The 67,716-nt window shown below is 38.7% G+C and overlaps 3 protein-coding genes across 3 annotated transcripts; 2 read left to right on the plus strand and 1 right to left on the minus strand.

Annotated features, from left to right (window-relative positions):
• Window positions 1–22,554: 22,554 nt before the first annotated feature.
• Window positions 22,555–24,542, minus strand: LOC137836933 (uncharacterized mitochondrial protein AtMg00820-like). Its single transcript, XM_068645738.1, has 3 exons — window positions 24,294–24,542; window positions 23,873–24,019; window positions 22,555–22,620 (listed from the first exon to the last, which is right to left on the minus strand). The coding sequence occupies exons 1-3, from the start codon at window positions 24,540–24,542 to the stop codon at window positions 22,555–22,557; spliced, it is 462 nt and encodes a 153-aa protein (XP_068501839.1).
• A 5,251-nt stretch (window positions 24,543–29,793) lies between these two features.
• Window positions 29,794–31,126, plus strand: LOC137822287 (MYB-like transcription factor EOBI). Its single transcript, XM_068627175.1, has 3 exons — window positions 29,794–30,009; window positions 30,205–30,334; window positions 30,417–31,126. Exons 1-3 carry the CDS (start codon window positions 29,853–29,855, stop codon window positions 30,916–30,918), a joined length of 789 nt encoding a protein of 262 aa, XP_068483276.1. The 5' UTR covers window positions 29,794–29,852; the 3' UTR covers window positions 30,919–31,126.
• A 4,393-nt stretch (window positions 31,127–35,519) lies between these two features.
• LOC137836942 (uncharacterized) lies at window positions 35,520–36,620 on the plus strand. The gene has a single exon (XM_068645750.1). The coding sequence runs from the start codon at window positions 35,520–35,522 to the stop codon at window positions 36,618–36,620; it is 1,101 nt and encodes a 366-aa protein (XP_068501851.1).
• The last annotated feature ends 31,096 nt before the right edge of the window (window positions 36,621–67,716 follow it).

Genomic DNA, 67,716 nt, shown 5'->3' on the forward strand with positions numbered 1-67,716 from the left:
CTCTATACTCGGCTTCAGAGGAGCTGCGGGGATAGTTGGCTGCTTCTTTGATTTCCATGATATTAGGGACTCTCCTAAGTAGATGGAGTATCCAGTGACAGATTTGTGTGTGGTAGGACATGTTGCCCAGTCAGAGTCACTAAAACCACAGAGGTGAAGTGAACTAGTGTGAGAAAAATATAGTCCTTCACCAGGGGTGCCCTTGAGGTAACGCAAAAGACGTGAGACAGCTTGCTGATGATGAGTTGTGGGTGCAGATATGAATTGGCTTAAATTGTGGACAGCGAAGGCGATGTCTGGTCACGTGTTGGTTAAGTAAATTAGACGTCCAAGGAGTCTTCTGTATTGGGAAGTGGCATCAGCATCGAGAGGTGAGCCTTGGTCGGGAGAGAGACAGGAGGTGTGAGTCATAGGAGTGGCCACAGGTGCAGAGTCAAGCATGCCAATTTCTTGAAGGAGATCAAGAGTATACTTGCGTTGACTTAAATGAAGACTAGTACTGTTGCGAGCAATTTCCAGTCCCAAAAAGTAAGTGAGATTACCTAAATTTTTTATCTTGAAGTGATGGTGAAGGGATGCAGTAATTGTATTGATTTCCTCCGTGTCATTACCAGTTAAGACCAAGTCATCAACATAAACAAGAATAACAGTGAGTTTATCATTATTATATTTAAGAAAAAGAGAGTTATCAGCAACAGAAATAGAGTAATTATTTGATAAAAGAAAAGTAGAAAGTTTGGCGTACCATTGGCGACCAGCTTGACGAAGGCCATACAAAGACCGTTGAAGCTTGCAAACATGCTGGGGAGAAGGAAGAGAGAGGCCAGGTGGGGGTGTCATGTATACCTCTTCATGGAGATCACCATGAAGAAATGCATTATTGACATCAAGTTGTTTTAAAATCCAATTTTTGGTAGTGGCAATAGCAAGGAGATGGCGGAGGGTAGTGAGTTTAGCAACAGGTGCAAAAGTGTCTAAGAAATCAAGTCCTTCAAGTTGGGTGAACCCTTTGGCAACAACTCTAGCTTTGTGGCGCTCAACAGTGCCATCAGAATGGTATTTGATTTTATATACCCATTTACAACCAATAGTTTTCTTTCCTGGAGGGAGAGGGGTAAGTTGCCAAGTATTGTTAGCAGCAAGAGCTTGAAGCTCATCTTGCATGGAAGATTGCCAAGAAGCATGTTTGGAGGCTTCGTTATATATCCGAGGTTCAGGATGAGAATTGATAGAGGAAATAACATTTCTAAAATTGGAAGATAAGGAATTGTAAGACAAGTAATTATGAATAGGGTATCTACTACTTACCGTGTTGGTTGCAGTGTGGAAATCTGCATGATAGGCAGGTTGTCGGTGAGGACGAGCTGATCTTCTTGGAAATTGGGGTGAGATGCTTCCTGGAGATGCAGGCGGTGATAATTCTGATGGAGGTGCAATGTTGGATGCAGGAGCAGAGACACTATTTGTTGGAAGATCATAGGATAATGAGGCTGGTGGAGGGACAATATTGGGTGCAGGAGTAGAGGCACATGGCTCGACAGAAGGTGCAGTATGAGAAAAAAAAATCAAAAGCAGAATTATATGCATTAGAAATAGGGAGAGATAAAGTGTTAGGGTCCTTAGACAAGCCACTGTCCAATTTATATGGAAAGTGGTTTTCATGAAAGATTACATGTGTTGATATCTCTATGCTATGAAACTTTAAATTTAAGATAATATAACCTTTTGTATTTTGCGGGAAGCCAAGAAAAATACCTTTGATAGATCTATCATCTAATTTTTTTTTCTTATGTGCAGTAATGGTACTAGCATAACAGAGACAACCAAACACTTTTAGAAAGGAAATGTCATATGGTTTTCCAAACAACTTTTCATGAGGAGTGATGTTATTAAGTAATGGAGTAGGAATAACATTTATTAAGAAAACAACATGATTTATAGCAAATTCCCAAAAAATAGGAGGAAGATTTTCTTGAAAAAGTAAAGCCCGGGTTACATTTAGTGTGTGTTGATGTTTACGTTCTACAATGCCATTTTGTTGTGGTGTTTCAACACAAGATTTTTTATGTATAATTCCCTTTGAAGCATAAAAATTTGACATAGCAAACTCAACACCATTGTCAGTACGAATCGTTTTGATATTAGTTTTGAAATGATTTTGAACGAAAACAGTGAAGTTAATGATGTGCTGACACACTTCAGATTTGTTATGCAGCAGAATAACCCAAGTATAACGCGAGTAATCATCAACAATAGTCAAGAAATAACGAAAACCTTGCATAGAAATTATGGAACAAGGTCCCCAAATATCAAAGTGTACAAGATCAAAAATAGCAGAGGTAAGAGTATTACTTAAAGTGAAAGGAAGTTTTCTCTGTTTTGCACGAATACAAGTGTCACATACATGATGAGTATCAACAGTAATAAAAGAGTATTGTTTGCTTAAGATATGTAATCTTTCATGTGAAGGGTGTCCTAGTCTATAATGCCATAGTGTTTTGTCTGTGATATTACAATTAATAAAATGAGCAAAACAATGCGGTTTAGAATGACTAGAAGCAGGCAAGGTAGTGACAAGGTACAAGCCAGCGGTGGCTTTAACTGTACCAATCCTCTCTTGGGTGAGATTGTCTTGTATAATGCAGTGGGTTGAAGTGAAAGTTAAAGTGCATTTAAGTTGGTGTGTGAGTTTAGAAACAGATATTAAGTTTAATTGAAAATGAGGCACATATAACACATCAGACAAATAAAACTTATCAGAAAAACGTACTAAACCAGAATATGTGGCATAAACAGTTTGGCCATTTGGAAGACTAATTAAGACAGGTTTAATTTTAGTATAAGTAGTAAAAACGTTCAAATTGTGACAAACATGATCAGTGGCACCAGAATCAATAATCCAAGATTCTTTTATAGAAGATAGTGAAGAGAGAAACTTACCTGTTGAAGAATGCTCAGTATTGGAGATTTCATCTGTAGAGATAGTGTTGACTTGATTAATTTGAGTGTGAGGGGCAGGATCCTCAAGGTTTTGCTGACGCAAAATGTTGGTAAGGAATTGGCACTGTTGTGATGTAAGTTGAATCCCCTTTACATCCTGTTCTTTAGGAAAAAGCTCAGAAAAAGTGTCAGTAGTAATCATATTATTGACTTGGGATGTCCAATTGGTGAATTTGTAGCCAGGAGGGAACCCATGCTTTTTATAACAGGTGTCGACAGTGTGGCAAAGACGATTACAAAAAGTGCAGACTTTTCTAGTAAAAGAAAACTTTGAGGTTTTAACATTACCAGAAGGAAAACCCACTTTGTGAAAACAAACAGCCTCAGTATGACCATATTTACCACAAAAATTGCATGTAATAGTGTGACTACTACTAAGGCTATGAAGACTAGGGTTTTCATTAAACATTGCCTAAAAGATTTTTAAAACCAATCAAGATTTGGAAAGAGAACAGAAAAAAAAAACCAAGAACAACATAGAGGGAAATAAAAATCAGAGATAAGCGCAGCAGAACTCTTCATTCGAAGAGCTCTGATACCATATCACAGTAAATAAAGATGAATATTCCTTGTCTGATGTGATGCTTTAATGTAGCGTACGTAATCGTAATGAAGAAAGAGAGGTTTTGATGAACCCTAATTGTAGAGAAAAATAAATATAAAAGAAACTTTTATTCACTTGTATATTAGAGAGTAAAATACATTGTGTATATATAAGAAAAAGATTAAGACCTAGCTAAAACAGAAAAGGAAAGTTGGGCCAAACAAACAAAGCCCAATAATTTAAAATAGAAAATTAAATATATTAACAATTTTATCCCAAATTAACAATTTTGTTTATGGCATTGCCATTAACAATTGCAACAGTTTATTATGGTGAAAAATGGGAGTATGGAGACAATTAGATTATGGAAATTGGGAAAACAGTTAGGTGTTATGTGTGGTGATGAAGATAATTTTTTGGTCAGTTTAGAAGACTTAGAAACCTAATATCAACTACCCATTTATTGTTGCAACACCACACCCACCTTTCAGTCACCATGTCGCATGTCGTCATGACACTGTAAGCGTTGTCACGTTGCTGCAACGATGTAAGAAGCTTTGCATGTGGTGATTTCCAGCATCACGAAACTCGACAATCCCACGCAAGTTGCAATTTGCAACGCCGATCCAACGTGATCCGCTAGAATCATATTATTCTGGTGATCGCAGATCGGCACCATGACTATATATCGTAAAATCATACGATCTTATAATACAACACGCGATATTATTTTTTAAGATTTTATATGCAGATTTAACTATATAAATATCATTTTAATCTCCCCTCATCCCCCGTTTATCTAATCCATGTATTTTTGGAGAGTACTTTTGTATCATATTCATGAAATTTTCAACCTGAGATAATTCTCAAACAAATCACTCCATTCTCCACTCTAATTTTCATTGTCAAACATTGTTCTCCAATTTCCCCATTTTAGAGATTGTTGTATTATTGAGATTTGAGTTATTATAAAGTGTTGGGAATTTTTTGGAAGAACTATTCCATCATTCTAACCAATAGTTTAGAATTTGATTATTTATGCTTTTCCCATGTGCCAAACAATGTTTTTTTCAAACCAATATTTTTCAAAATCAGTTCCACAGACTTTTCTCAAATCTTTCCACCATTCTGATTCATGATTGATAGAGTGCTTTGGATTATTTCTCTCCACTTTCCATATTTAGATTCCAAAATATTTCTCCATAAACCTTTGTTTTTTTTTTTACCTCCATTTGACTTTGCAAGTAAGGTCTCATTATAGATTTACAAGTCTTTTATATTTAATCCATTTCACTTTGCTTTTCTAAAAGATTCTTGTCTAAAATTTAATTTGTTTAATCCAACAAATACCTCCATTCTCTCCATTTTTTGTACATCGTCCATTATTCTCATTTTCTATGTTTAAGTCTTTTATTTTTCCTTTTATCTTTTGTTTGGTCATATGAATGTCCCAAAAACATCTTTGTTCCACTTTTTGAGATCCCTTTTCCACAAATATGATATTGGTTTCAAAAATGTTTTATAGTTTGATTAAAGCAGTTGTTTGTTGTCAAGCATTTAACTCTTTAAATGGTTTCAAACCTCAATCTACTTGGTTTGTTTTTAAAATTAGTTTATAGTGGTATGAAACATTCAATATTATTTGCTTGATGCTAGTGATAAGCTTCTTCTTCTTGGATTATTTGTTGTTTGAACTTTGGATGTAGAATGTAGGAATAATGACACGAAAGCAATGAATATTAAGAATAATATTTGATGTATGAAGTGGAAAGGTGATTAGAAGCTAGATATGCGACACCAACTCACTAGTACGAAGTCAATGATTAACTACCTAGGAGACTACCTAAAGAGAGCTCAAGAACAAGATGTATGACCAAAATTGGACAACATAACAATCTCATTCAAGCTGAATTTTAACTTTAATAACTTTAATAATAATAATAAATAAATATTTTTCAAATTATTAATAATCTTTATTAAGAATATTATTAATTACCTACGGATGTTACTAAGAAAATTGTGTTACGAAAAATTTCATCGCTATATTACCGACAAGCATACTATTGATGGATTTTTCGATAATTTCTATTTAGTGGCAAAATTTTGACATTATCAATAAATTTTTACCACTAGTAAAATCAGTTCACTACACCCTCCTTAATCATCAACAACACTAATCTTTGACTTCGCTAAAAAAAACTAAAGTTGCATAAATAGTGAATATGACAACGGAATAAAAGAATGTTGAGGTTACCTCCGGTCCCTTGTAAACTTTGTCCATGATAAACTTTGTCAATGATTGAAGGGATTTATATTATGTATCTTTTGCGTACTAATATTTTATTTGGGAGTTTGGTATTGATGTATTTTTTTATTTATTTTGTTTTTATATATAAGTTAAAAATGGAATATAAGGCACTTTGTAGCACGATCTAAGGATGCATCACAACATTTATACATGTAACTTGCATCATGTGTATCTTATGTTGTGAATGATTTATGATATATATATGTATAACTATATAACTGTTTAACATTTTTTTAATAAATTATATATTTTTTAAATTTATTCTTAAATTGAAAAATTCCTCTCACGCAAAGAATACAAATATATATTAATATAAAATTATAATATTTCAATTATATAAATTAAAAATTAATGTAATATGTTATTTTCAAAATAAATTAAAATGTAAATTATCAAATCAACAAATTATTTGTATTTAATTTTAATTTTAATTAGATTTGACATGTGTAATCATACATTTATAATTTAAAGAGTATATTGATAAAACTCACTTTCTTCATACAAACTTAGTAATAACCAATCTAATACGGTTTCTTCATATATTTGACTCTGACTCCGTGGTTTTCATTCTCTTATATCGTGAACATTTAAAGAAAAAAATTCTTCAACATACACACAACACACAGTAAAAACATATACTTAACATCAACATTATAATATTATAATATTTAAAATTAAATTAAATAGAATTAAAATATTATTTTATTGTTTTGCAAGTAGTTTTTTATTGTTTGTGGTGTTAACATTGCACCACTCAACATTTAATCTGATCTCTATCAAATTATTTGATATCAGAATAAGTAAGTATAATGAGAGTGTCAAATTCGTCATCATGAACTCATATATATTTAATATCAGGTGAGGAAGAAAGTGATTGCATATATTTTTAGGAAAAGTTTTTCACACTAAACACTATCGTAATGAAAAACTATGGCGTGAATTTTGAAAATCCAATGCTCAATTCCTAGAGCTTCATCCTTACCCTGATAGAAAATGTTGAATAAAATAATAAATAATTAGTTGGAGAAAACTACTTCCATGGACTGTTCAAATGATTTTGGCATGGACCTAAGCATGAGATGGTGGATGAGGGTGAAGATGATGGGTATGTAAGCCTACCCAAGCCTGTGGCTATCTTGTTTTGAATAATCCAAAGGTTCACGAATTGACCATTGACCATGGATATCCTATATCTCATTCACTAAAAAAGTTGGCTTAAAGTCATCAAAAGTGTTTTTCTTAATTGTTTCATCCCAAATAATCAATACAACAGGAAAGAAAACATTGCTTTTGCTATAAATTATTATTGTATTTTGGAAGTGATGTGATTAACATTGTTGTCCAAATAAAACAAAGCATTGGCTAAATTTGGTCGGTAGTGCCAAACAGCCGACACAAAGTGACGATCAGATCAACAACGACAATTAGTTTGGTTTGCACTACAATGCTATCTCTTACTTCTCCTAAAGTTTTTGACATAGATGTGTTTGCGCGTCTCTATAATGATCACCTTTCATTTATACAACATTTTCACTACTCTATGTGTTTAATATTCATTTCATAATCTTAAGAAAATACCTAATATAATATTATTAGAAAATTATTAAATAAAATTAATTTTAAAGATAAAATTTAATTAATTATTATATTGACTAAATTAGATATTGTTGTAGAAATTATAAAAATCATTTATATTAATTAGTTTTTATATTGATAACTAGTTTTTAAATTGATATCTAATATAATTATCAATTATTTAGATGTTAAGGTAGGTAGTTGAACATACTAATTTAAAAGTTATTTATTAATAATAAAAATTAATAAAGATATTAATATTTTTTTCTTTAAAATAATATTTAATTTAACTAATATAACAACTACTTATTTTTTATTTTTAAAATTATTTTTTATTTAGTAAGTGACTATTATACAAATTATTGTTATATTGTGTTGGAATATCTTCCCGTTAGTGTAAATGGGTCAGTAATCACTAATAATTATATATTTTCGAGTATCTTGTAATTCTTAGTATTAAATAAAAATAAAAATAAAATAACAATGTCATCATGTTACAATTTTCTTAAAAACAATCTTATTATATTTTTATAATTAACTAATATGCATATTACATTAGTTTGTAGAATTTGTGTAATACAATAAAAAAAATAATTAAATAGAAACAAATTTTAAAGATAAAAAATAATTAGTTGTTATATTTAGTAAATTATATATTATTTTAGAGACTAAAATTTTATTGGTTTCAAAATTAGTTTCTATTATATAGTTTTAGAAATCTGGAATCACAGGAATCATATAGTTTTCAAAAGAGGAGTGACTGATGCGTCTGAAGTATTTGCTTTGGTACAAGTAAAAGTTTGGTCTTGGGTCTCTACAAATTTTCGGTTAGCTTCGTTATCCTTTTTCGATTGGTGTTTGGAACCTATGGTGTGTATGAGGTTAGTGTTTTGAAGTTTTGTTAGGTGTAGTAAGGGCAAGGTGTTTTTTTTAGTTAGTTTTGGAGGTTTTTGGCTGAAATTGGTGTCTGAGTACTGTGCATAAGGGTTGAACCACCCCTGAAGAGGTTCTAATTTATTTATTTTTTATTTTCGATAAAAAAATATATTAATAAATAATTTTTAATTATTATTTAATTAGATACCAAAATTTTATCTATCAATTTTAAAATTTAATTAGTTGATAACTAAAATTTTGATAGTTAATTAGATATGAATTTATAAACTATTTATTAATAATAGAAACTATTTTAAATACATCAATAATTTTTTTAAGTATCTAAAATGATATATAATTTAATTAATATAGTATTTTAGTATTTAATATTTTTCTTATACTGATTATTTATAAATTGAACCAGTGTAATATATATTCACTTTTTATATCTATTGCGTGTACACTAATAAAATAACTTATGTAAAATATCTACAACTTCAAAATAATATACGTAAAAGGTAGAAAATAAATTTAAACAAAAAAAATCAATTAATTTTAATTAGTTGAAATCCCCAGTTAAGTCAAAGCAAACAGTCCATGTCCCCTATTTTTGAGTTTGTCAACATATATGCGCAGAAGACAGAAGGAAATGCTATGCATGTTGTGAGTTCCTGTGTGTTTGGAAACAAATTGCAATCTTTAAAGCTTGAAGCTGAATTTGGTTACTTAATGAGTGATTGGTCACTGAGTACGTTGGTGCCATCTTCTCAAACAGTAAACAAAGAAAGTATGGAAAAGGAAGGGAAGATAATACTCAGATTTATGAAGTTATAGTTAGGTCACAAAGGAACTACAATCATTCTGAAAAGTACTCTAAGCCCCACCTTTTTTGGGAAGGGGGATGTGAAACAGTGGAATGACCTAAATTGTCTTATTTCTTTATTGCAAACTTTGGTTCTTTTGATCTTTAACTTACAGTCACTAATTGTTACATAACTTTTCACCTGCTTTCATTGTTGATGCAGTGGTCAAAGAGTTGAACAGTTAGTCAGATTTAGCAACCCATAATGGCTCTTTCAGTGTCATTACAACTGTGAGGTCACACTAAAACTTACCTACTTTAACACAATTTCCCTACTTTCAATTGGATAATCAACCTCTGTGAAATCGTGTCTATCATTCAACGCGCTATTGCAGCTGGTTAAACTAACAAAAAGTAATTGCATATATACTAACAAACAAAACATTCTACCGTTTTATTTTAAATTAAATTATATCTCACTAATGCAAATCAATTTGTTAGAGTAAGTATTAAATAGAAGTATCAAATGAAAATATATATAATTGGAATGAAGTGGAAACTTTGAAATCATGATATATGATTATATAATGTATATAGAAATGACATGAGGAGTTACTTGATTTATTACTGGTCTACCAAAAGCGAAGTGGATGGACTGGTTCATTAAAGTTATACGAACTGAAATTAGTATTTCGTGCTCTTATAGGATGGGTTAATGGTTTGGTCTACCGCTTTTTAATTTTTTTTTTGTATTTTTTTTGCTTTAAATATATTTATTTTGGTTATAATAATTGATATCACTTTTTGGACAATAAAAATATAATGAACAATCAAATTTTAATATTCTAATCAAAGGTTTAATGTCTAATAAAATAAAGTAAATATCAACAATACTTCAATGAATCAAATGATGTATAAAAAAATTAATATAAATAAAATTCTATATAAAACATTAACCACCACAAATTTTAATTCTAAAAGCATAAGATTTCTCTTTAAAAGTATCAAAAATAAAAAAATGACATATTGATGGGTTAGGCGGGTTAAACGGTCTGAACAATACAAACTGACGAATTCAAAAAGTTGATTTGTCCTGCTTAAATGATGACAAGTTGTCGGTCAGTCCGTCGAACCCAATCCACTTTGTCATCTAAATGAAAATAACAAATCTTAATTACTCAACTATGTGCACATAGTCAAATTTTAGTATATAAAATCTATGTAACTATATTTTAGTGGTTATATAATTTTTAAATGCTTTAATTTTGATCATCCATATGAATATTTATACTAAAACCTAGCTTATTTGGCTTTGTAACAACTTCATTTTACTAATATATAGGATTATGGAAGTTAATTTGCCTAAGCCACAGAGAAATTGGTTTATGGTTTGCAAACCAACATATTATAATTGTTAAAATCTTGATAAAGTCATGTAGTCAATAAAATAGAAAATTAGTAGGGATGTCGTTCCCAAGGTCAACCTCGCATGGCACAAGTTGCAACTATTTAGACCAACAAATGTGTTTGATAGAACATGAACTTAGTTTCCATGACTAAGACTAACTGATACTTGGTTTTTTAAGATTTTTTAATTAAATTTTGGTAAAGGAACATAAGTGTTTAGGGTTCAAATTCCTATATTGTTCTTTTAAGTAACTAAAATCAATCGAACACCAGCACATCATGAATATCAAAGCTTCTAGTTGTCTAACTCAGACTAAGTTCATGAAGTCATGTCCCTGAAATCATCATAAGCAAGACAATCACCCTTATAACTTTCATAATTATTTTTCAAAATCACAAACGCAGTATAGGCTTAATTCACTGATGATCAGTTAGGGAAGGCATTAATCAAGATAAAATTGTTGAAATCCATCAGAACATTTATGAACAATTCCTACTAAAGTTCATCTATCCTAACCTTAAGGGACCTTAGCTAGGTCAAATACTTTCTAAAAAGGTCTGAGTCTCTCAATCCAACCAAGGAATTCATCTCTGTCGATGCAGGTGTATACCCTTGATATACTTTTTCATGTAGCTAAACCATGCAAATACCCATAGCTTGTGACACCAAATTTGATTCCACTACTCAACACTCCATGGGCTCACATGCTCAGATTATTTGTTTTGCAGTACAAGAGTTGATTATGTCCTCTCCTTCTGTTCATCGTTATTTTACTGATAAAAAAAAGGCTGCCCTTCAAATTATGCATTGAATTAAGGGGTCTCATTCAGAGATTATTTATTCTTCCTTACTAATTTTTTGATCTAGTCCTTCAATTATTTTGATTGTGCATTAATAAAACAAGCATTATGTCACTGCTTATTGCATGTTCACTGTATCTTTTTTCATTTCATGGAAATCCAAGATGCAAATGACAAATTTCCCGATCCTTTCTGCAATTGAATACTGTATCTTGTACCGTGGCTACTATACCACTTGTGATGTTGCATGGGGTAGACTTATTTTTGACCAATTTTATTGCGATTTCACTCCAACTTTTCTCTTTTATGACAGTCAATTAATCTGCCCAGTGTATAGCTTTTGATCTTGCTTTCCATATAGAACATATTGAGATAATTGTCGAATACTTTTTTAACTGCTCTTTTGCCCAGCTATATTATATATATATATATATATATATAATAAATTTTCTAGATTTGTGACATTTCATAAATTTTCTGTTCAACCTAGAAGTGGTCTACATATACTCTTCAGCTGGAGGGAGGGCATTATATTTCGCCTGTTTGTGAAAATTATTAGTTCGTTAATGAGTTAATGTACAAAAGTTAAAATATAGCTAAAATTAATTCATTCTGTTGTAATTACTACAAGTCATCTAGAGGGTATTGGAAAATAAGATTGTCATTAAGGTTAATTTTCACAGACATGAGATTGTGGTCGGAAACGTTCTCTGTTACTTTTGCGGGAAAAAAGAGGAGGAGTTAAGTCATCTGTTTTTTTTTATTGTAGAATAGTTTGGTCGGTGTGGAATCTTTGCTATGCATGATTAGACATTCTATCGGTTGCTCCCCTTAATTCTTACTTTCATTTTTTGCAGTTTAGGTTGTATAATGCTCCTGAGTCGGTCAACTTAGGGTTGGGAAATATTTGGATTGCGGTGGTTAGTGAGATTTGGAATCATAGGAATAAGATTATATTTAAAGGTGGAGTGTTGGATTCCTCTGAGATCTTTACTTTAGCTTAATAGATTGTTTGAGGTTGTTGTTTTTGGCAGGGTTAGTTGAGTGATTGTTTAGAAGGTGTTGTATTGTACGGTTATCTTAGTTTTTTATATATGGGTTGGATCACCCCTGAAGTGGTTCATATGTATATATTGTTTCTTGTTGATTAAAAAAATAAATAAGAAGTGGACTTCAAATCTAATTCAATCATATAAAACAAATTTATAAGATGAAGTTTGCACCTATTTATATACTATGAAATATCTTTATCTCTAGTCGATGTGAGATTTTTAGTCGACGTGAAATCTCTAACACACACTTTCACGTGCGAGGTTGTCAACTTGTACGTGAGACTATATATTTATGGGTGGTCCGATGATTGGTGACCTGATAAGCCCAACAAACTCTCAATATGATAGACTCTAAATAACTCTGATACCATATTAAGAAGTGGACTTTGAACGTAACTCAACCTTATAAAACTATTTTATAAGGTGAGGTTTGTATCATTTATATACTATGAAATGTCATTATTTACTTCTTAAGAATAATATTAGAATAAAATAATACCCAAAAATTTTATACGACTAATTTGATATGTGCAATCTTTTACTAATAATTTAAACATGAGTTAAATATGTTTTTCGTTCATGTAATATAACATGAAATTGATTTGTATCTCTCGTCCAAACTTGTAGTAAGCATTGTACTAGGACGAAAATCAATTTCAATAATTTCCTTACCAAATATCTAGGGTCTAAATCTAGAGGTTTTGTTTGTTGCATGATTGGTGGTGCTGATTTTTAATTGTAAAACAACAATTGTTAGTCTAGCTAGGAGGTATCCTGCTAGTGATTTTATTAGATTTATGCATTGTATAAGGGTTGATACACCTCTTAACTGTCCCCTTTAATTTAATTTATTTTTCGTTGATAAAAAAATCTAGGAATTTAAAATCTGAATTAGGAAAGAAAATCAATTTCAAATAAAAATACAATAATTAAAAACATATTTAACCCTTTTAATATTTACTTAATACATTCTTATATTCATAATTAATTATTTATTATTAGACATAGTTATTCAACAATCATGAACTTTTTTTTATCGGCAACAATAACCCATTTAAAACAAAAGTCAAGCTTAGAAGCAAAATTCTTTCTCATCTCATAATGACCAATCATGAATAAGGAATAGGCAAACACAAGAAAAACATATCAATTACGTTCGTTAAAATAAAAGATTCGAATCATATCATCGAAAAAGATTGAAAAGCTGAACCTAGTATGTAAATAACCCAAACCAAGAACGAGGGAGCATATATTTCCTCTTCAAAAACAACTTTCTATATGCATATATTAATTTTATTCCATTGTTACGTTCTATCTTCTCCCTTTTATTTGGGTTAATTTAGCGGTGGTTAAGATGTTCTTTATATCCTTAGAAGTTTTTAATTCATCCTTTTCAGCAGAACTTGCATTATTTTTATGGGCAGCAGAAATAGAATTTGAAATGGCAAAACACAATAGCTACGCAATTTTAAAATATTAGAGAAAATATTCGTAGAATTTATCAAATCTATTGGTAAAAAGTGTCCATAGTTTGATGTTTTGTCATCTTATGCTTAAGGTTGGCTAGCGTGAGTGGATGTGAAAAATGGTTTAAATAAGTTCATGCATATACTATTTATGGTTAAGCTAATGCTTGTGCGATTGTTAGAGATCCTAATATCATTCTAAAATTGTTAACTTCGTGTTCATGATTTGAGGACAATAATAAGTTCTATATCTTGGTATTCGATTAAAAAACTATATCACTTTTCTATTCTAAGTTTCCAACTGTGTTAGCTTTTGTGACTAATCTTTACTACAATTAATTAAATATTCATATCTCTTTTCTCCACTTTCTTGCTTTATTTTCTGGTAAGTAATTCCTTCAAACACCAAGCGATATGATTTGGCCTTTTTAACCTCTTGCTTTTTATAAGATCCAATTCTCATCATTTTTCAATTCAAGCAAATCGTCTGTAAAACAATCTTACAATTAACAATTTGAATCTGCATACTCTCGACAATTAATAATCTAAAAGCATGTTAACTTTTTTTTTTGTTTGTTTTCATCGGCCATGTTAAACTATTCACTTAATTAAGCTTCTTGCAATTAAGTATGCAAGTCACGTTACGTTGATGATTAGTACACAATCTTCTAAAAGTCTGGTCGATATGAAACAGTATCAAAACTTTTAAATTTTATCAAAGTTCAAAGTTAATTGGCGAGTGTCAAAAAATCTTATTAAGAAATGGATTTCTAGAAGACACACCACAACATGTGGATCGTATTAAACAATTAGATTCGATAGAATAATGGTTCAATTTGAATACTCTCAAGTGTCCCCCAACAACAATGGGAAAACCTTTATCCTAATCTATGTTGAAAGGACACAAAAAAAAAAACAACAAATTACACATCCTCAAAAAAAAAAATGTTAAACACAAGAAATCATTTACGATCATCTTTATCACCTTTACTTTCAAAAATTTCGTTTGAGTGCGCACACATGCTTAGCTGTTAAACAAAGTGCTTTATGTTCTTTAATTACTTTATTAGATGATGATCGATCCGTACCACACACGACACACGGATATTACTTTTAGTACCTAGCACATATATACATTTTTTAATGTTATTATTAAATTAAAAGAACGGAACATTATTATTAGGCTTGGTGATGTTCATGCTTTTTTTTTCCAGTGGTAAATGTCTTAAAATGATTTACCCATGTAAGGTGTAGCTATGTAAGGTGTAGCTAAGAATATGGTATGCAATACTTCTCAAGACTCAATTTGAAGAATTCATGCGTAAAGAGTAGAGAGAGAACAAAAGAGAAGAACAAAACAAAGAATATATTTATTCATAATACTAAAAGTAGGAAAAGAAGTGGGGGTGGCAAAGTGGGGCGGACTGACACTAGTACAAAATAACACATTAACGACAGTTAAAAATGTCATATCAAGACGGTTCTCGAATCGTCGTTATTGCGAGTGTCGTTATAAATATTATAACGACGGTTCCAGAATCTTCGTTACAAAACCACTTTAACGACAGTTCTAGAACCGTCGTTTTCTACCAAATAACAGTATTTAAAAAAAATACACTTATAACGACGGTTCTAATGGAGAACCGTCGTTATAAGTGTTTTTTTTTTTTAAAGGTTTTATTATTATATTTTTACTCTAATCTAATCTTGAATAAAATATCAAATTTTCAGAACAATAATACATGTAATATCATAATTTAAATATATAAAAATGTACAAAAAGTTCTATAAATATATGGATAAATTTGATGTAATTCTAAAGTGTTATACATGGTTACCTTAAGGTACATCAAAGTGAGTTTCTTTGCATTTGCACTTGTCTTTCTCCCCCCACTCAATATTTTATATCCACAATAAGCATTGAAATAATAAGATTTCAAGTTAGAACACACAAATAAGATTATGTAATGTAATATATGAATAATAAATAAATTTGTGAATGTAATGTAATCATAATGGTTTGATAAATCTCTAATTTATACTAGAAAGCATCATGTAAAATTTCAGAATTTTCTGATAAGTGTAAGTATGAGAACTAAAACCTTAAAGTACCCAAAAAAAACCCAAATAATACTAAAAAATGATAGTAAATGATGGATTTTTGGAATTTTGGTTGGGCCCCCTTTAGGAATTGGCAACTAGACTCGTTACCTCCTTTCGAACAACTTTCATTTTTTACGCGTCTCCATCTGACTTCTTTATCAAAAGTTATGACCGTTTGAAGTTTTTCACTATTAATTCTTCGCAACTCAAAATAAATCATTATTTTTCAAGTTGTGAGGACTCCTCCGTCAAATATACATTGAATCAAGTTACCACAAAAATTTTTGGATCAAAAATCATTTTTTTGCCTATTTTTAATGAATTTTACAATATTTCCTTACCTTGTTCGTCCATCTTGTATCTCAAGACCCATTTTGTGTCTATTACATTACATTCATCAACGCAAATATTATCTAAATCAAAATTGTCGTCGAACACCCCCGGACTCAGAACCAACCAACCAACACGTTGTATTCACAACTTTATTAAAAACAGTAAAGAGTATTAAAACCCTAACCTGGCAGAACCCTAACCTACGAAAAAAAGTTGTGCGGATGAGATGAGCGGTGGTAAGACAGAACAAAATTGGCAGCAGTGCTCTCCTTCGGTGGTAGCGTGCGGTTGTAGGAGGAAGGGAGGCAGACGACCACAACCTTAGGGTTAGTCGAGCGAGCATAAGGGGGTGGCGTGTTTGAGGTGGTTGACAAAGCAGCGCCTAGTGCAATGAAGGTGAAGTGAGAGTGAGAGAAAGAGTGTGGAAGGTGGAAGGTGAAAGTATGAAGGTGAAGTGAGAGTGAGGAAGGTGAAGGGAGTGAGAGGAAAAAGATAAAGTGAGGAGAGAGTGAAGGGAGCCCGCGCAGAAAAAAGCGCTACAGAAGACATATAACGATGGTTCAGAAAGGAACCGTCGTTAAAAACACTAAAAACATACATATAACGACGATTCAGACGGGAACCGTCGTTAAAAACACTGAAATTTTGCGAAAAACTACAAAAATTCCACTGCCTCTTTTATAACGATTGTTCTTTACGAACCGTCTTTATAGAGCGTCGTAGAATTCATATTTTGTACTAGCCTGCTGAAAAAAACGCGGGGCGGGTTACTTATTTCATCCCGCTGGCCCGCTTAGGCCCACCCTGCATAACCCGCAGCCCGCGTGAGACAAGTGCGGCGCGGGGCGGGTTGAACCGCATAACCACATAAATTTAAAATGTATAATATTTTTTATGCACCCCAATATTTTCTTCATGTAGCCTCATATTTCACATTCCAAAATTTTTAATAACATCTTACTACGCATGTCCCATGAAAATAATAATATTATGACACCATTTACCTAATGCATCTAAATAAAAAAAATTTAAAATTTTTATTTAAAAAAATATTTCTTATGTGGGCTGGCCCACAGGCCTGCGGGCCAACCCTTATGCGGGGTGGACTAGAAAAATTAGCCCGCAAATTCTATGCAGGAGGAGCCAACCCGACCCACTTTTTGCGGACCAAGTGCAGAGTGGGCCAACCTGCATTGTCACCCCTAAAAAGAAGGTATATAAACAACAAAAAATGAAAGAAAAGAAAAGTAACTAAATAGACAAGAATGTAACCAACAAACAAGGTGGTATAGATATTTTGTTAGCAAACTAGATGGTTAATGTTAAACATGCATGCAATATAGTCTAAACGATCTGTTAACAAACTAGACAGTCTGTTAACAAACTAGACGATCTAGTGTAAATAAACATATTAAATGATCTATTGTTAGATAGTTAATTTGAATAGATTAAACAGCCTAGCGGAAGACCGTCTATACTAATATTAGATATTCCAACGGAAGATCGTCTGTACAGATAGTAGATGATCCAATGAAAGATCGTCTAAACATATAGATTTTATCAGCCCCCGTCAAGTTAGAAACAAATGTTCATCCTTCTTAGCATGGAAATTTTTTTTTTGAAAATAGGCAGACAAAGTGGTTTTGTAAAAATGTCTATTTCTTGAACAGAAAAAGCAATAGGGAGAAGCTTAAGTAATCCAATGTTGATTTTCTCACAAACGATGTGACAACTTTTTTCGATATGCTTTGTTCATTCATGGAAAATTTGATTTGAAGCAATTTGTATTGTGATTGGTTGTCGCAATAAAAGAGAGCAAGCTTGGAAAAATGGATATGAAGGTCTTCTAGGAAGTGGTCTACTAAATTTCACAAGTAGTTGTAGTAAGTGCATGATATTCTGCTTCAAAAGAACTCTTATATGTAGTAGCTTGTTTCTTTGATTTTCAAGATATGATGGAGTCACCCAGATATACAAGTAGTCTGTGATAGATTTGCGGGTTTGAGGACAAGTGGCCCAGTCAAAATCACTGAGGCACTATTTGGATTCGGGTGAATATTGTTCACCTGGATTGAAAAGCAAGGAAACTTTATGTTTGCATTTAGGGGTTTGCGCTTAATAGAGGGAGAGGAAAGGAAAAGAAAGTGAAGAAAAGCTATTTGCTGGCTTGTGAAGATTTGGTGAGAAAATTTTGACTTTTACCATATTACCCTTCACCTATTATCCCCATATGCCATAACAGTGCGATGAAGTTTCAGATATTTGCTCTGCATGAGATTCGCACGCATGAGATTCCATCTGCAAGAACACAAATTCGTACAAGGTTCTTCAACTATGGTGGGTTACTTCAACTATGGTGGGTGATGAGTTAATAGAGTGATAAATATGAAAAGGATGATAAATATGGGAGGGGAGAGGAGAGGAGATGAGTTAGGTATTTTGAGTTGTGGGAGGACCTTAGAGGTGGTCGGAGGTGTGCGGTCGTCAGAGGTGCACGGTCGTAGGAGGTGTGTGATCGTTGGAGGTTCGCAAGCATTGGAGGTGTATGGTTGTCGAAGGTGCAAGGTGTGCGTAGGGTTCCATTGGTGGTGGTGTTCCATTGGTGGCGTTGGTTGTGGTTGGTGGACAGTTCCATTGGTGGTGGTCGGTGTACGGTTCTGTTGGTGGTGGTCGGTGGTGGTTCCACAGGTGGTGCTTGATGGACGGTTCATGGTGGTCGTTGGTGGTTCTATCATCGTGGTTCTCTACATTTTCTGCAGGTATAAGTTTCATAGATAATGTATTTGGAATTGGAGAATCAAATCTTGTAATGTTTCTTTATTTGTTTTATTTATTCTAATAGATGTATGTTGCTGACATTTGGTTTTCTAAGTTGTTTACTCAAGCGCATTAATGAAATTTTGAATGAGTTTTATTTTTATCTCATACTTAAATAAAAAAGAAAAACTTATTAATTTTTTTTTCTGGTATTTGAAAATACATAAAGTTTATGCATAATGTTTAATTTTTTTTTTTAAATAAATTAAAAAACTTTATAAATATTATTTTAAATTTATAAAATAATTATAAGTTTACAAAATATTTAAATATTTTGAAATAATACTTTATAGATAGTCTACATATACTATTTAATTTTTTCAAAAATCAAGTAAAAAAATTATAAATATTATTTTGAATTTATAGAATAATTATAAGTATACAAAATTTTTAAATAGTACTTTATAGATAGTCTACATATAATATTTAATTTTTTCTAAAATAGGAAAAGAACTTTATAAATATTATTTTGAATTTATAAAATAATTATAAGTATACATAATATTTAAATATTTTAAAATACTACTTTAGATAATCTACCTATAATATTTAATTTTTCTAAAATCAAGTAAAATAACTTTATAAATATTATTTTGAATTTATAAAGTAATTATAAGTATACAGAATATTTAAATATTTTAAAATACTACTTTTACATATAATATTTAACTTTTTCTAAAATTAAGTAAAAGAATTTTATAAATACTATTTTGAATTTCTAAAATAATTATAAGTATACCACTTTTACATATAATATTTAATTTTTTTTCAAAAAAATAAAAAGATTTGAGTATAAGGAATATTTTTTAATGAATTATATAATTTTATTTTTAATTTTACGTATTATTATTTCTCTAAAATGTGGTTCTTTATACCTAATAGTTAAATTTATATGATTGTCAATGATTTGTGACCATGGATGTAGTTGGTGTTGATTTCACACTAATTTCACAAATACAAGACCAAATCAATTTGCGGACAAAAGTAGCAACAATGACAATCCTTTGCATGATTGGATATGGATTGAATGTGTTGCATGTATTAACCGAAACAGATAATTCTATACCAGAGTTTGTTCCACAAAAAGAACGTCGTCGACAAGAATTGATGTCGTACTTGGTCCATACTGAAAGATGTTGTGACATTATTCGCATGGGTCCAGTAGCATTTATTAATTTATGTCAACAAATAAGAGGAACGTGGATGGTTAAAGATGCATTCTGATCTACATTTGAAGAACAAGTGACTAAATTTTTACACATTATTGGTCATAACATCAAGAATCGAAGTGTTTCGTTCTTCTTTCATTGGTCCGAGGAAACAGTGTCTCGTCACTTTCATAATGTTTTGAAGGCAATATTAATGTTGCTTGGAGAGTTCTTAATTCAACCAACTGGGACTGAGGTTGAACCTCATATCTTAAACAACAATCGATTTTTTCCATACTTTAAGGTATGAATATGAGAAACAATAGTTAAATATTTAATTCATGTTGTATGCAATGTAAGTTATTTATAAATGTTTATTTTTTGTGTGTATTAGGATTGTTTAGGTGTCATAGACGCCACTCACGTCTGTGTTAAGGTCCCCCCGAGCTGATGCTACTCGTTTTCATGGAAGAAAAGACTAGCCAACGCAAAACGTATTTGTTGCTTGTGATTTTGACATGAAATTCACATATGTTCTTGCATGATGGGAAGGAACAACCTCTGATTCTAGGATATTGAAGGAGGCGTTTGTGCGAGAGGATCCATTGATCATTTCGGAAGGTTAGTTGAGTGTGTTTTCAAGTGCAATAAATATTCATTTGGTCATATGACTTCTAAGTAATAAGTGTTAATGGATGGTTGTAGGAAAATACTACCTTGGAGACACGAGTTTTATGCTCAAAGCCCAAGTTATAACTCCATATCGCGGAGTTCGATACCATTTAAAAAAAGTATTCCTGAAAAGGTACACAAAATGCCCATGAGTTGTTTAATCATCGTCATTCCTCACTAAGAAATGTTATGGAAAGAACATTTGGTGTCCTCAAAAAGCGATTTCCAATTATCGATAGAGGAACAGAGCCTCATTACTCTGTGGACACTATGATCGATATTGTTTTAGCATGTTGTATTCTTCATAACTTTCTTCGCGGGGTGCATAATGATGAGTCTTTGTTGGAAGAAGTTTACCGTGACTTGATGCAAGGAGATATAGATGTGTCACACTCACAAACTCGTGAGGATGACTACACGCTCGGGTCACAAATTAGGGATACTATAGCAAATGAAATGTGGATAGGTTATTGTAATAATTAATTTTATGTAATATCCCTAAACTTATATTTATATTGTTTGTTCGTTTAATGTTGACATTCGACCTTTATTAATCTTTATGTTTTTATGTTATTGCAAAAGTTTAACCTTTCTTTATTAGGTTTTATCATGGATCGTGGGAAGGGTATTGTTTCAGAGTCATCTGTAGGTGTCCGTGAACACAAAAAATGGACTACCGACATGGATTTTCGACTGCTAAATGCCATGATCGATGAGGCATCTATGGGTAACCACATTCATGGTAGTTGGACGACATAGGGTCACACAAACATTGTTAAATCCCTACATCAGAGTGGATGGGTAGGGATTACAAAAAATAATGTGAAGAACAGGCAGAAAAGCCTTAAGGACAAATGGTGTGAGATCCATTATCTATTTAATGAACTGAGTGGTTTCGCTTGGAATCCAAGCTTGAAAATTTTCGAGGCCGAGTATGAACTGTGGGATATGTTGATAAAGGTAACATATTCAACCTGATGTTCACTTATCACATACATTAACCAATAATTATGAATATTAGTGTATTTCTTTTCATTAATGAACAGGCAAAGCCCTCGGCCGTAAAGTGGAGCGTTAATCCCATCAGGCACTACAAGTTGATGGAAGACTTATTAGGGCTTGATCGTGCTACTGGCAACGGTGGGAGAACAACACTGCAGTCATCAAGTCGAACTCAGTCTCATCCTTTTAATGTAGATCTTAATGATCACAATATGGAGGACATCCCAAAGGAGTCAGAATTGGATGCGACCTAATGTGAAACTCCTTGCTCAGCTAATCCTAATGTCGATTCATATAGCCCTGACCCTAATGTCGATTCATACAACCCTGAACCTAATCTGACACCCTCATCGGTGCCACCTCATGCATCCCAGCCATCAGGTGGTACTTCTTCTTCTAGGGGCTAAAAAGAAAAGCCCCATGGTGGATGTCATTGATATGCAATTAGAAAGACTTAACACAAGGTTTGAAGGATTAACTAATATCCTTGGGATGGGTAGTGATTAGTCAGATAGGTTATGTCATATTGTTGAGCGACAAGCCATTTCATCCAAGGTTGTCGCTTTGTCATCACAACGAGTGGCTAATGCTACGGAAGAAAATCTGCAATATAACAGACGCCATGTTGTTGCAGAGGAAGAACGAAACTCAATATTTCGTGAACACACGCACACTCCACCGTATATCGATTTTCAAGTACTCTGAGTCTGATATCTGGAAAATGTTAGTGGAAATGAACATACAAGATGAAGATTTGTTGGATAACTGTTACGATTTCTTGTGTTGTCATCCTAATGCGATAAAAAACCTCTTTGGCCTGCCTCTCGAGCGACGAATGCGTAAAGATAATGACTACAAATCCCTAAACTATGTAAAAATTTGGTTGTACTTTATTATGCATATGTGTTTTCTTTTCGGATATGTAATCTTATTTATGACACAAATCCCTAAACAAATTAAGGACTTCCATGACTCTTTTGAACGATACATGTTTCAATGTATCATTCATATGATTTTCCGAAACATTATTATTATTATGATTATGAACAAACTTTATTAATGAATTTTTCTTTAATAAACTAAAATATTGCATTAATATTTATTTCATAAAAAAAATCTTTTATCAAATTATAGCTCCAACGCATTATCAGAAATAATTTGTTCCAGTATCGAAAATAATCTTTTAATTGCATATAATTGAACAATAAATAATTCACAATTACAACTTTGTTTAAATAAAGCTATGGTAATCATAAATATGGTCCAAAATTTTTATATGTTATATTTTTTCAAAGTTAGCTCGAACACGGTATCAAAAATAATATTTCAATTGACGAAAAAAATATTTTAATTAAAAAAATTATAATTCACAAATAATCAATCAAATTAATTTTTTTTATCAATTTTTAAATGCAAGGGAAAATGTGTAAAATTACATTTTTATCAATTAAAAAAATACAATTTCAATCACACCCATCACATCACTCACTAACTTTTATAAACTTTCCCTACACTTTCCACTCTATTTACCTTAATCCAAACACTCTAACTTTCTTTACACTTTTCCTTCAAATCATCTCAAATTCATTCCCTCATTTCTACTCCTTAATCCAAACAAAGCATGAAAGCTTTGAGTTTTAAAATGTTGTTGGTTCTTAGAAAATACCATGACTAGGAGCGTCATTTAGATATCTAAGAATTCTGAAAGCAATTTTTTGATGATGAGTAAGGGGAGAAGAAAAAATTGACTTAGTTTATGAACCGCACAACTGATGTACGGGTGAGTGTTAGTAAGATAGATGAACTTTCTAGTGAGCCTTCTATAAAAAGATGAATCAGTTTCATTAAGTTTTTCACTAGCGGCAGCAACAAAACCAAAATTATGAGTCATCAGTGTAGGAGTTGGAGCACAAGCTAACAAGTTAGTTTCTTTGAGAATGTCTAAAGTGTATTTTTGATGAGATACATGAATACCATTATTGTTACGAGCAAGACCGAGAAAATAATTGAGATCTCCAAGGTACTTAATGTGGAAATATTGGTCAAGGAGATTGGTGATGTGAGAATTTTCCTCGAGATCATTTCCAATAAGGATGATGTCATCAAAATAAACCTAAAAAGCAATAGTAAAATGGTTAGAATGTTTTAAAATAAGGAATAATCAACAAAGGAATAAGTATAACCATGAGCAATAAGAAAATGAGATAACTTGGCATATCATTGTCTATCGACTTGTTTTAATCCATTAAGGAAACATTGGAACTTACAGACTTGGTTCATGTTATGATGATTAAGTCTTGGAGGAAGCTTCATATAAACTTCTTCGCCAGATCCCAATGAAGAAAAGTGTTTTTAACATCCAATTGTTTTAAAATACAATCACTAACTACAACAATAGAAAGAATAAGCCTCGAAGTAGTAAGCTTAGCCACAAGAGCAAAGGTATTGGAAAAGTCTGGCTCTTCAAGTTGCGTGTATCCTTTTGCTACAAGGCGAGCTTTATAGCGTTTTACAGTGTCATCAGACTTATATTTTACTTTGTATACCCAATGACATCCAATAATAGATTTTCCTAGTGAAAGATTGATAATAATCCAGGTTTGATTGACTTTAAGAGCAACAAGTTCTTTATTCATGACTTGTATCCAGGAAACACCTTCATAGCTTCCTCGTAAGATTCGGGCTCGGTATTGAAGGATATAGATATGATAATGTTTTTAATGTTAGTAGATAAAGAACTATAAGAAACAAAAGATTCTATAGGATATTTGTTATAGTGATGCTTTCCTTTGTTATAGTAGTTCAAGTAGACGGTCTGTTTAACGAATTAGATAGTCTAGTGTTAGACCATCTACTTATAGAATCAGTTTGAAAATCCTCTAGTCATAGAGAATTTGTACTGATATGACTAGAATCTCATAAAAACATATGAGGTTCAATGTCTCATTGTTTTAAATATCAACATTATCATAAATTCTAAGTATAATTTTGTTGAATAGGCAAAAAAGTATGATTCATTTTAGTGTCATGATTTTGATCAAAGGGAAAATGGTTTTCATAAAAAAGTTACATGTCTTGAAACATCAATTTTGTGATTCTTAAGATTAAGGAATATAAAACCTTTAGTGTGAGGTTTAAAACCAAGAAAAATTCTAGGGACAAAACAACCGTCTATTTTCTTTATGTTAGCAGTTAAACTATTAACATAGCATAGGCAACCAAAAACACGTAAGGAAGAAATATCATGTAGTTTTCCATACAACTTATCATAAAGAGATGTGTTATCAAGTAAAGGTGTAGGAATACAATTCTCAAAATAATAACATGTAACACAACATAACACCAAAATAGCATAAGTAAATTTGCTTTTAAAAGCAAGGCACGAGTAACACTCAAAAGATGTTGGTGTTTTCTTTCGACAATGTCATTTTGGTCAGGGGTTTCAACATAAGTAGTTTGATGTATTATATCTTTAAAAGCAAAGTATTTTTTTCATGGAAAACTTGGTCTCGTTATCTGTCCCAATGACCTTAACAACGCAATTGAATTGATTTTCAATTTGAGTTATAAAATTCATTATGAGAATGTGAGTTTCACATCTATTATTAATGAGAAAAGGCCAAGTAAAGTGTGTATGGTCATCAACAATAGTAAGAAACAAAACCTTTAGTCATGCATAGAACTAACAAAGCAAGGTCCCCAAATATTTATATGAAGCAAATGAAAAGGTTTCAAAGCATGATAATCACTCAAAGGAAAAGATAATTTATTTTGTTTAGATTGATGACAAGTATTGCAAACATAGTCTTTATTAGTAGTTATATAAAGATAGTAAGATTGCAACTTATTCAATCTTTCAAGAGAAGGGTGCCTCGTTTTGAAATGCCACAGTTCAATGTTTTTATAATTACAAGAGGGTTCTACAATAGCAGATTTCATGGTTGAATGTTGAACATCATGTGTAATTAAGAATGTACAGGCCAACAATCACATCAACTATGCCAATCCCCTCTTTTTTTTCATATCCTATATACTACAATATTTTGGGTTGAAAATCATATGACAATTCAAAGAAGAAGTTAGTTTAGATATGGAAATGAGATTACAAGAAAAATTGGGTATTTTTAGAACATCTATAAGATGAAAATTGTTATTGAATTTTACGATTTTAGAATAAGTAGCATAAACATGTTTTCCAGTGAGAATCTTAACAAAAATAGGTTTGATGGATTTGTAAGTTGTAAAAACAAATAGAAAATCACACACACATGGTTAGTAGCTCCTTACTCAATTATCCAAGAATCTTTATATGAATTAACCTGAGTAGGAGAAAACTTTCTTGCTAGCGAATTCTATAAAGCAAAGTGAGTAGATATGGACCCTATTTGATTCACGTGAGATTGGGTAGCGATGTTATTTTATTATAGAAGATTGATCAGCGCCTGATATTATTGGGGGTAATCCGAATATCATTGATATATTGATTCTTTTATTCCTTTTCATGAACATAATTGTCTTAATCATATTAGTGATGATATTATTGGCTTAAGAGACCTTATCACTGTAGAATTTATGTCTTAGAGGGTAGTCATATTTTCAATAACAGACTTCAAATGTGTGGTTCTACTTTCTACAATGAGTACAAATCTTCTTGACATTTTTACTATCCTAATTGGAATGAAAATCATGTTTGTGGTAACAAACACTTTCCATGTGGCTATTACGCCTACAAGAAAAGTAGACCAGAGAAACTTGACAATTAACAAATAAGACTTAACTAACTAACAAATAAGATGGTCTAAACAATTTTTTAACACACTAGACAATCTAGTGTTAAATACAGATATTAAATGATTTAGCGTTAAACAAGATAATATATCAAGTATAATCTAGTATAAATAAACATATCAAACTATTTATTATCATATAGCTAATCAAACAAACTAAAGGAATAAACACAATAAACCATCCAATAAAAAATCATTTATACTGATATAGATAGTTGAGAGAAATACCACTAATATCAATAAATTTGATCACTAACAAGTGATTTGAAATAGTATGCAAATTTGAGTGACCAATCCCATTGGATAATGTATGACAACGCCTTTCAATGTATCAGGTTGTAACACTTCATCAGCAATCCACATAAGTTGTTGTGATATCCTTTTGAGATTAAAATACCAAAAAGTACTATATACGAATGTGGAATAAAGAGTAAAGAGCCTTGTTTTCGATAGATAAGGAACAAATTAAAGAGCTAAACAGATCCCACTAATAACAAAAACCCATTTTTTTTATTTTAAAACAATGAAACTTCAGTTCCAGAGCTTAATTTGTTAAAACAAATGAAACATTTATATATATGGCTTTGTCTTAATATTTATATTGATTTTAACTAAAAACCATCATTCATGTTCGGGTTAACACATTTACAAAATATTTTTTTTTCTATGCCAAAGAAAAATGGAAAATTCACATGTCCAGCATCAGTTCACGAAGCACCATAAAAAAAAAGTAATAAGCACCAGCTGTCCCAAGATGACGTTCCACCATCATAGCCATAATATTTAATTCACCACAATACCCAAAAATAGAATCCAAAAAATATATATTTTAATGAAAAATCACAATTATTTGTATTGATCCCCGAAAGAGGCAAGCAATCCAACACCTGGGGAATGCCCATTGGGGATCTTGTACTTTTCAGTTTAAAAAAACATCACTAACGTTAATATTTTATGTTTCATTCCTTAGATTATGCTTCTTAAGCAGTAATTTTGTGTCCAGATGCATCACCCTGCTTCACACGTGTCCTTACAACAACTTTTCATCACCATAAACAAAATATTAATTCTTTCATTTTATCTTGGTTAATCTTGTCACCTAATAGTTTAACATACTCCTGAATTTTCGAATATGCCCTTCCTCAGTACCTCCATTTTTCTTAGGCCATACGTATCAAAAGCAATCACTAACACCAACCTGACGTAAATAATAAAGGGTAAGGATATTTTGGTCAGGTATGAAGATTGTATCTAGATTCTATATTAATGACTCTGCACCACGTTACAAACTAAAAAATATATATTTTGATTGAAATAATATAATTTTAAAATTGTATTAGATCAATCAATTGTAAATTAGTATATTTTAATATGCAGTTACTCAATTTATAAAATCAGTTTGTTAAAATTGGACCATCAATTCAATCTGTATAATAACTCAACTTACCTCGAAGTTAAATTAACCTAAAAAGTTGTAAGGTTAAAAAAAGTTAGCATTGATGATAAATATGTCACACTTTGCCTTCAAACAAAACTGTTGTGTTGTTATATAAGGAACTGGTATATTTTGGTCTTGGTCTTGTAAAATAATGAACGTTTTTAACTCAGATTAGATTCGAATAAATATAATTAATTTCATTGTAAGAAATAGATATTAATTTATTAAATATTGTCAAGAATTTCTAACTATCCTTTTATAGATATTAATTAATTTTATAGTGATTCAAACTTATAAAAAGATCATTATTATTGGGATACCTCAAACCTTGATTTACTCACGAGTCTATCTAAGTCCACATTTTCTGTAAATCAGCCTTAGTTAATAATTTACTCCAGATACATAATTAAAATATATATTAAATATAACATGATTTAAAATCAACTCTTTTAATGATTCATTTGAATTGATAAAAATAAAATGAAATGTTATTAGGTAAATATTATTATTTTCATTGAGGAAAAAAAAATCTTATGCATAGATATATACCATAATATAATTTTGAAAATAATTATTATAAAAATAAACTTTGCAGTGGTTTGTGATTCCATCGTAATATAAAATTATTTCATATTATTACCAATACATATTACAATTAAATTCTTAAAACTAATATTACAAGAATGAAATTTAATCAAATTGATTACATCCTGTTATCCTATTTTCATTTCCCGTTTTCTACGGAATAGAAAGCAAACACTTATTTCTTTATTAATTTAATTGTATTTAAAAGATAATATAAAAACTATAGTTCCTATAAATACTACAACATTTTTATTTTATTTTATTTTATCATAATAATGTACATATAATGGAGAAATATGATTTTAGATTTTTTTTGTCAAATGTAATCATAAAAAATTTATCGTCTCTAAAATGTTACTATGATATCTAAGAGTAAATCTAAGTTTTTTTTTTAAGTTAGGAGGTGAAATTTATTAATGTATAAATATAAAATTTTTGATTAAATTTGATCGATTAATGAAGTTTTTGAGAGATATTTTAACTCGTATAAATATAAATATATAAAAAATGATGATATATATTAATTTAGGATATTGGTTTATTTCTAATGAAATAATTTGAAGATTATGTGATAAATAGATAAAAACTTAATTTTTATTTTATCCCTATTCAAATATACATTAAATCAACTATTTCATAATTTTACTATATAAAAAGGTAATTTTTTAAAATAATCTAAACAACATAAATTAAACACTTAACATATAATAATAGTTAGTTATATTTATAATTAAATGTTAAAATAAGTATTTATCATTAATCCAAACACACACTTGTGTTTAACTTAATTGTTTTGAGAAAATACACTTTACCTTTTAAGTTGTTTCACAAGAATACTTAAAAAAAAAAACTTTATCATTCATAATAACTCTATTAAATTAGAGTATGATTGTTTATTTAAAAAAAATACACGTGATCTGTTGTAAAAAAAATCTTGTCTTTTCCCTCTAGACAGCATAACCGTGTATCTAACAGTGACATGGACAGGGATTAGAAGAAAATAACATTGGTTGACTGACATAATGAAGTTGAGGTCCAGCTGCAGGTATAAATATGCAGCAACATTCACAAATGAGTACCATAGAATTTAGAAGACAAACTTTACAAAAGAGCCAACAACTTAGAAGCCTTTTTGTATGTATTGGGGAGTTATGGCAGGCAACATGGGGTGGGGAGTAATGGAGGAAGAGGGATGGAGGAAGGGTCCTTGGACTGCTGAAGAGGACAGATTACTCATTCAGTATGTCAGGTTGCATGGTGAAGGCAGATGGAACTCTGTTGCTAGGCTTGCAGGTCCCTACCAAACTTTATGCACCATTTATGTTTTTCTTCTTAATTCCTCACACCTATGTCCAACATCAATTCACTTTCACAAAAGTGACACCACAAAAATTCAAATTGCTTCCAACCCTTTTTGGGACCATGTCTTTCCATCAATTCACTTTTGTTTTTGCCCTATGATTGATCATGTGTTTATTCTCTTAACAGGACTGAAAAGAAATGGAAAGAGCTGCAGACTGAGATGGGTGAATTACCTGAGACCAGACCTCAAGAAGGGTCAGATAACACCACAAGAAGAAAGCATAATTCAAGAGCTGCATGCTAGGTGGGGAAACAGGTAAAATTTAAAACCTGCATCTTTTCTCAACTTGTATTTATGTTTATGGTAAAGCCATGAAGCTAAATCAAGAACACTTCAGGTGGTCAACGATTGCAAGAAGCTTGCCAGGAAGAACTGACAATGAGATCAAAAATTATTGGAGGACCCATTTCAAGAAAAAAACTAAAAGCCCCTCTGATGCTGCTGAGAAGGCTAGAATCCGTTCCTCAAGGAGGCAGCAGTTTCAACAGCAACAACTGCAGTTGAAGCATCAGCAGCAGGTTCAGCAGCAGCAGCAGCAGTTCCAATTCAACTTGGACATAAAAGGGATCATAAACTTGCTTGAAGAAAATGACCATAGAGTTCCTTCTACATCTCAAGAGACACAAGAAATGGTGAACATGTATCCAAACACTTCAGAGCCGCAGGGCTACTTCTACTCTATGTTCAATGTGAATGACAATGTCTCTGCACCAGAGTCCTCAAACGAAGAAATTCTGTGGGATGAACTGTGGAACTTGGACGATGTTCTTTGCAATTTCAATGCAGCAAGTGCTACAAGCAAAGCTAGTTTACACAATTTAGTTGCTCCTTTCAGTTAAAGTTTTTATCTATTTAGCCTTAAAATCTGTTAGGAAGATTTGTACTACAAATGAGTCACGGCTTGATAAGGCTCCTAAACAAGGAGCTTAGAGTTAGGATTAATTGTTTCTTAAAAGTGTGCAAGTCAGGGTAGTGACTAGTGAGTGATTTTCTGAAGGCGAGTTCTTGTATAACCCCTTAATAAAGTGTCTCAATTTTGCTTATAAACTCTCAAACGTGCTTTTCTTTTTTGCTTTTTTGTTTTAAATAACAGCTTCTCACAACTTTTCTTGCTCTAGGAAAATTAGAAGAAAAGGGGAAGAAATGGGAAAAAAATAAACGAGATTTCCCTTTACATGATCTTTGTTTTTGTAAGAGGGGTTGAGTAGCCGTTGAACAACTGCTTTCTTCCCTTCTGTCGTGTTCAGTTTTCTTCATCTTCTCTCCTAGCATTTGGACTTTCGCTCTCAGTCGTTCGGAGTGTATACGTAAAAGATTCTCTGACCGGTAAATAATTGATTTTTTCCCTTCACTCATGCTTTGCTTCCTTCCTCTTCCTCTCCTAGCATTTTGATTTTGACTTTATGTCGAAAGTGTACCTACAAAAGGTTATGTGACACTCAAATAAGTATTTGGTATTCGGGTGTAATAAATAAGTATTTGGTATTCGGGTGTAATTAATACTGTGATAATAATAATAACAACGTACTTTTGTCTTTGGTTGTTGAGTCTATTTATAGTATTTGAGGAACCCCTCTATCATTGGACCTAGATTAAGACGCGTGTCATGAGTAACGTTTATATTACCTGATTTATGTACAATTTAATTACTGTTAATATACGCTTTAATTGATACTGTTAGAGATTTCATCTCGACTAGAGATTAAAGTCTTTCATTGCATATAAGTGGGTGCAAACCTCAATCCTATGAGCTGGTTTTATGGGGTTGAGTTAGGCTTAAAGTCCACTTCGTAATATGGTATTAGAGCCATTTCGAGTCTATCATAGCTAGTGTTTCTTGGGCTTATCAATCTTAATTATTCTCACTTCTAAATTTTTTTAGAGAAATAAAAAACGAAAATTTTATTGATCAAAGTTTCATAAACTCAATGAGAAATTATAAAAGAATCAATAAACAAGTTTAACATTTTATTCGGAAACAAAACAAAAGAATTAAAAAGAAAAAAATAAACTAAAAAAATTCTATGAAGTTATTTCTCAATTATTTTCTCTTTTGCAATTGTCTAAATTGAGGCGGAAGTAGAAGCTTCAAAATTGATTGAGCAGAACATTCCATAAAGCACTCAAAGAAACTAATTAAGATCCTTTGTGTGATTTCATTTGGATGGTAAAGCTTTGTAGATAAGCTAAGGCATGCCATTACTGCATAAACAAATTGTAAACATAGATTATGAGATACTTTTGGTATTATTGGTACAACTCAACATAAAGCTCTTCTTCACATCTTTTCTCACCTTATTCTTTTTTGTCTAATTAAGCAACACATACTACAAATTCTCTTTTTTTTCATTTCCTAATGAATAAATTTCTTAAACTAAGATAGAATTGGATTCTTTAATTCTCACGCATCTTACGCAGTATATTTCATTTATTTAACAAATAATCTTTTTACGTGTTGATTACACCCTAAACATGTTTGCATAAGTATCACTGGTTCTGACATTCTGCAAGAATCTCAGAATCTAGAATTACAGAGGGAGAGATACTACCACGAAACGTTAAGAATTTTTTTTTTTTATATTCGTATGGTTCAGGTTGATTATATTGAAGTTAAGGAAATGATTATGAAAATCAATACTAAAATAATTAATTTATGTTTGAGAATATATTTTAGGTGTTAATTTTTTATTTACAAATTTTAAGAGGCCATGAAAAATTATTAGTTTGAATATAAAACAGAATCGCTTTTTTTTTTTTTATCTAAAAAGTAAAATTACTTTTACTATTTAACTTCGGGTATAAAAATAACTTAGCCTGTGGATTTTAAAAACTATTGATATAGTAAATTCACTATGTTAGGGTCAATCTGATTCCCTTCTCACTTTTCCATCCTAAAAACTGTTTTCTAAAGCAATTTTACGCCATTCAATAATTAATCTCTACAAATCTTATTTAGTTTTCAAAACTGTTTCCAAAAAACGGTGCTTTCAAACTATTACTTTTTATTAACATAAAATATAATTAGACACTATAAATATTATATATAATTAATTATTTTATTTTCAAATATTATAATATTATAATATTATATATAATCAATTATTTAGTTTATATTATATATAACAAAAAAATTCATATTAGTATATTTGCTATTATATATAAATTTCACTCTTTTTAGTGAACAAAATATTTGATTCAATGAATTATGTACCGTCCCGGGGTGATCAACAAAAGGTCAAAGTCAACTCACGGAAGGACGTCGCCCCAATAAGACATCGCCCAAAGCATTTCGCAGAGAAGAGGGCCCACACGATGGAATAACCCTAAGTTGGGTGGCGACGCTGTGGGACCCTCCGCACAGAATAAACGATCAAGTCAAAGGGGCACGTGACAATGCCCACGTGCTCATTAAAGATCTCCAAGCAAGGATGCATGCAGGACACGTGATTAATTAGGGCACCCACGAAGTATGATGGCGCGAGAGATACGGCGCTCAAGTTAGAACCCAAGCGGCCACAAGGTTATTCATTGCACTCCAGATAAGGGAGGTCCATGTGCCAGATACGCTCAGATCCTAGGAGTATCGGCGCAAGGACCTTCTCCAAGGAACCCTAGATAATAGCAGCAGCGCAAAGGTAAACCCTAGCTTTCGCCTATATAAAGGGCACGAAGAACCCTAGTAAGGTACGCTTTTCACAGTTACACAGGTTTTAACCTAATTCTCATATCCACTCAGAGCACAAACCCTAGTTGTCTTCACAACACCCCACAGTGAGCACAAGGCAATTAGGGCAACACAGTTTTAGCCACACAGTTCCAGTCATTGAAATTATCATACAGTTTCAGTCACATTGGTGTTTCTCGCTAGCTGACTTGATCGTCGGAGTGCAAACGGCAGCGAGGGCGCCCCTTTGTTCTTCTTTTTTCAGGTACTCATAGACGAGACAGAACGAAGGTGCCCTAGCTCGTGAGGACAAGCCACGCATAAAGACGACCCAGGTCAACCGGCCGGAACATCTGGCGCCCACCGTGGTGCCGATATAAACATCGGTTCCACTACACAAGCTTTCAGTTCTAGTTCTCGAAACCTAGATAAGTTGAAAGGATCTCCAGAAAGCCATGACCACCCGACCAACGCGCGCTAGGAGTGATGAGATGACCCTGCAACAACTCATGGGTATGGTGCAAGGGCTGCAGGACGCGATGGAAGCCTCAAAGGTGGAGCAGAAGCGCATGCAGGCAGATCTGGCAGCCTCTCAAGTAAGAAACGACGAGCTCCACCGTGCCAATGAGGAGTTACGCTATGGATGGCGTAACAGAGACGAGCCTGAGGCCGCATCCCCACCCAGGGAATTCACAACACCGTTTTCACAGGCAATTCTGGAGACGGCGATCCCCAATACGTTCACGGGACCCAAAGCGACCTTCACGGGGGTGGAGGATCCTGAGGCACACCTCATGGCGTTCCACACACAGATGTTGCTGGTAGGCGGATCAGACGTCGTGAGGTGCAAGCTTTTCATGAGCACCTTGACGGGGATGGCTATGGATTGGTTCATCAGCCTCCCAGAGGACCACGTCACGTCCTTCGCCCAACTTTCAACTATTCAGAGAGCAGTATCTAGCCAACAGAACTCCCGCCCCAGTCTCATATGATATTTTCAACGTCAAGCAGTTCCAAGGCGAAACCTTAAAAGAGTACATAAACCGTTTTGGGGCACAAGTGGTGAAAGTAGGCACCACGGAGGAACCCATGATCGTGTACGCATTCAGGAAGGGGGTACGTCCCGGATCTTTTAGTAAAACGCTCAACTGCAGTCGCCCCAAAACTTTCACTGAAATAAGGCGACGAGCGGTAAAGCACATTGCCTCAGAAGGTGAGGCATACGAGAAGTGCACGACCGTTGCACCCGCGCGGCCCAAGGCACAGATACGTACGCAACCTGTTAGGGTTCACCAAGCTGCCACGGAGAGAAAACACTTAGACAGGAAGCGCGCCTACGAGCCAAGGAGGACCCAGCCTAGAGGTCGAGCAGAGGAAAGAAGAGAAGGGAACAGGCCACCGAGACACAACTTCGTGATGGAACTCAAAGATCTGATCGCGGTGCCCAACATAGCCGACAGGTTGAGGCCACCGGCGAAGTCTGACAAGATGCTAGGACCCCACAAGGAATCGTGGTGCGAATTCCACGAAGCATTTGGGCATCATATTAACAATTGTTTAGCGTTGGGTCACCAATTGGACGAACTTGTGAAGAATGGCTTCCTGAAGGACTACTTGGTGGAGAAGCAGACAGGACAATCGTCAGTTCCGCAACCAGCAAGCGGCGAGGGACAGTAGCACGAGGTGCCCATCCACGGCGAGGTCCACACCATAGCGGGTGGGTTCTCGGGCGGTGGATGTACGGCATCGCAACGCAAGAAGTATGCTAGGTCCATAATGTCAGTAGAGGCTTTTGAGGATCATTCGCCCGATGTGGACATCACGTTCACCAAAGAAGACCTCAGGGATGTTGTGCCCCACGACAACGATCCCATCGTGATCTCACTCGTCACGGCGGGAAGGATGGTTCATCGAGCACTAGTCGATCAAGGGAGCTCGGCAGATGTGATGTTCTGGCCAACTTTCGAAAAGTTACAGTTGTCCCCAGACCATCTGAGGCCGTATGGGGGCTGCTTATACGGCTTTGCTGGTGACCAAGTGGAGGTCAGGGGGTACATTGAGTTAAGAACGACATTCACAGATGGGGCGGTGTCGCGAACAGAGAAGATCAGGTACTTGGTCGTGAATGCCCCCTCAACATACAACATCCTGTTAGGAAGGCCAACGCTCAACAGGATAGGAGTTGTGCCCTCCACTAGGCATATGAAGGTCAAACTACCTTCGATGGAAGGGGTGGTTATCACCATCCGCTCTGATCAAAAGGAGGCAAAGAAGTACTATGAAAACAGCCTCAGAAATAGGCGATCAGTGTGGCATGTCAGCACAACGTCACCCCCTGGTGCAGGTCCCGGCCAGGAGGACCGGCGAGTAGGCACAACACTTCAAGTAATCGCTGAGGGGGATGCGACGATGCCAGATGTGGCGAGCATCACAGAGATAGAGGAAGAAGGCGACCGCCTGGAGACCACCAGGGAGTCAGGAATCGCAAGGGCGGTCATCGCCAATGAAAGGAGGCCCCAGCCGGTCAAGGATTGGCTCGAGAAGGAGATCGGCGGAAAGACATTCAAGCTGGGAAAAACCCTAGATGACGAAACGCGGGACCAGATCGCCAAGGTAATAAGTAGACATCTGGATGCGTTTGCGTGGTCTGCCTCAGATATGCCGAGGATTGATCCCGACCTCTTGTCCCATCGTTTGGCAATGGACCCCCAAGTCAAGCCAGTCCGTCAAAGAAGGCGCAAGTTCAATGAAGAAAGAAGGCAGGTGATTAGGGAGGAAACACAAAAACTCCTATCCGCAGGCCACATCAAGGAAGTGCAGTATCCGAAATGGCTTGCTAATGTTGTGTTGGTAAAGAAGAGCAACGGGAGGTGGTGAATGTGCGTCGATTTCACAGATCTGATCAAGGCGTGTCCAAAGGATTCCTACCCTTTGCCCAGCATAGATGCCCTGGTAGACAATGCAGCAGGGTGCAAACTGTTAAGTTTCCTGGATGCCTTCTCGGGATACAACCAGATAAAGATGCACCCCATGGATGAGGAAAAAACTGCCTTCATGACGGAAAGGTCGTGCTATTGTTACAGGGTGATGCCCTTTGGGCTGAAGAACGCGGGAGCCACGTATCAGAGGCTAATGGATAAAGTGCTCGCGCCCATGCTAGGGAGGAACGTACAAGCTTATGTCGACGACATGGTCGTGACATCCCCGGAAAAGAATCGGCACGTTGCCGATCTAGAGGAACTATTCGCTACAATAGCCAAGTACAGGCTGAAGCTAAACCCCAAGAAGTGCATTTTCGGCGTAGAAGCGGGATAATTCTTGGGTTTCCTATTAACCGAAAGAGGAATCGAGGCGAATCCTGATAAGTGTGCTGCCATCCTGGCAATGAGAAGCCCTGCCACTGTCAAGGAGGTACAACAGCTTACAGGCCGGATGGCCGCCCTGTCACGATTCGTATCTGCCAGTGGGGAGAGGGGCCACCCATATTTCCAGTGTTTGAAAAGAAATAACAGGTTTGTCTGGACGAGAGAGTGTGAAGAGGCTTTCGTGAAACTCAAGGAGTACTTGGCGAGCCCACCGGTTCTGTGCAAACCCCAAGTTGGAACGCCCCTCAAGTTATACTACGCCGTTACTGAAAGGGCGTTGAGCGCGGTGCTCGTACAAGAACAAGATCAAATTCCGAAACCTATCTATTTTGTCAGTAAGGTGTTACAAGGTCCGGAAGTGAGATACCAAGCCTTAGAGAAAGCGGCGTTGGCGGTCGTGTTTTCAGCGAGAAGGCTACGACATTACTTCCAGAGCTTCGAAGTATGGGTGATGACTGACTTGCCCATCCAAAAGGTTCTAAAGAAACCGGATGTAGCTGGAAGGATGGTAAAATGGGCGGTGGAGTTGTCAGAATTCGACGTCAAGTACGAACCTCGAGGACCGATTAAAGGGCAAATCTTTGCCGACTTTGTGGTCGAGCTGTCCGCTGAAACGACGCATAATGCCGGAAGTGATGATCGTTGGGTACTCTCGGTTGATGGGTCGTCCAACCAGCTAGGTAGTGGGGCTGGAGTCATTTTGGAAGGACCCAACGGTGTGTTAATAGAACAATCCCTGAGGTTTGCCTTCAAAGCCAGCAATAATCAGGCGGAATATGAGGCATTGATTGCCGGTATCCTTTTGGCAAAGGAAATGGGGGCGAAGGTACTGATGGCCAAGAGCGACTCTTTGCTGATCACCGGGTAGGTGACCGGCGAATTCCAGGCCAAGGATCCACAAATGGTGGCTTACCTAGAGTATGTACAGGAGCTGAGAAGTTCTTTTGCCTTGTTCGAAGTGGTGCACGTACCAAGGGAGCAGAATGCCTGAGCTGACTTGCTTGCCAAGCTCGCCATTTCAGGCAAGGGGGGCAGGCAGAGGACTGTTATACAAGAAACTCTAAAGAAACCTCAGGCGTTCGCAGCAGACCACCAGGTTCTTCAAGTTTGCAAGTCAACGAAAGGAATAACAAGGAGTCATCGATCGTTAACTCAGGAAACCTTGAGAGCACCGAGAGTTAGGGCGCACCCAGTGGAGGAAGCGAAGACAACGCGGGTTTGCGCCGTTTACTAACCAGATACATGGATAACACCATACCAGCGGTACATAGCAGACGGCGTCCTCCTAGTAGATCCGACAGAGGCCAGAAAGATAAAGAAAAGCTCCAGCAAGTTCACCTTAATCGATGGGGAGCTGTACAGGTTCGAATTTACACACCCCCTTTTAGTATGTGTGCATGGAGAGAAGTGCGTAAGAATTATGACTGAACTCCACGAGGGAATCTGCGAAAGCCACATCGGAGGTCGAGCCCTGGCAACGAGAACTCTCCGCGCGGGCTATTATTGGCCAACCATGAGGGAAGATTGCAAGGAATACGCACAACGTTGCAAACAATGCCAGCAACACGCTGATTGGCACAACGCGCCCCCAGAAGAGCTAAAGTCAATCTACAGCCCCTGGCCATTTCATACGTGGGGAATCGATATTCTGTTGCCCTTTCCGTTGGCGATCAGGCAAATGAAGTACTTAGTCGTAGCGATCGAGTACTTCACGAAATGGATCGAAGCGGAACCAGTAGCCCAGATCACTGCACACAAGATTCAGAATTTCGTATGGAAGAACATCGTGTGTCGTTTTGGTATACCCAAGTGTTTGGTATCAGATAATGGGACCCAATTCGCAAGTCACTTATTGAAGAAACTGTGCGAGGATATTGGGACGCAACAAGTGTTTGCTTCTGTGGAGCACCCACAAACGAATGGGCAAGTGGAGTCGGCCAATCGGGTTTTGCTGAGAGGACTGAAGAGGAGGTTGGAGAAAGCCAAGGGGTCTTGGGCTGAGGAAGTCCCCCGCATAGTATGGGCATATCATACTACCGAACAATCGGGAACCCACAAAACCCCGTTTAGCTTGGTATATGGGTGCGACGCGATGATCCCAATCGAAATCCAGGAAAGCTCGCCAAGATTCCAGAACTTCGTGGCAGAAGACTCAAACGCCGAAAGGAGAATGAATTTGGATTTGCTGGACGAAGTCAGGGAGGAGGCAAGGGTAAAAGCCGAAGAAGTAAAAAGAAGAGTGGAACGTAAGTACAACTCCAAGATGAAATCAAGGCGATTCAGAGATGGCAACCTGGTGATGAGGAAGGCCCACCAGTACGAAATGCAGAACAAGCTGTCGCCAAAGTGGACGGGACCGTTCAGAGTAACCGAAGCACTCGGAAACGGTGCTTACCGCCTAGAAACACTGGAAGGAGGGGCGATTCCTCGCACTAGGAACGCCACCCATCTCAAGTTTTATTACAGTTGAAACATTGTAAGTAGCAATAAAACAGTTTTTCAAGGGGGCATTCTTTTTCCCTGAAGAGGGTTTTTTAACGAGGTCACCCAATAAAGAAGGTTTCAAAAAAGTTAGTAAAGTTTTAAAGTTTCCCAGTTGTTAAGTTTGCATGCTCATCGTTTTTAAGCGTTTGGAAAGAAACTTCATCATCTTTGTTTAATTTAAGGCAAGTTCAGATCGCATGCATTCAGTATAAGGTTTTAAAGCGTAATGTTTTAAACCCTCATCGCCACCTGGCGATCGGAGGTAAAAGTCAAGTTTTAAGTCCTACTTGCCTAGAGCGAGCGTAGGCGAGAACAAATTAAAAGTCATCCTCGCCTATAGTGAGCATAGGCGAGAACAGATTAAGAAGTCCTACTCGCCTAGAGCGAGTATAGGCGAGAGTTCAGAACAAGATAACAGTTAAAACCCGGGCGCCTAGTCCTTGAGCAGGGGTTAAGGGATTCCTTCGGGACGCCCCTCCACAAGTATGAATAGCTAGCCCCGGTACCAGATAACAGTTAAAACCCGAGCGCCTAGTCCTTGAGCAGGGGTTAAGGGATTCCTTCGGGACGCCCCCTCCTCAAGTATGAATAGCTAGCCCCGGTACCAGATGAGATTAAAAGTCCTCAGTGCATCCAGGCAGACCCCTGGGCAAGTTGAGGCACTAAAGAAAGCTCTCCTCACCCTCGAGTGTGTTCGGGCAAAAGTCCTCAGTGCATCCAAGCAGACCCCTGGGCAAGTTGAGGCACAGTAAAAGGTCCTTCTCACCCCGAGTGAGTTTGGACAAGAAAAGATTAAAAGGCCCTACTCGCCGCGAACGAGCACGGGCGAGATGAGATTAAAAGACCTACTCGCCGTGAGCGAAAATAGGCGAGATGAGATTGAAAGTCCTCAGTACATCCAGGGAAAAGGTAGCCCCTGGGCAAGTTTAGGCACCAGAGAAAGTCCTTCTCACCCTCGAGTGAGTTTAGGCGAGATGAAACCGAAAAGTCAGGGGTGTTGACAGTCTCAAGTACGAGAAAGGAGGGTTGGAGAAGAACTCTGTCCCCTCGAATGAGACACCAATATTGACCTAGTAAGGCCAGTTAAGTTAGAAGTTAAAGGGTGGTAGGAGAGGTTCGCAGAGGGCACCCCACCACCCAAGTCATTGTTCTGAAACTCAGGGAGGTAGAGAAGGATCCGAAAGGCAGCTCTCCTCCCAGATGAGCAAAGATAAAATCAGGAGGTGGTCCCGTGGGGACGTTCTCAGTTAAGAAGAAGGTGGCGTCGCCAGAAGCCCATTGCACGAAAATGAAACAGAGTAGGATTGCATGGCAAGGGCCCACGTCAGCAAAGTTCCTGGCGACAACGTAGAAATGCCTTTGGCCCTTGGTAGATTGGGCGAGAAAGGGTACAGATATCAAGGTCGACCTAAGCCTTTTTTACCGGGTAAGTGATGTTGTGTTAGATGTTATTGTTTCAAGTTAACCGTTTGTTTAAGTTAAGAAGGCTTGCTGAAAGTTAAGTACCGATTGATACAAAGCACGTTGAGTTGAGGAAAAACCGTGCAACTAAACAAGTTAATTGCACGACGGATAAGTTAGAAGGATATATATATATATATATATATATGTACATGCGCATGAGTATCAGATAGTTCAAACAGAATGAAAAGTACAGACCAAAGTTAAGTACAAGAATTTTCAAGGCGATAAATCGATGGGGGGGACGATCTTGCCATTCACCACCTCATTGTATACAGAAAACTCCGAGAGGTCCAGATCGGGGAATTTGCAAGCAAAATGCTCCAGAGCTGCTCCGAAGCCGGAAGTGAGAACTTGGGCAGCATCGAGCTGAAGCTCGTCGACCTTTGTCTTCAATCCGCGGTTCTCTTCATCGAGCTCGTCAGTTTTCTTCTTGAGATCGGTGCTTTCTTCACGAACTCGCGCAAGCTCCGCAGCAGTTTCGGCTAGTTCCTGGGAAGCTTTGTCCCGATCTTGCTCAACTTTGCCCAGAAGAGTCTCCCTCTCGACAGACCTCTTCTCCAAATTGGCCACCTTCTCGATATCAGTCACCTTCGCCTCCTTCAGCGCGGCAATTTCCTCCCTCAGAGGGACGATCTTGCTCTCCAACTCGACGACGTCTTGAAGTTTGTAATGAAGCTTTTTGCGCAGCTCTTTGTTGTCTTTGCGTACGCTCTGGAGCTCGTCCTTGAGGGCATTTTCGACCCGCGAAAACTCGAGACCTTGCATCAGCATGTCACATTTGGTCTTCTCGGCCGCAGCCTTCGCGGTGCTTGCCACTTCCTGGTAGACCCAGTTATCAAGCTCGAACTTCTCCATAGAATCCTTGAGCCCTTCACCGACGATCTGAGGAAGACAGTCGTCGACCATGGCACTTAGGCGCACGGTAAAGGACTTCAAAGCTTCTTGAAGAGCGGCTGGGAGGCTCGAGGTCATTGCGGGAGGTGGAGGTTGGTGCTCACCGCCACTCTCACAAGGTTGGATTGTGGGGGGAGCTTCGAGGCATGGTAGTGAGTTGGGCAGCTCTTCGGCGATTTGAATGGAGGCCTGTGTGTCAGCAAGTTCCTCGGGGGCGGCCTCAGCAACCGAAGCGTTTGAAAGTGGAACCTCCCCAGCGGACTCGAATGGTGTGGAGGCGCTGGGGGGTTCTCAACAAAGTTTGGAGCGGCACTCTCAATTGCTGGGGGCTCTGCCACTGCCACCCTCTTCCTCTTATAGATTAGCCCATCCTCAGTGGCTTCATCCGTCTCTTCATCAGACACTACCCTGGGGGCCTTCCTCTTGGCCTTCTTGAGGGGTAGTTTCTTGCGTTGAGGGGCTGGAAGAGCGGCGGCTGCGGGTGGATCAGCTGGCAGAGACTGGCCTTGGGCGGCGGCGATCTCAGCAACAGAATTCGGAACCGTTTGGGAGCCCGCCGCCAGCTTATGGCGCCTAGCTATGGCTCGTAGCTCAACTATCTTATTCTTTCCCAGCAACATGTCTGCACAGCGACCCATGATCAGTCCAGTGGTTAATAATGCAAAGAAAGATGAGTAATGAAAGACAACACATAGGGAAAGCTAAAGTTACGCACGAGACAAAGATCCAAATGTCGCATGACACAAGTGTAAGTTGAGAAAGCTCAAGGACAAACCTATATGGACGTCTAGCTGGCTTTCATGAAATTCATAAGAAATAATGGAGGAGGTGGGGAGAACCACATTGCAGGAAGCGACTCCTTTCCAAAAACTGCACAAATCCTTGTCAAGGGCCCCCATCTTTTCCGGCCCCCTGGCCTTCTTGAAACTTGACTCCTTCTTCCCCTTGTTCACCCAGTACAAGGGGAACCCGTTGAGAAGGGAAGGGTCTTGATTGCTGCAGCACACACGTACGAACTTCCCCTTCCAATCCTTGTAGGATTGCTGGAAGATAGAAAGAATGGACCTCCCGACGATCCCATTAAGGCTAACCCATAGACGATCGTCCGGGTTCTTCGCCTCGAACAGATACAGGAATACGTCCACAGAGCCCGGGAGCCCCAAGTGGGCGCAGATAATCTGGTAAGCTCGCACGAACGCCCAGCTGTTCGGATGGAGCTGGGCGGGAGCAATGTCGAGCTCGGTCAAGAGCTCCCTCTCAAAACGCGTAAAGGGAAACCAGAGTTTGACCTTCTTAAACATGGTGGTGTAGATGAAGCAGAAGGGGGTGCCGTCGCTCCCCTGGTCATCAGTACAGATTGGCTCACCGGAAGGACAAGGCCGCACAACCACTTTATCATCATGCTCTTTGCTGAAGGAGAGGTTTGCCTTGTCACCCCTCTTGAGGCGAATAACGTCAAGGTCAGAGTTGACGGAGGAGGTCTCGCCCAACAAGGTTGCGGAGGCCCACAGGTATAACCGCTTGTAATCTGGTAAGGGTTCTACCCCCACACTGGTTTGTGGTGGGTTTGGTTCCGGTTGGCTACGATAAGAAGACGCGAGTCTCACGACTCGTTCGGAGGAAGCATCGGGACCCCTTAGGGGGTCACGAGAAGAAGAGGGGTTAGCCCTACGGGTTTTCGCCGGAGCGTTGCGAGGAGATGGAGGAGGGTTTGGTGTGAGTTTTGAACGAGTCATCGAGAAAGCTGCAAGAAGATGAAAAGGGATGAGTGTTCGTAAACAGAAAGACTCGGCAGAAGATGAGAAGAGGGAAGAACAAGGGGGGCTCGCAGAGAAAGGTCCAGAAACCCTAAACGCAGAAAAGAGGAAAACGAAGCAGAGAAACATCCCACAACGTATGCTCCAGACAAGTATTGGATGATGCAAATCGATCAAAATGCAGCAAATACCAGTAAGAGTAATAAAAAAGGTACCTTTAGACGATCGAAGGAGTGTACAGCGAAAAGGGGATCGAAGAAGTCGAAGAGTCCACCAGGGCGTTTCGAGAGTTTGGAAGTAGGAAGAAGATAATGGAACAGTGGAGTGGCGCGAGAATTTTAATAATTTCGAACGTTACAAGAAGCGCAAGCGACAAGAAACGTTGGCCGTTGATGAGTCCACGTGTCAGTTCGCGAAAGGGGGTTGGTGAAGTGTCAAATCAGTAGATGACCCGGGCATTAGCGCGTGAAGCCACGTAGATCGCCAAAGTTTAACTTGTTTTCTTTACCAGAAGAATCACAGCCCGCGTACCGATCAGGTCATCAAGAGCAACGACGCGATCAAGAAGTACGCATGGTCGCCGATCGCAAGGATGGCGGTCTGCAACACACGAGACCGACGGTTGTGTTGTCGCCGAAGTAAAAGACCAGACGGTCCGACATCGCCACAAGCAGCACATCGCCAACCTTTCAAAAAAAAACTCAGAGCAAAGATACTGGAGGTTCAAATAAGAAGGCTCAAACGAACGAGCATCCCTCACGAATACGAAGGCCAAGCAAAGCCATAAGTGAAATAATCAGAAGCAGGGTGTGCACTGCAGCCCAAAGGGAAGGAACGGGGAGGCGAGTAAATGCTATCTAAGGAATTCATGCCAAACATAACGAGGGGGAATATTGGGAGTAGCGTGTGCGGCATTGCAAGGAACGCAAACATGCAAAAATAAGTTGGACAGCATTCAACATAAAGAAAAATGTAAAGCCAGCGTTAGAGTTACAGACGGAGTTTATAACAGTTGCAAGATGAAAATATAATCCTATACACATCCTAATGTTTGCACGGGAAGCGAAAACATATCACTCATCAGTGGCCCCAGAGTTTGAGCAATACGACGAGGAAGCCCCGTCTCCGAACCTCAAAGCCTGAGTCAGCAGTGTCCTCTGACGATCGTTTATCTTCGAACCTACGTAAAAAAGGAGTAAAGTACAGTAAGAGACAGACATGAAACAAAGTATTTCCAAGAAAAATCATACAAGAAATCCAACAAAAACAGAGAGTAGGAGGGTCATAAGGAAAGCCTCACGCACATATATATTTTTCCAGAAGCACGGGATTATACTCTAAGCTTATTAAGGCAGCCGCGTCAAAACCTCCAACACCCGCCAGGATCTTGCAAGCTTCCTGATCCTTTAAAGACAGCTTATTAAGGGGCTTAGATTTCAAGGCTCTGGCGTCCTTTGTCCAATACAAAGGAAAGCCGTCCAGAGCAGAGGGCACCAGATTGGAACAACACACCTTGAAGAACCTGCCTTTCCACCCTGTGAAGGTTTGTTGGAAAGGGGTCAAAAGAATCCTACCGGGGACGTTGCTGAGAGTCACCCAGAGGTTGTTTCTTTGCCTCTTCACCTCAAAGAAGTGGAGGAAGATATCTACAGAGGGTACACATCCAAGGAAGCCAAACAGAATGTCAAAGGCCTTAACAAAGGCCCAACTGTTAGGATACAGTTGGGCTGGGGCAGTGTTCATCTCTGTCAGCAGTTCTCTCTCGAACCTAGAAAAAGGGAGGCGCACGCCAACGCGCTTAAAAACCACCTGATAAAAATAGAAAAAGGGGACCCCATCGTTGGCCCGTTCGTCTCCGCAAACCGGCTCCCCTAGGGTGCAGGGAAGCACAGTGATATCATCGTCATGCCTCTTTGCGAAGGCATGACGATCATAAGAACACTCTTCCCCCACGTGTTCCCTCAGGGCCCTGGTGGAAAGTAGCTAGAGCATTCGTCAAGAAGTTCACTCGAGGCCCAGGGGTAAAGATCCTTGTGACCCACTCTAGAGGAGGAAGGGTTGGTAGACATTGTAGTACGTAGCTGTCAGTGAAAAAACTGAAGGTCAAGGAAGAAGGGTCTAGCAGCAGAATAGAAGGAAAGTTTGCAAGGAAAAAACGCGGAACAAGGAGTTCTTGTGGAGAAGATGAATATCGCAAGAAAGATGCGAAAGAAGTAAAGACAGTGAGTTAAGGTACGGGGTTTCAAAGATTCGAGCGTCACAGTTGAAACAGTAAAGGACGTTAAAGCGAACGTCTTACGATTGAGCCACGTGTCACGAGATGAAGTGTCACCTCTCTCGTTCAGAGAATATCACATCGTCAGAGTCCTAAAGGGTATGTCGCGCCGGCGAGGCGGAAATGTCACGTCAACCGATCGGGGAGTGACACGACGTCAAATCGCCGCGAGGGCAACAGGGGCGAGGCCTTAGTCTTTTCACTGAAGCAAGCCATCAGCTGAAGACTGGGGGCTTGTGTACCGTCCCGGGGTGATCAACAAAAGGTCAAGGTCAAAGTCAACTCATGGAAGGACGTCGCCCCAATAAGACATCGCCCGAAGCATTTTGCAGAGAAGAGGGCCCACACGATCGAATAACCCTAAGTTGGGTGGCGGCGCTGTGGGACCCTGCACACAGAATAAACAATCAAGTCAAAGGGGCACGTGACAATGCCCACGTGCTCATTAAAGATCTCCAAGCAAGGATGCATGTAGGACATGTGATTAATTAGGGCACCCACGAAGTATGATGGCGCGAGAGATACGGCGCTCAAGTTAGAACCCAAGCGGCCACAAGGTTATTCATTGCACTCCAGATATGGGAGGTCCATGTGCCAGATACGCTCAGATCCTAGGAGTATCGGCGCAAGGACCTTCTCCAAGGAACCCTAGATAATAGCAGCAACGCAAAGGTAAACCCTAGCTTTCGCCTATATAAAGGGCACGAAGAACCCTAGTAAGGTACGCTTTTCACAGTTACACAGGTTTTAACCTAATTCTCATATCCACTCAGAGCACAAACCCTAGTTGTCTTCACAGCACCCCACAGTGAGCACAAGGCAATTAGGGCAACACAGTTTTAGCCACACAGTTCCAGTCATTGAAATTATCATACAGTTTCAGTCACATTGGTGTTTCTCGCTAGCTGACTTGATCGTCGGAGTGCAAACGGCCGCGAGGGTGTGCCTTTGTTCTTCTTTTTTCAGGTACTCATAGGCGAGAAAGAACGAAGGTGCCCTAACTCGTGAGGACAAGCCACGCATAAAGACGACCCAGGTCAACCGGCCGGAACAAATTATTTTATATTTCTCTTTTTAATAGATATTAAAAGCGATTTTTTCACATTTATTTTCATGTTTTTTTTTTGTTTTTATCGTATGGATATCATAGATGAATCTAATTCTCTCTTTATTTACTCTTTTGAAAATTTAAGTTTAGTACTTGTTTTTCATCTTTTATGTGATGACAATTATAATTTTTGGAAGAAGGTCGTTAAAATGGTCCTTATTGGCAAAAATGGTCCTTATTGGCAAAAGTAGATGATTCTATTCCAAAAACTTGTTGTTACTGTTGATCAAGTGCTTTGAAGAATTCAAATTCAAAGTGTTTGATGAAAGACTCTTGTTGTTGTTGTGTTTGAGTGGGATCTGGGTAGAATAGAATGTGATCCACTCCTTTGTTGAATCTAAAACTGATGTGATTTAAAACCTTTTTGAAATCAAGTGTTTTTCCAACTAAGTGAAAACAACCTATTGTTTTGTCGAATCAACTGGTTGTTTTACTCTTAGGAGTTTTTGAAAAGGTTGAAAACTGTTTAATTTGGTTGAATTAACTGTCAAACCGAACAATCGGTTGTTTCGTGGTTTCAACCGATTTTTTCTTTGAAAATCCTAACAGAATTCAGTTTTGAATGATTGAATGTGTTTTAAATGTTTTTCAACTGAATACGCTCCTTCATTAATTGCTTTGACCAATCTTTGGAAAATATAAATGGTTTGTTTATGTTTTCAAACAAGAAAAGAAAAACAAATTTGTGTTTTTCAGTTGTGACAAAGTTGATTCTAAGAATTGAATATTCATATCAAGCTTTGGGTTTTCAAAGAGAGTGGAATAGGATTGCAATTATATTGATTTCAGTTTATACTGTGAACAAGTGTAATCCCTTTTAAACCTACTGTATTTATGGGGTTGTGTTGCCAAGGAGTGTTGTTTGTTCTTGAGGTGGTCAAGATCAATACTCTTGGTGTGTTTTGCTAAAGAGAGTGTGTTTCTTGAAGGTTCAAGGTCACTACTTTGGTGGTTTGTGTTTTGTAATCTGGTTTGATTGCTTAGTGGATTACCCAGTGGTTTTCTGGGGACTGGATGTAGCTCTTGGTTTAAGAGTGAACTAGTATAAATTGTTGGTGTATCTCTCTCTTACTCTAAACTGATTTAAATTATGTTTTAAGTTTTGCTGGTATAAACAACCGATTGTTTCGAAGAAATAACCGATTGTTTTTCTGTTGCTTTGTTGTTTAATTGCTTATATTCTTGGCTAACTTGGTTATTGTTCCTGATTCACACAAAGAATTTTGTTAAAACAAATTTTTTTTTCAAAAACTCCTCTTAAACAATTTAACCCCCTCGTTTAAGGCCATATATTCTAATAGCTACACCTACTACACATTTTCTTTGGCTTCACAATGACAACATTGTTGCTTCATGACTCTTAAACTCTCTTTCAAAATACATGTAAGTAAGTGTTTTACATTGTTCTTGAGTGATTTCCAAAAACGCTCTTACATATAACCGTTTACATCTCTGTTATATTTATTACTCTATATATCTTGTATAAAACATTCTTTGTGTAATCTCTCTTTTCAATCAATACAATTCTTCTTCTTCTTCTTCTTTCTACTATGATATCCAAAGCTTTTTAGTCTCTACCATTAGTTATAATCATTTTTCTTCCACAATGTCTTCAAACACCTCTTCTCTTCTCTTCTCTCACACACTTTCAATACACCTATCTCTCTCAAATTGCATGACGATTTTTTTTTTTTAATATGACAACAACAAGTGTTTGTCATTGTCAAGGGTCTCCCATTAATGAAAATCTTGGAAGGCCATGATATAGCACAATGGTTTTCAAAAATGAAAGATGTTTTAACAAACACTGTTAATAAAGAGTTTCTCAACTATGAATAACAAGACTAGTTGTTGGTGGCATGAATTTTAGCCTCAATGCATATGCCTATTCTTACCAAAATGGTAACATTATCTTCCTCATCTCAAATTTGGGAAAAGCTTTGCATCTACTATGCCTCACATTCAAGAGCCAAGATAAAAAAAAAGCTAAAAATTCATCTAAGAACACCAAAAAGATATTGTACCATTAACATCTACCTTTTTATATCATGAAGATCACAAACATGTTAGCTACAATAAAAGCTCATATTTCAACTAATGAGCACATTGAAGTTATTTTAGTTGGGTTATCAAAGGAATATGATAGCTTCATCTCTTATGTTTTGTGTCATGTAGATCCTTATATAGTATAGGAGATCGAAGTCTTATTATTGTCTCAAGAAGAACACTTCAAAAGGTTCAAGATTGTTGAAATTATGCATGTTAATATTACTTTTGGACCTTCTTCTTCCACAAACAATCCAAGAAACAAGTTTTATGATTCTTTCAATAAAAATAACATAACACATTACAAGAATTAATAAAAATAACATAACACATTACAAGAATTAAGGCCAAAATATAAATTTTGTTTTTTCTGTTCCAATAACCCTAATCTCTCTTCTTGGAAACCACCTACATCTTAGTCCATTTGGAAGCTTCAATGTCAAATATGTAACAAGTTTGGTTACTGATCCGATCGGTCATCGGTAGTCGATGACGTCAGCATCAGAGAACCACGTGGACCGCTCGCAGGGTGACACGTGGACCAGGTGGCAGAGAGGTAGGGGGACGATCGCCAAGAGAGGTGATCGGTGGTCAGTAACCAAGTTACCACCGACAGATCAGGCGGCAGAGAGGTCGGGGGATAGATCACCCTGAATGGTGATCGGTTGTCGGTAGCCAAGTGACCACCAGCAGACCAGTTCCCAGACTCGCGCCTGGAGGCAGAGCGCGAGTAGCGAATAAACACTGATCAGTCATCGGGTGTATTGTCATCGGGGTTCCGTGTTACACGCAGTTAAACTGGGACTAAGGTTCCCAGCGAGAGCGTTACGCACGGACCTCGCATGAGCACACCTCAAGGAATCATGCACGAGAGTGGCCTGAGGGAACTAGTAAGCCGGTCAGTGATTGGTGATTCCCTCAACCCATTACGTGCGTGTCATCCAGAAGGGTAAGCCGCCTACACAGAGAGTAACGTTCGGTGAGTGCGCCTAGACCAGCCACACCCGACGACCACTCCTAAGAGTGTGCAATTTACCCAGATAAGAGAAGCATCCTAAGTTACTCCGCAAGGGCGTAGCTTAGGCGGACAAAGAGAGGCGCTAGAGCCCTTCCAGTAAGTGACACGTGTGTGGTTAGATGTGAGTTGCAGGCCTCCACGTGACACCATCTGAGAGGGGTGCGGTCCAGACAAAAGAGCACTCCGTACCGCTAAAGGTACAGACAGGCGCAGCCAAGCGCAGACTCTCACGCTCCCCATTGCTGATTCTGAAGGTACGCTTTCTCTGAAAAGCATGACAGGGTTCTGACACATGCCAGAAAAGCATAACAGAATTCTGTTATGCCCAGAAGCAGGAAAAGAGGGATAAAAGACAGAATCAGAGGGAGAGAAGAGGGAGAGAAAAAAACAGAGTGCAAGTTTTTCTCACACGCATATTTTTACTAAGTTTCCAGTTTCTGGTGGTTCTGTTGAACTAACTTGATCGTCGGAGTGCAAACGGCCGCTAGAGGCGCCGTCTGTGTATTTTGCAGGTCACACTTTGAAGACATCTGAGAGAGAGAGAGTTCAGAAGGTGATTCTTCAGGAGACGCAGTCGCGAAGACAGGGCAGAAGGTGTTACGAAGCGATTCACCCACGTTCAAGTTGCCGGCAGGATCATTTGGCGCCCACCGTGGGGCCGAGTGAATCATTGTCCCACATATCCCACAGTTTTAAAGCTCACCAGAGTTTTATCAGTTTCTCTGATAGAGAAGATGCCTAGAAACAGACAACCATCACCTGCGCCATCCGCTGACGAAGGAGCTGTGACAATGGCGCAGGTCCTGGAAATGGTGCGCACGCTGCAGGATAACGCTGCAGCGTCGAAAGTCGAACAAGAAAGGATGCAGACGGAGTTAGCTGCGTCGCAAAGCAGGAACGACGAACTGAATCGTGTCAACGAAGAGTTGAGAAGAACGCTGCAGGCGCAGAGGGAGCACGTCGTTGACGAAAGGGTTTCTAGGCAGCCTTCACCTCCAAGGGCATTTCCCATGCCATTCTCCCCCGAGATTATGGGAACCATGGTGCCTTCCAACCTGGTGGGGGTAAAAGCGTCGTTCAAAGGGGTAGAAGACCCGGAGGCGCATCTGACGGCATTCCACACCCAGATGATGTTGTCTGGGGGCTCAGACGCTGTATACTGCAAGATGTTCATGAGCACCCTGAGCGGAATCGCCATGGAGTGGTTCGTGAGTTTACCAGAAGGGCATATCACGTCGTTCTCTCAGTTCTCGAAGCTCTTCATCGAGCAATACATCGTCAACAAGGCACCTGCAGTGGTGTCCTACGACCTGTTCGACGTGCGCCAATACCAGGGGGAGTCGCTGAAAGACTACCTCAACCGTTTTGGAGCACAAGTGGTTAGACTACCCAGCAAAGATGAAGATATGCTTGTGCACGCGTTTAAGAAGGGAGTGCTGCCTGGCCCTTTCAGTGAGTCTCTCATCAGGAGCCATCCCAGCACTTTTGCAGAGATCCGACGGCGTGCGGTGGCGCACATAGTGGCAGAAACAGAAGTTTCTGAGAAGAGGGGAAGTGCTGCACCACCCAGACCGCGTGGAGGGCAAGGAAAACCACAGCAAGCGAGGGTGCATGAGGCCAAAGAAGGGAAGAAGGTGCGGGAAAAACCTCGTCCCTATGCACCAGGCAAAGACCAGAGTAAGGGGCGTGCAAGGGAGAATAACGCGCCCCCAAGATACAACTTCATGGTGGGGTTGGCGGATCTCATCGCCCTTCCTGCCGTAGCAGCAAGACTACGAGTACCAGAGAAGACAGATAAGGTACTCGGAAGGAAGAAGAATGAATGGTGTGAGTTTCATCAGAACTTTGGACATACACTTCATTCCTGTTTGGCGCTGGGACACCAACTGGCAGAGTTGGTGAAGTCTGGTTTTCTAGCAGATTACCTGCGTGAGCCACAGGGTGATCGCGCGTCAGGATCCCAAACTGGAGAGCAACAGCATGAAGTCCCTGTGCATGGGGAAGTGCAGACGATCGCTGGAGGCTTCTCTGGTGGGGGATGCACAGCTTCACAAAGAAGGAGATACACTCGATCTGTGATGACGGTAGATGCAGCGAATGAGAGTCATTACCCTGAGGTGGACATTGTCTTCAGGAAGGCTGACCTACGAGACGTTGTCCCGCACGACAACGACCCTGTGGTCATTTCTCTCATCACAGCAGGAAGACGAGTGCATAGAGTACTCGTAGATCAAGGAAGCTCGGCGGATGTCATGTTCTGGCCAACATTCAACAAGCTACAGTTGTCCCCTGATCAGTTGAGACCGTATACTGGTTGTCTCTACGGTTTTGCAGGGGACCAGGTAGAAGTGCGGGGATACATCGAGCTGAGGACAACGTTCACCGACGGAACGGCAGCCCGCACGGAAAGGATAAAGTACCTGGTGGTGAACGCCCCTTCTGCGTACAATGTCCTGTTGGGGAGGCCGACGCTCAATAGACTGGGCGCAATACCATCGACAAGGCATATGAAGTTGAAGCTGCCGTCGATGGAAGGGGCCGTGATAACCATCAAATCGGATCAGGCTGAGGCAAGACGCTGTTATGAGAACAGTTTGAAGCAAAAAAGAAGTGTGTGCCATGTCACCACAAAACCACCACCAGGCGTGCGTGGAGAGCGATTGGCGGTCAGGGAGACACAAGGCGCTCAGAGGATGGAGAACGCTGCGGTGGGGGGCTCCCAGGTGGCCCAGGTTGAGGAAGAGGAGGAAGGCACGATCACTCCTCGCGAGTCAGGGATCGCAAGAGCGGTCATTGCCAGTGAGAGGAGGCCCCACCCAACTGAAGGATGGGTCGAGGTGGACATCGGGGGAAGAAAATTCAAGCTGGGGGGATCCCTCATTGAAGAAGAGCGAAGGCTGATCATGGGTGTGATTGAGAAGCACATGAATGCCTTTGCGTGGTCATCATCCGACATGCCAGGAATCGACCCCGATTTCCTCTGCCATCGTCTATCAATGGACCCCATGGTTCGACCGGTACGGCAGAGAAGAAGGAAATTCAACGAGGAGAAGAGGAAGGTGATCCACGACGAAGCACAGAAGCTCCTTGACGCAGGGCATATCAGAGAAATCCAGTACCCCGAGTGGCTAGCGAATGTGGTACTGGTGCGGAAGGCAAGCGGCAAGTGGAGAATGTGCGTGGACTTCACTGACCTCAATAAGGCGTGCCCCAAGGATTCTTACCCCTTACCCAGTATAGATGCTCTAGTCGATAGCGCCTCCGGGGGAAAGCTACTCAGCTTCTTGGACGCTTTCTCAGGGTATAATCAGATCAGGATGCACCCAATGGACGAATGCAAGACCGCGTTCATGACGGAACGGTCTTGCTACTGCTACAAGGTCATGCCATTTGGGTTGAAGAATGCGGGGGCTACCTACCAGCGGCTCATGGATAGGGTGCTCTCGCCCATGCTGGGAAGGAACGTACACGCCTATGTAGATGACATGGTGGTTACGTCCCAAGAGAAGAAGCATCATGCAGCTGATCTGGAAGAGCTATTCACCACCATTGCCAAGTATAGACTGAAGCTCAACCCTGAGAAATGCATATTCGGTGTGGAGGCTGGGAAGTTCTTGGGTTTCCTCTTGACAGAGCGAGGAATCGAAGCTAACCCGGAGAAGTGTGCGGCGATCATGACGATGAGGAGCCCAACGACGGTGAAGGAGGTGCAGCAGCTCACCGGCCGCTTGGCAGCACTGTCCCGATTTATGTCTGCTGGAGGGGAGAAAGGTCACCCATACTTCCAGTGTCTCAGGCGCAACAGCAGATTTCTCTGGACGCAGGAGTGCGAGGAGGCCTTCATTAAGTTGAAGGGATATCTGGCAAGCCCACCAGTATTGCGAAAGCCCCAGGTAGGCATCCCTCTCCGTCTATACTTTGCTGTTACGGAGAGGGCAGTCAGTTCGGTCCTGGTACAAGAGCAGGACCAGGCCCAGAGGCCTGTTTACTTCGTAAGTAAGGTGCTGCAAGGCCCCGAAACCAGGTACCAGGCACTCGGGAAGGCTGCTCTAGCGGTGGTATTCTCAGCCAGAAGACTCAGGCATTATTTCCACAGCTTCACAGTGGTGGTGATGACTGATCTGCCTATCCAGAGTGTATTGAAGAAACCTGATGTGGCAGGAAGGATGGTCAAGTGGGCAGTGGAATTGTCGGAATTCGATATTCAGTACGAGCCCCGAGGACCGATCAAGGGGCAGGTATTCGCGGACTTCGTAGTCGAGCTATCATCCATCGCGACACCTCCAGAAGGGCTAGATTTCCGATGGGTGTTGTCGGTGGATGGCTCCTCTAATCAGCAGGGAAGCGGTGCCGGGGTCATCCTGGAAGGGCCAAACGGAGTACTGATCGAGCAGTCCCTCCGTTTCGCCTTCAAAGCTAGCAACAATCAGGCGGAGTACGAGGCCCTGATCGCGGGAATGTTGCTAGCAAGGGAAATGGGAGCAAGAAATCTGCTGGCCAAGAGCGATTCGTTACTGGTCACCGGGCAGGTTACCGGGGAGTTCCAAGCAAAGGACCCCCAGATGGCAGCCTACCTGGAGTATGTGCAGCTCCTGAAGACGTCTTTCGCCGAGTTTGAGTTAGTGCATGTACCAAGAGAGCAGAACGCCCGAGCAGACCTGCTTGCCAAGCTGGCCAGCTCAGGCAAAGGGGGGAAGCAGAGGACTGTCATTCAGGAGACCCTGAAGGTGCCACGCGCGTTTGTATCAGACAACCAGGTACTTCATGTATACAAGTCAATGGAGCGTCTAACGATCGGTCATCGGTCGTTGACTCAAGAGACGCTGAGAGCGCCGAGGGTGAGATCGCGACCCTCAAAGATCGGTGAGTCGATGGAGGTCCACGCGGAGAAGGAACCCCACACCTGGATGACGCCATACCGGCTATACTTAGAAGATGGTGTACTCCCGCTCGATCTGGCAGAAGCAAAAAGAATAAAGAGGAGTTCAAGTAAGTTTACTCTCATAGATGGAAGCCTATTTAGATTTGGATTTTCTCACCCTGTGCAGATCTGTGTACACGGCGAACAATGCACCAGACTCATGTCTGAGCTGCACGAGGGGGTGTGCGGAAGCCATGTAGGTGGTCGCGCTTTGGCAAGTAGAGTACTCCGCGCGGGGTACTACTGGCCAAAGCTGAAGGAAGATTGCATAAGGTTTGCTCAGCGATGCAAACAATGTCAGCTGCATGCAGATTGGCACAAGGCACCCCCTGAGGAGTTGAGGTCCATCCATAGCCCGTGGCCATTCCATACATGGGGGATTGACATCCTAGGACCTTTTCCCCTGGCGACAAGGCAGATGAAGTTCCTCATTGTGGCCATTGAATATTTCACTAAGTGGGTGGAGGCAGAGCCAGTTGCACACATCACCGCACAGAAAGTCGAACACTTCGTCTGGAAGAACATTGTCTGCCGCTTCGGAATACCCAAGAGGCTGGTTTCCGACAATGGCACCCAGTTCACCAGTCATCAGTTGAGGAAGATGTGTGAAGAGCTAAAGATACAACAGGTTTTCGCTTCAGTGGAGCACCCACAAACAAATGGGCAGGTGGAGTCAGCAAATCGAGTGCTGCTCAGGGGACTGAAGCGAAGGCTAGACAAGGCCAAAGGAGGCTGGGCAGAGGAGATCCCCAGAATTGTGTGGTCTTATCACACCACCCCACAGTCCAGCACCCATGAGACACCCTTCAGCCTTGTCTATGGGACAGACGCCATGATTCCTGTAGAGATACAGGAGAGCTCCCCCAGATTCTTGAACTTCGTTGCTGAAGAGTCCAATGAAGAGCGTAAGGTGAATCTGGATCTGCTAGACGAAGTGCGAGAGGAGGCCAGAGTCAGTGCTGAAGCCGTGAAGAGAAGAGTAGAGCGGAGGCACAACTCTAAAGTGAGGCCCAGGCGCTTCCAGGAAGGTGATCTGGTGATGAGAAAGGCGCATCAAAATGACATGCAGAATAAGTTATCCCCGAAGTGGACAGGCCCGTACAGAGTGGTGGAGACGTTAGAGAACGGAGCCTATCGCCTAGAGACTTTGGAAGGAGGAGCAATCCCCAGAACGTGGAACGCCACCCATTTAAAATTTTATTTCAGTTAAAATTGTACAGTAATGGCGTTCTCATGCTAAAAGACACATGCTTTGTTTGTGGTGGAAACAGTTGAACAGACAAGGGGGCACTCTTTTCCCTAAAGAGGGTTTTTAACGAGGCCACCCAATTAAAGGAAAATTTCCAGCATATAAAGTGTGCTCAAGTATTAAAGTTAAAATCCTCCTTGCCCCAGGTGCAAGTGCAGGTGATTGGTTAGGCCCTACTTGCCCTAGGCGCAAGTACTGGCACCGATCTAAGTCTTCCTCACCCCAGGTGTGAGCGCAAGCAGAAAGGTTTGAAAAGCCAGGGGTGCTAGTAAGACCAACAGAGGGAAAGGAAAGGTTTTGACAAAACGTCCTTACCCACTTGGCATGCACCAATATTGGCCCAGTAAGACTCTCAGTCAGAAAACCTTTCTCACCCCAGGAGTGAGACAGGGAGTGAGCGACTCAACCCGCCAAAGGGTGATGACCTCGGGGAAAGGGAAAGGGGTTAGCGAGAAACACTTCCTTTTCCCAAGACGAGGCCTCACTTTGAGCGATCGATGTCAAGGTCCTTTATGCGCTTAGCGCTAGAGCGACAGAGAAAGCTAAGTAAGGGCTAAAGAGTGATCACTGATGAGTTGTCGGTAATTGGCTAGTAGTGCAAAGCAGCGCGCGAGGACTGTTAAACACCAAGCTGAGGGAATAGCCAGTCGTGATCAAGCAGATCGCGCTAAGCCTGAGTTGGTTAACACTTAGTCGTGCGCAAAGAATAAGAGAAGCAGATCGCGCTAAGCCCGAGTTGGTTAACACTTAGTCGCGCGCAAAGAGTAAGAGAAGCAGATCGCGCTAAGCCTAAGCTGGTTAACACTTAGTCGTGTGCGAGAGGAAAGGTAAAGCCCCAGATCGCGCTGAACCTAAACTAGCTAACAGTTAGTCGCGCACATAAAGATCAGTGGAGTCCAAAGAAAATACAAAGAGAAATTGAGCAATTGAATCCGAGATATATCACCAGAGATGTTCATACAATTGTCAGTTACAAAGAGTTGAATGGTGCAGAAACATAAGGTGACAGAATGAAACTTTGTACAGAAGAAGTCAAAATTACAAAGGGGAGGAGATTCAGGGAGTAGGAGGCCTAAGTTTTCCATCTACCACCGAGTGATGAATGCTGAATTGCGCAAGGTCCAGGTCTGGGAGGACGCAGCGGACTTGCTCGAGCGCCAACTCGAATCCATCAATGAGGGAATCGGCGCCCACGTTCATCAAGTCCTCTTTCTCCGCCTCCAGACTTCGCCTCGAAGCCTCTGCAGCATCCCTCTGCGTGGTAAGGGTAGCAAGGGAGGAGGCAGCCTCAGACAGCTGGCCCACTGCCTCCTCAAGCTTCTTTTCGGCAGCAGCAGTTGCCTCCTTGGCGGCCTTGAGCATCTCCACCCGCTGAGAATCCTGTTGGCGTAGGGAGGAGTTCTCAGCCTGTAACTCCTCCACCATCTGACTCCGTTCGAGCAAAGAGGAATTCTCAGCCTGTAACTCCACCACCTTCAAGTCCAGGGGACCAACAGTCTGCCCCATCAAGATCTCCATCTTGATGGTCTCCTGGACCTGCAGCAAGTACTCCCTCCTGGCCTTCTCCACCATGCCTCGCATCAGCTCGACAGACCCCTGAGCGGCTTCAAGGTCACTATGCAGCGACTCATTGTCGTGCTCAAGTTCCCTCACCCTTTTCTTCAGGGCTTTCTGCTTGCGATGCTGGGTGGAGAACTCCAGTGAGAGCACCACCTGCTTGGCAAGGTGTGCGTCTATCTCCTCCCCGCTCCAGTCGACGAGCTCCCCATTGCTGATGTGCTGTCGCACCATGGAGATAACTCTGCTAAAGTTCTCATGGTTGGCTCCAGTGTTGCTTGGGCGCGAGCCAGACCCACCAGGTTCAGCATTGGCGGTGGAGATTGTTATTGGAGGCGGGGCACACTCGTTTCGAGCCGAAACACCCCCAGCAGGGTGAGCGGATGGACCAGGTGATTGGCCTGCTGGGGGGGAAGTTGGCGGTTGAGAGATTGGGGGCGATTTTTGGCTAGGAGAAGGTGGGCATGCGGGCTCTGGGGCAAGTCGAGTGGAGGGAGAGGGAGGTGGTGAACCTTCCTCTACCTCTACCACCTCGATCCCTCCAGGCTGGAGAGACGAGACCCCCTCAACCACTGTTTTCTTCCTCTGGCGGTGAATGAGGGGGGAGCCTGAGCTTTCCTCTTCCACTGAGGCAGCAGCAGCAGCAGGTACCAGCGAAGAAGCCTTCACCAGTCTTTTCCTTTTCTTCCCTGGCTCGAGGCCTTCGGCTGGCGCGACCGAGAGCGGAGGGGCTTCGATTGGCTCAGTGGTGGAAGAGGAAGAGCCAGTCCCTTTGTCCGCTCGGCGTTTAGCGAGCTCCAACACCGCCAACCTCCTATCTTTCCCTGACATTGAATCTGCATAGGCAAGAAAGAGGGAAATTAGACAGCTAAGAGACGCAAGCAAGGTGAAAAGTATAAGAGCATGCATGAGGAAGTATAAATGTCCTAAGGGGCGGCAGAGAAAGAACTACCTATATATTTCTTCAGGGAAACCACATCAAACTCATCCTTGATGAGGCGAGCGGAGTCATACTTAGCCCCCAGGAGCAGCCCACACAGCTCGCGCTCGTAGGGGGCCATGGTCTCGAGGTCCTTGGGTTTTTTAAATTGAACCTGGGGAACCCAGTAGAGGGGGTACCCCTCGAGCAGATGAGGGCTTTGTGGGGTGGCGGATATCATATAAAATCTGCCCTTCCAGTCTTTGAAGGATTGCTGGTACAGGCCCAGAAGCACCCGTCCAGCAACCCCGTTCAGGCTGACCCAAAACCTATCCCCTGGTTTTTTCGCCTCAAAGAAGTAAAGGAACACCTCCACCGAGGCGTTGTGCCCAAAATGGTTGCACAGGATCTGAAACGCCCGGATGAAGGCCCAGGCGTTGGGGTGGAGTTGGCAGGGCGCGACGTTCAACTCCATCATCAGCTCTTTCTCGAAGAAGGTGAAGGGGAGTCGCAGCCTCAACCTTTTGAAGATCGCGGAGTAAACAAAAACGAAGGGCACCCCATTGGTGGCCCTGTCGTCAGCGCAAATGGGCATCCCTCGGGGAGGGATGCGGACTCGGATGTGGAAGTCGTTTTCCCTGTCTATGGAACACGAGGGTTCGTCCGGGTCGTGGCTCAGAAGTGAGTTAAGATGGTCCTCAGGTAGCAAGGTAGACGTTTCAGATAGCAACGCCAGAGGGGCCCAGTCATAAACTTTGGCGTTGTCATGGAATGAGGTGACAACAGGCGGTGGCGAAGCTGGTGCACTCGCGGAGGGCTGTGCACCAGAAGAAGAGGCAAGGACGCGAGCGGTCTGCTTCAAGCGAGCCATCGAGAGATAGCTGCAATGGAGGAAAACGAGGGGTCAGAAATAGAAAGGGAGAGAGTGATGGATGGTTCGGTGAAAAACAGAGAGAGGGAATGAGGGAGAAATGCCCAGGTAAAGGAGAAAGAAGAGGAGGCAGAAGTCAAAGCGGAAACATGAGAAAAACCCTAGCGCGGGTTGAGAAGAAGGAAAACAGGGAAGATGGATGCATGATAACTAGAATGATAAATGCAATCGGTAAAGATGACCAAAAAGGGGCCAGGGAAAAGAAAAACCATACCTTTGGATGATCGTAAGAATTTAGGATCACAGAGAATTTGAAGAAAGATGGGTGCGCAGAAGAGAGATTCGCAGAGAGTCTGGGAGTCAAATGAAGAAGATGAAGGAACAGTGGAAGGGTGCGCCAATTTGAATGAAAGAAGCGCTAGCGACGCACAGCGCTGGCCGTTGATGGGGCCACGTGTCGCGAGATTAAGAAAGGAAGTCCAAACGTTAAAGAAGCAGCACGTGAGGTGGCACGTGAGGCGGCCCCACTTGCCACGTGGATTGAGGGCACGACCACTTAGTCTCTTCGCTGAGAACAAGTTCTCGACTCGAGACTGGGGGGCTTGTGATCCGATCGGTCATCGGTAGTCGATGACGTCAGCATCAGAGAACCACGTGGACCGCTCGCAGGGTGACACGTGGACCAGGTGGCAGAGAGGTAGGGGGACGATCGCCAAGAGAGGTGATCGGTGGTCAGTAACCAAGTTACCACCGACAGATCAGGCGGCAGAGAGGTCGGGGGATAGATCACCCAGAATGGTGATCGGTTGTCGGTAGCCAAGTGACCACCAGCAGACCAGTTCCCAGACTCGCGCCTGGAGGCAGAGCGCGAGTAGCGAATAAACACTGATCAGTCATCGGGTGTATTGTCATCGGGGTTCCGTGTTACACGCAGTTAAACTGGGACTAAGGTTCCCAGCGAGAGCGTTACGCACGGACCTCGCATGAGCACACCTCAAGGAATCATGCACGAGAGTGGCCTGAGGGAACTAGTAAGCCGGTCAGTGATTGGTGATTCCCTCAACCCATTACGTGCGTGTCATCCAGAAGGGTAAGCCGCCTACACAGAGAGTAACGTTCGGTGAGTGCGCCTAGACCAGCCACACCCGACGACCACTCCTAAGAGTGTGCAATTTACCCAGATAAGAGAAGCATCCTAAGTTACTCCGCAAGGGCGTAGCTTAGGCGGACAAAGAGAGGCGCTAGAGCCCTTCCAGTAAGTGACACGTGTGTGGTTAGATGTGAGTTGCAGGCCTCCACGTGACACCATCTGAGAGGGGTGCGGTCCAGACAAAAGAGCACTCCGTACCGCTAAAGGTACAGACAGGCGCAGCCAAGCGCAGACATGCGCAGACTCTCACGCTCCCCATTGCTGATTCTGAAGGTACGCTTTCTCTGAAAAGCATGACAGGGTTCTGACACATGCCAGAAAAGCATAACAGAATTCTGTTATGCCCAGAAGCAGGAAAAGAGGGATAAAAGACAGAATCAGAGGGAGAGAAGAGGGAGAGAAAAAAACAGAGTGCAAGTTTTTCTCACACGCATATTTTTACTAAGTTTCCAGTTTCTGGTGGTTCTGTTGAACTAACTTGATCGTCGGAGTGCAAACGGCCGCTAGAGGCGCCGTCTGTGTATTTTGCAGGTCACACTTTGAAGACATCTGAGAGAGAGAGAGTTCAGAAGGTGATTCTTCAGGAGACGCAGTCGCGAAGACAGGGCAGAAGGTGTTACGAAGCGATTCACCCACGTTCAAGTTGCCGGCAGGATCACATCCTAATCACATATTTATAGAAATGACATGTAAATTTTTAAAATTAACATATTAATACTACTAATTCAAAGTAACTATCACAAGAAACTTAAAATATTTATTAAATGATGGAGATAAAAAAGAAATAGAAAAATATTTCAATGTAAATTGATTATAGGTTTAGGGTTTAACCCTAATTTTTATCCTCTTTAATGTTTAATTCATTATTTTTGGTTTTCTTGTTTGCTTTTTTTAACTTCGGATCTTTTGTTTTAAAAAATTCGTAATATTCTTTATCTAATCCTCAATTTTATTTATGTTTCTTTCTTTCTTTCATTTTTTTACATTTTAAATCACTTACTGACTGTATTGAATGAATATGTTATGTTTGGAATTCAATTTAATCAAATAAATAAATAAATATATAAAATGAAATATTAAATGAAATCTACATTAAAATATATGGAGACAAAAATCCAAAAATCACATTAATCAATTAATGCATGCATTCTGTGTTAAAAAAAAGAACTAAATAGGCATTATTTTTGCATGGACAAGGGACTATAATAATGATATAAAGAGAATTGATAATTCAAATATGAAATAAAATGTTTAAAAAAATATATACATGAAAGAGTTTGATCTAACAGTGAGCCAACTTGGAATAATCATCACTATTCTAACAAACCAATATTATTTTATATGTGGGAGGAAAAGACAAGACCCCACACATGGATGCTATAATCAAAATAAAATCCATTCCTCAACATGCTCCATTGGCAAGCACTTCCTTCTTTTAGAATGTGGCAATCTTATATTTCATGCCACCTTCCTAATCATCATTCAAAGCTTCCTTTTTCTTTTTGCTCTTAGAAAAGTTGAAAACACCTCATAAACACATTTTTTTTTATTGGACAGTAAATATTCATCATCCACCAATTTTTATTGATGATTAACTTTTGTCACAGAATATAACTATATTTTCAATTAATTCTAATTTTAATTATATTTTTAAACACATTTTTAATTATTAAAATAAAAAAATGGTATAGATCTTACATATTTAATGTTTTTTTTTCTTTTCAATGACTTCTAACTAATATAAGGGGGGTCTCAATCATTTCTTTTAGGAAAAAAAAAAAAAAACTACTTGCACTTAAGATAAGATGGTGAATGAAGGAACCTAGAAGCACATACCCTACATGTGGGAATAGTTTGTGGACAAAGCAAAGAAAACATAGTGCTTGCAAACAATTCACATGGGAGCATAAAATGATCCTTTACAAGCCTCTTTTTTCCTCTTCACAGCTAAGGTCCTAAATCCCACCACTGCACAAAATTTCTACTTATCTCTATTACTGTACCCACATGTTTTTATTTTCATTTTCATTCAACAATAGTCACACTTAATTAAATTATTTAGTAGTTCTTCATACAGGAGAATTTATTTTATTAAAAAAAAAAATTTCCCCTTTTAAAACAATGCAGTATAAGATTTTTTTTTTGACACATATTAAAAATAAAAATAAAAATTTCAATTATCAAAATATTTTTTCTCTTTCAGTAATTAATGCATTACTTTTATCTACTATAAATACAAACATTCAACAATTTATTCTGGGAAAAGTAAAAAATAAAAGATTAGTATTTTATTAAAATTATGAATATCATTTAGTTTATCTTAAAGGTTAAAGCTACTTAAATTCTTATAAGAAAACGTAACCCTATGGTAAGTTTCCCCTGAATATTAAAGAGAGTATCATTTCCTTTATTCATCAAAGCACTTTCATTCTCATACATTTCATTACGAATTTAATTATTTAAAATTTGTTTATACAATGTATAAGGTGTATATTTACATTTATTTGAAAAATGAAATATTTTCTGAAAAACTAGACAGAATTTTTTTATGCAGAGTAAAATAATACAAATTCGATTTTCTTTTATGTTTAGAATTAATTTAATTTAAGCTGAACATATTTTTCTAATTTAAACAAAAGGATCCCGTAAAAATTTATTTGGAGAGTGAAATGATATTACAAATTCGATATTCTTTTATGTTTAAATTAATTAAATTTATTTAAATTGAAAATATTTATATATTGCTAGTTTCAACAAAGGATCCCGTAAAAAATTATTTGTTTTTAGTAAAAGCAGTTTTTTCATAGTTATGAAAATTTCAACGAAAAGAAATTGTCATAGTGAGACATATTTTTTTTTTTAAATTAGTAAAACAGTTAATTAACCAGTTTTAAATGTATTAAATTGTATGAGATTGTGAAATGGGAGGATAGTAATATCTATAAATATTAATGCAAATATGATAAGTGTGTTGGTATGATAGAAGTAATTTATTCATTAACCATCCAAAGCCCCTTTTAAGACTTATAAACACAAATCAATTACAACACATTTGATTTGACCACAAGGTTCGACCTTCACACTCATTGAAAGTCTGGAAATTTTTGTTGTATTTAATAGAAGTTTCTCCCCATTGTATCTTCTGAATTTGTCTCAGTCCACTACACCAACCCTTCAGTTACAGATTTAATCGCCAATGGTTGTGGCACAAATTGGTGGAAAAAGGTAAAGCTGTAAATATTGGTTTTTCTTCGTGTAATGGTTTGAGTAAGGACACATAGAAAAATTATGAATTTTAGAGTTAGTAATTAAATCCAGCTTATTGGCCATATTGTCAATCCTTTCTAAAACTTTGTAGGGGTCATAATATCGGGCAACTAACTTGTGAAACTGTTTATTGGATAAAGTTGTCTTCCTGTATGGTTGAATCTTTAAATAAACCTAATGTCCAACCTTGTAATGCTTGTCAATCCTCTTCAAATTTGTATACAAATTTATACATTTTTGTGTCTTAACCATATTTTCTTGTAATGGCTGAGTAATTTTATCTCGTTTCTTTATAGTATTGGCTATCGCTTCTATTAAGAAATATGTATTTTGTATAGTAGTGGGAAGGAAGGAGGATAGTCATAAAGAGCTTTAAATGAGTCAACTGTATAGTTGTATGTAATTTGGTGTTGTACCAAAATTTCGCAAGAAGTAAATACTCAGTCCACTAGGACGGAGTGTCCCCAAAAACACAACGTAGATAAGCCTTGATGGATTTGTTTACACCCTCTGTTTGACTGTTTATGGATGAAAATTCATTGATCGCAACAACTTGACACCATTCTTGTGCATGTACTCAGTCCAAAAGTGACTCATGAAAATGGAGTCCTTATTAGATATAATGTCATGTGGCCAACCATGAAGCTTGACGATATTATCCATAAAAAGGGTTGCCACCTTAGCCTCTCTGAAAGGATGTGAAAGCTACAAATAATGAGCATACTTAGTTAAGTTATCCATAACAACAAAATAACAATCATGGAACAAGATTTAGGGAGACCAATAATAAAGTCCATGAATATAGATTTCCAAGGTTTATCAAGAATAGATAATGGTTGTAATATGCCCGCAAGAAATTGAAGTAAAGGCTTATATTTTTACATATATGATAGTTCTTGATCCATTTTCTTACCTATTTTTGCATACCCTTCCAATAGAAGTGATCTTTAATCCTTCTATAAGCCATCTCATATCCTGAATGGCCTCCAATTGTTGAATCATGAAAGTGTTGGAGAATTTGTGTTCGCAATTATGCATTGTCTCCAACTACCAACTTACCTTTTCTCCTTAATAAAATCACTCTCAAAAGTTTAATGTTTATGTGGGTTTTGAGTCAAGTGAATGATATTAATAAACTTTTGTAATTTATGATCCTCTGTTAAAGAACCCTTAACCCTTTGAATTAATTCAGAAGTTACTACAAACTTTGAAGCTAACTTACCTTGGGTAGGGTTTTATGATAGCACATTACTACATCAATCTTTACCTTTTTTGTATACAATGCAGAAATCCAGAACCATTAGCTTTTCCAAACCCCAATTTTGTAGCATTGTTGTAGACGATTGCTTCAACAAATGCTTTAAAACCTTTTGATATGTTTTTATTACCACATATTGATATAAAAAATAATGCTGCCACTTTTTTACAGCAAATAGAATAACAAAATTAAATAAAAAATCATAAGCAGATAACAATATATATTTCGGTCCCATTTCCTTACATATGTAGGAATAAGGTGGTTAGATTGCATGAGCACTGCTCCAATCCCTATTGCTAAAGCATGAGTTTCAGTAGTAAATGCTTGAGAAAAATTTGGTAATATTAAAACTAGAGCAATAGTTAATGCCTTTTTTAACCTGTTGAAGGTTGTTCAGCTTCAATACCCCACACATGGAGTATTTTTTTTTCTGCAGTAACGTTGTCAAAGGTGTTGCAGTTGTCAGGGTATTACCCTAAATAAAGCTTCTATAGTAGCCAGAGTTACGAGAATCCTCACAACTCCTTTAAATTGGTAGGTTGTCGCCATTCTTGAACAACCTTAATTTTTTTTTGGATCAGGTTAGACTCCTTGCACATAAATTTGATGCCCCAAATAATTTACTTGTGTCTTTCCAAGACTACATTTATTTTTATTAAAAAATAAAACATGATTTCGTAATATGATCAAGGTTATGTCAATGCATATGCCCAAGTCTTAGTATATATTAGTATTCATCAAAGAAAACCACTATGAATTTCCTTAAATGAGGGCAAACAAATTATTTATAAGATTTTGAAACGTAGTAGGAGCATTATTAAGACCAAAAGGAAAAACTACCCATTCATACATACCATTATAAGTCCTAAAAGTTGCTTTGTAAATATTTGCATGCATTTCTAACCTGATTATACCCACTTCTTAGGTCTAATTTTAAAAAAAATAAGTAGCCCCATATAATTTATCCAAAAGATCTTCAATCAAGGGTATAGGAAATTTGTTTCTAATAGTCATGTCATTAGTTTTTCTGAAATTAGTGCAACAACACCAATAACCATCTTTCTTTTTAACTAAAACTAAGGGGGAAGCATAACAACTAGAACTTTCCCTAATAAATCCAGTCAATAACAATTGTTTTATTTATCTTTCAATTTCAATTTTCTGTTATGAGGATACCTATAAGGTTTTCAAAGTAATAGGAACATCACTATTTAAAATGATTCTATGGTCAGACCTTCTAGGACGTGGAAGTTGGGTGAGTTCTTGAAAAATATATTCAAATTGATTTAATAAATTGTCCAGCTGGTGTTTTTGTTTACACTCAACTCAGAAGCTAAGAATGTGATGCGATCTGAAAAGTAGTTGCACCTTGTATGGCTAATAATATTGGTTGACCCTCTGCAGGTTTAACTTTAATGGAATCTAACATTATGATGTTTGTTATTTTTCTCTTAATAAGTCATTTTATCTCCATTAAGATTGAAACTCATAGTTAGTTTCACACAATTACATACAATTTCCCCTAATGTTTAAAACCATTGCATGCCCAAAAATAACTCAAAATTAGTATTAGGTAATACAACAAAAATTAGCTTGAAAAGTCTAATTATGAAATTGTCATTCAACACCAGACATTGTTAGTGATTATGAGTTGTCTATCAAAAGCCACAATAACTAAAAACTCATTGATGGAAATCATCTTTAAACCCAATAATTTCATTCATTTCTCACTAATAAAGTTACGGGGGTTACCCATGTCCATAAATAATGGAACCCTCTGTTTTTTAATCATACCAGTTAAGTGTAAAGTACTTCCATTTGCCACTCCTTGAAGTGTGACACAATCCAAGCCAACAAGGAGATGACAAAGGACTCAAATTACCATTCACACTACGAGAAGTCATCTCAATTTTCAAGTGAAGACCCCACCAAGGATCTAGCAGACCTCACCAGAAGACGAAATGGGCAAAGACCAGAACATCAAATGTTCTTCCTTCTGGTCTTCTTAATAATAAAAGAAGCTGTAATAAATTGGGCTCACTTTAGGGCCCAAATAACAAGATAGGCCTCTGTTTTTTAAATCATACCAGTTAAGTGTAAAGTACTTCCATTGCCACTCCTTGAAGTGTGACACAATCCAAGCCAGCAAGGAGATGACAAAGGACTCAATTACCATTCACACTACGAGAAGTCATCTCAATTTTCAAGTGAAGACCCCACCAAGGATCTAGCAGACCTCACCAGAAGGAGAAATGGGCAAAGACCAGAACATCAAATGTTCTTCCTTCTGGTCTTCTTAATAATAAAAGAAGTTGTAAATAAATTGGGCTCACTTTAGGGGCCCAAATAACAAGATAGGCCAGAATAGGT

This window comes from Phaseolus vulgaris, chromosome 11 (assembly GCF_000499845.2).
Source record: "Phaseolus vulgaris cultivar G19833 chromosome 11, P. vulgaris v2.0, whole genome shotgun sequence".
Taxonomy (NCBI): domain Eukaryota; kingdom Viridiplantae; phylum Streptophyta; class Magnoliopsida; order Fabales; family Fabaceae; genus Phaseolus; species Phaseolus vulgaris.

Bases quoted from the DNA above. Each gene is read 5' to 3' on its own strand.
- LOC137836942 (XM_068645750.1), top strand. From the start codon at position 35,520: ATGTCAGTAGAGGCTTTTGAGGATCATTCGCCCGATGTGGACATCACG.
- LOC137836933 (XM_068645738.1), bottom strand. From the start codon at position 24,542: ATGAATAAAGAACTTGTTGCTCTTAAAGTCAATCAAACCTGGATTATT. The intron at 24,020-24,293 runs GTTAGTGATTGT...ATTGCTTTTTAG, and splicing joins TTATTCTTTCTATTGTTGTA to GTTTATTTTGATGACATCAT. The intron at 22,621-23,872 runs GTATCTCATCAA...AACATTTTCCAG, and splicing joins GTAACAATAATGGTATTCAT to ATATCAGACTCAGAGTACTT.
- LOC137822287 (XM_068627175.1), top strand. From the start codon at position 29,853: ATGTATTGGGGAGTTATGGCAGGCAACATGGGGTGGGGAGTAATGGAG. The intron at 30,010-30,204 runs GTCCCTACCAAA...TTCTCTTAACAG, and splicing joins CTCTGTTGCTAGGCTTGCAG to GACTGAAAAGAAATGGAAAG. The intron at 30,335-30,416 runs GTAAAATTTAAA...AGAACACTTCAG, and splicing joins CATGCTAGGTGGGGAAACAG to GTGGTCAACGATTGCAAGAA.